Source organism: Pinus tabuliformis, chromosome 3_2, assembly GCF_031772625.1.
Source record: "Pinus tabuliformis cultivar Carrire ecotype Pingquan chromosome 3_2, CPIR1, whole genome shotgun sequence".
NCBI classification, from domain to species: domain Eukaryota; kingdom Viridiplantae; phylum Streptophyta; class Pinopsida; order Pinales; family Pinaceae; genus Pinus; species Pinus tabuliformis.
This window is the reverse complement of record NC_142302.1, coordinates 1,223,901,826-1,223,973,914: the sequence shown is the minus strand read 5'-3', so window position 1 is coordinate 1,223,973,914 and position 72,089 is coordinate 1,223,901,826. Positions and strand designations below refer to the sequence as shown.

General features: G+C 42.2%; 1 pseudogene; it reads right to left on the bottom strand.

Moving 5' to 3' along the window:
• Positions 1-38,998: 38,998 nt before the first annotated feature.
• On the bottom strand, positions 38,999-50,858 carry LOC149185151 (transcription factor MYC1 pseudogene; annotated as a pseudogene).
• Positions 50,859-72,089: the final 21,231 nt, after the last annotated feature.

Sequence of the window (72,089 nt, the reverse complement as noted above, 5' to 3'; positions counted from 1 at the left end):
CACCTTTAGGGACTTAGGAGCCCTTGGTTTATGGAAATTTTATGCTTGGGGTTGCAGTGCCCAAAAATGTCTATAACAGTTGCCCCCTAAAGCATGAGGTCATTAATCTTTTGATGTCGGGTGAAATGCTTTATCATGAGGATCCGAAGTTTTTTCAAGCTAGAAGGAGACCTGTAATACGATACAATACAATACATTATCTTCATAATTTTTTCATGATCTAGCTGAGGTGGGCATTCCCATGCTCAGCTTTATAAATTCATTTTTCATGTACATGAGACAGACAATCGTCTGAGTGTAGACTGATGATTCTGGTAGAGCCATCATTCCTTAGATTGGATGATTATCTGTGCAGCAATGGTGTACATTTGATGACTTTATTTTCCTGAATATATATCGCAGCCCAGATGGATGAAACTAGATCCGGGGTCTTCAATCTCATTCGATCTTCACTCAAAGTACAAGTCGATCCATGTGAGAGATGTTCTGGAGTCGAACATGGAAAGACATCGCCTGATTACCAGCCAATGATGTATGCCGTTAACAGGTGCGAGAGGAATAACCAATAATGATGATGACCCTCAAGGTACTACAGTACAATTCACGTGGTGTGAATAAAGGACTTGGCGTCGAACACCACGCAAAATCTTTCGGTCGAAGGCCATTGATGTAAACCTGTCGCCGGAAGTGAGAAACTTGCCATTGAGGCATGCAAGCTTCAAAGTACTGAAATGGGTGTTCCTAGATCGACTTCTTGGATAATGAGCTGATGTCGACAAGAAGCGATCCGTCATAGGAGGGCCTTAATGAATCCCACATCAATGACACGGAACGGAGCAAATGATTTTAATGGAGGTGAAAATGATCTGGTGATATAAGGTTCAGGGTGGCGGTCATGAAAGAATGGAGCGTAAATGTATTGCAGCGGGTGAGACACAGGTGAATTCTCTGAGTGACTTCTCTTGAACATATCGGTGACACTGACATGATGGATTGGTAGCATTAACCCCAAATATGGATGGCGTGATGTGACCATGGTGATGTGACCGGTGGATGAAACAACCCAACCCGACTTGGATGCGGAGTGAAAGTGTCATGTTCAAGAGCGACTTGCTACCAACAAAGTTTCTTCAAGTTTTCTTCCCAATTTTTCCCCAGTCATTGCTGACCAGTACCTCTTTATTTTTGTCAAGCTTGAGGAGGATAGCATATGCTTGTTCTATAATTTGCCCTTCGGGCAAACCCATCGCTATGTTTTAACGAGCCTAGTGATAGTGAAACTCGTTCTTGTCTGTTATGGACAAGTTTGTCGCTATTAGGTTTTAACGAGTTTAACGACAAAGATAACTCGATCCTTTTCAATTTTAGAGAGTCTGAAAAGGGACGTAAAGGAAACTCCAAAAATCCTTTTTCGTCATCTAATCCCTTAGGTCCGAAAAAGTATAAAACAATACAGAAGGGATGAATTTTCGGTACTTTTAACGAGCCGAACAAAACAAGCGCTCGATCTTTTTGTGTAATAATCCCTCAGGTCCAAAAAGATTAAAATCTAAAGGAGGGATAGCACTTCCGGTCACTTTAACGAGCTGGAGAGGCCAATGGCTCGGCAATCTTTTCATATTTTACGAGTCAGTTGAAAAGAGCTTAAAGGAGACTCGTTTTTTGAGGAACGAGTGATAAATTCGGGTAGCAGCTGATTCCAGGTAAGGTTTGGAATTTCCCAATCACGGAAGTGTTACAAGGATGGCTAATAGAATCACTCTTCGCAGCTGTTCCTCAAAAAGGGTAAACAATCAAGTGGAGGTGAATGATCGGCCAATATAAAGTGGAGGTGATGATGAGAACACGACCAAGGCTTCAAAGGCTGAAGTACTACATTCACGATGGTTATTTACCGGAAATTGGTTCATTTTTTAATGAGCTTAAATGCTGGGGGAAAAATTTGCTCATTGCTTATGTTTATTTTTTAACGAGCATGAAGTACGCGTTAAAACTGCTCGATGCGGGTTTAATTTTTAACGAGCTTGAACCGTGCGGTAACATTGCTCATAATAAGTTTGCATGCCCCCAGCGTAATAACGTAAATCGAGGTGCATGCCCCCCAAGCTTCATTACATTCATCTTGGTGGTTGGAATGAAGGTTTACCTTCGAGATCTTTGAAAGAATCAACTTTGATTTTACGAGATCATAATCAAAGACTCGATTTGGAAAGGGAGTCGTTTCATTTTTTAATGAGGTTGACACAGTAATAGAACTATCCTCCTGACTCCTTGTTTCATTTTTTTAACGAGGTCGACAAGAGATAAGAACCATCCTCGGAATCCACTGTATTTACAGTATTTGATAGAAAATAAAAAACTGAAGGATGATTAAGGTCATTGGAATAATCTTCGTTGTAATCCGGGAGATGGGAACGATGGTGGTAATCTTCCCATGGTGCCTCCCCTAATATCATTGACTGAATGATTCCTTTGTCTGTAGAATGTATATGCGACCAAGGATCTGAAGAGGTACCATATTCCTTAGACCTATCTATCCAAACACTCGATGAGCATTGATTTGGGTTTGTCCCCCAGGCCAAGAAAATTGATTGCTACAATATTTCTAAAATGGCGATGATCCATGTTGACAAAATGTTTAGGAATCTTCCGAATCCATTAGATATAAAAGATTTCATATTGCAGGTTTCCACTGTGGCCACTTCCGCCAGATTACTCGGAGGCGGTAGGGCAAAAGTACCCATTAAGGCAGGGTCTTTTAGGAGACCTACTCCAATATTTTGAAGCGAATGATCGCTTCCATGGATCATTGGAATGCTTCCCGTAACTTGTGAACTGTTGGGGAGAAATGTTTGTTGGTCGACGATTGTAATTCCTCCTTGAAAGGGAAATGCAATCTTCCTAAAGTAGGTCGACACAACTGCGACCATGGCATATATCCAGGGCTTTCCCAGTAGGATGTTGTAATCGAGGTTTCCGTCGATTACTTCAACATCTATTTCTATTGTTTTTCCCCCTAGTTCAACTTGCAAGTTACTTAAAATCCCATATGGGGTGTATGATCGTCCATCAAATGCTTTTAACATCGTTGACAATCTCGACAAGGGTGGTGACCCTAAATTTTTCCAGCAACTCATCGACATAATACATGTAGATGCCCCCTCATCAATAATTGTTTGATGAACAGTTTTGTTGAGGGCTTTCACTTGAATAAGGAAAGCTAGTTGAGCTGGTAACTGAGGGTCATATCCTTTGTGATTAAAGGATACAAGATTGGAATCCATTGGCTCAATCCCACCTATTACTGATAATAGAGTTTGTTTTTGGGAGGGGTACTTTTGCGGTACCTCAAGTGTCGACATAGCGGACGGCGATTGGGCCAGGTCCTCTACTATATTATAATTCTGTGCCACTTTGGCACGAGGATTAAATGTCGATTTGTGTACTACTCCCTTTGGCGGCTTTATCGTTAGCTCAGAAATGATGGGTGGCACAACTTCGGTTGAAGTTGTTGTCGAACTACTAGGTTGATCTTTATCCTTGTTTTTCGACAGCTGTGGATTCCCGTAATCTTTATTCCTTGTCGTAATCAAAGCATCATTTTTCTGTTTCGAAACCGACAACATAAGCACTTGGGATCGGGAAGCATTTTGATTAGCAACTAGTTTGGTTCCCAGGTTTGGAAACAGATCAGTCAATACCGCTGAGGTTTTTGAACTCTTAAAGAGTTTCTTAACTTCAGCTTTATGTGGACAATCTCTCGTCTGATGATCCTCATCGCATATCTGACATGGATTTTTTGGTTTCCTATTTCTAGGAGGGTTTGCAGAAGATTTTTCAGGTGATGATTCCTCCTGTTTCTTCTTCTTCCCTTTGTTCTTCTTCTTGCCTCCTGGTTGCTTGGTTTCTTTGCCTTTATCTGTCGAGACGACATTTACTTCCGAGGCAAGAAGTTCCTCATTTGCATTTTGACTAGAAATCTTACGGGCCTTTTTAGATGTAGCCTTTGTTGATTTCGTGTTTGTAGTACCAATCATGCCATCACCAGCATGAGAGTCATTGTTCGATTTAGGAGGATGAGGGACCGAGAATTCCGGTCTGGGAGCTTCAGGTATTTTATCGTAGAGCGTGCCAGACTGAGTGTAAATCAAGTCTAAATATTGTGCACGAGCAATAACTTTCTCTTCGGTGACGACTCCCCCTTTTGCCACATCTTCTGTAATGGGAGGTAACAAAGACTTAGTAAACCATTCAGCTAAAATCTGATCAGGAACATACGTTTTTACCATTCTACGACGACATCGCCACTCATGAATATGATCAGATACGTGAGTGGCCGTTGTTTGTTTGAAATTGGTAAGAAGTTCTGTTCCCGTTTCGTATCTTATCGGTAACTGAAAATGGGTTAAAAAGGTTGTGGCTAGGGTACTGAAGTTGTCAAACGAAGCTCTGGGTAATTCGATATACCATTTTGCTGCCGGACCAGTTAACGTCCTCTGAAAAAGGTGAAGCCTAATCGAATCATTGTTTAGGGTGTTTGATGAACACCACAGATGAAAGGTCATCACATGATTCGATGGATCTTCACCCGGATTTCCATTAAATTTAGGAATATCTGATGGAAGTTTATGTGGAATCGCTAGCCACCAAGGGGCGTAAGCGATTGGATCGTTTGTTAACCGATTTAGATCCGGTAACTCTAAAGTCACCACAAAGGGTAACTATTGATTCAGGTTAGGCAAAGCATACCCAGGATAAGATGGAATCGCCTGAGCAGTTGGTCTTTGCATACCAGCATAATGCATTTGATGTTGGTAACTTTGGTAAGGTTGATGGGCATAACCATTGTAGAATGGTTGATTTTGACCGTTTTGAATATACAACTGCCCACTATTTGCAAAGATTTGTTGGAATTGCAGTTGTTGGTATTGCACCAGCCATGGTTGTGAAGCCATGTGTTGTTGCTCGATACTAACTGTTTGACTAAGATGAGGGGTAATTGTACCCATTTGGGCCTGTGTCATTCCACCAGTCGGCGATTGTAGTTGAGTCGCAGGGTCAAGAGGCTGTTGCATTACAACCTGAGAAACCTGAGGTTGGCATACAACAGGCAGCGCTTGTACTTGCGACACCGTCACAATAGCTGGCGTAGTTGGTATATTTGACATAGGTAAACATTGTTGCATTGAATACACAACTCTTGGCTGTTGAGGCAGTATCGGCACCCAACCGCTAGATGTAATTCCAGCATAACCTGAATTTTGTTGTGAACTCCCGTATGGTTGTCCTCACGGAGGAGACAACGAAAGGGTATACTGCCCCCCATACGGCGATAATCTGGTACTTAAAGGAATTGTTTGCCCTTGAGGACCGGACTGCCCAAATTGACATCCTGAAGGATCAATTTGTTGAGACTCAACATAAGATTTTCTGGATACTACTCCGGATGTACAAACAGGAATGGACCATACTGTCGAGATAGCCCCTTCTAGCGATTGAGAGCTAGTTGGGACCGATGGTATACCGGCAAACATTGTTGGAGTGACAGCAGGAAGTTCTGCCGTCGCTGTGTCGGATGACATAGTCCTAGATGTCGACGGTTGTTTAGACATTTCTAGTCTATCCAAAAGATTACCTAGCGATTCTACAGGGGTTTTCGCTGGCGGTAGACTAATTTATGATGAAGAAGGATACAGAGTGATCCCGACTCCAAATTGCGATGGAGTACTAGATGTAGGATCCTCCACAATCTCTTCTATAGCAATCAGACCAAGTGGAAGAGGTAGACTGTCAGGTCCGTAAAATATTTCTGGTGCCGAAGAAGGTATGGAATCTGCAGCGACAGATGTTTGGGGGATAACACTCTCCGAACCGGTTGTAGATGAAACTGGTTCAGTAACACAAGTGTTTACCTTCAAACTAGGATCAGAGCTACTGTCCCTTGGTGGCTGTTGAACTTCTTCTGGAAAGGCAGGGATACCAGAAATGTTTGGAGTAACCGGAGTCTCTGATGGTGTTGGAACACTTGTTCTAACTTTACCAAGAGATTTGGAACCGGTTAAATGAGTTCGCTTTGTCCGTAATAGTTTCGATTCCAGAGACAAAGACGGTTGACTCGTAAGCCTCCGCGAACGACGGGGTTTCAATTGACTTTCTTCCACGATTGCGGATTACTCGATCAACTAAAAATCAAGGGGAAGTATATTTCCGAATTAGATGAATTTTAGACGCTTTGACACAACTTGTTTTTTCAATTTTTAAGAGTCGAGAAAAAACAAAAGATGACTCTAGTCGCCTTCGATTTTTAATGAGCCTGAAGTGACAAGTGCTCAGATGGACCTTTTCCGTTAAGGAGTCTGAAAAGGAACAAAAGGGACTGCTCTGGAAATCTAGACAGAGGGATTACCAAACCAATCGCAAAACTGCAGAATACTTTTTACGGTACGACAGTCAATCTTCCCGAATGCTGTGTTTAGTGCATTGCGATCGATAGGGCGACAGACACAGCTTCCTATGGATAAAGGATTAAGCCTATTGTGGTCTCCCAAAATATACTCGACGGTACGTGGGAGCACAAGTCCGTACTGGCACTTATCGTCTCAAAGTGGAGGAATCACCCAACCAACAGTGAGAACAACAGTTACCAGGCTTTACGACGCTAGAATACGTCTCTAGCCTAGACTTCTAGATGTTGTGCGTTAAGTTCCAAAGCGTTGTTAGATTCATTAAATTTATTTTATAGTTGATCTTGCTTAAGAAATTTGCCTTTCAGGTTCACCGCGTGATGTAGATGTACAATTCCTAAAATGCAATCTAAGATGATAAACAGTCGGTTTATCTTCTTTGTGCAATGAAAATCCTAGCTACTAAGGAAAGAGAGACAATATTCTTTCAACAAAGAGCAAAGAGCATACACTATATGCACCGTCCTAAATCAAACCAATCAAACAGTCTAAATGCAAATGCACATGCATGTATTTTTTTTCAGCCTTCTTAATATGTGAATGATAAAAAGAAAGCTAATGCGCAAATCTGAATTATTTTACAAAGCGACAATTACTAATAAGTTTCTTTTCAAAATCAAAATGAAGACAATGACAACACTTTGCGATTTGGAAATGAGAACTTGCTTTCGACACTAGAAAAACTACTAATTCAGATCAAATACAATAGTAACAGGGTAATCGACTATCAAGAACAATCAGATTCTCTTCTATGACTGAAAACAACACTTGCGACACTTTCAAATCAAGAAACGACAGTACAATTACGTTACTTCTTTGTAAAGGAGAACTGAAAATGACTCAACAAATACATAAAAACATTTACAGTTCTTTGCATAATGGAGGTGGAATAACAGCAAGGAAAGGGGTTTCAAACAGAGGTGTACTGACTACAGGCAGCAAAACTCCTGAATAGATCTGAAAAGAGTGAACACAGAAACCAAAATTTAGGAACAATGCCTAGTCTGATCAGTGCACCTGTAACACAGTGAATTTGAAATGTAGCGCACCTACTACACTCAGGAAGTGCGCTGAATTTGAGATTCACAGAACAGATAGTGCGCTGGACCAGGGACGAGACTTTGATTGGGTTCCGGGTCACAGTTTGCAGTTCAGTTCAGGGATTTTGGCTGAGCAAGTGGTAATCAGTAAATCAATCACAGGGGTAGATCTAAAGAGGTTAATAGAGCCACCACGAGGGCAATTAGAAATCTTGTAAATCAGTTGTTTAATTCATCAACAAAACCCGGAGATTGACTGAAGCAACGTTGATCTACTTTGCATTCTCATAACAAATGCAGTTCGAAGGCTAGCTGGCTTGACTTCAGGCTCCGTCTGTAAGTTTATAAAGTAAACAAATGTAGATAAACAATCAATCTAGTCGCTCCCCAGCGGATTCGCCATTTTGTTACAGGGAAAAGTGTCTATGCAGAACTGCTAATCCCACTAAGGCTGGTAGCTACCTTAGAAACAAACAAAGTAAAACTACTTTCGTTTTCCTTTATGAAAGATAGATGAGAGAAGAATAAAGGAGACCAACCTCTGTCTTGCGCTTGGTTCCTTGCTCGATTCCTCTCTCTTTTGATAGTCCTTTGCTACTTGCTTTCTTGTATACCCAGCTTCACAGAGTACCTGTAGAATCAAGGTAGCATAGCACTATACGAGAACATGGTTCTATTATCATAAACAATCTAGGATCAGATGTAAATTGACCATACAAATGCATAAAACATAAATCACACAAGAGTATGGAGGAAAACTTGAATAGCTTTATTGATAATCAAGAAAGAGCCAAGAGAGTTACAACTAGTTGTTCTAACCCAACATCATCCTCTCAGCAAGTAAGCCCTTCTTCACCTCATGAAAAGCTTAGATCACCCAACACTATGATGTTGCCTCAAGAAACCAACAAAAATTCCTTACAAGATGAAAAATTCCAGCCTCTCACCTCTGGATCTCTGGGATGAGAGATCTATATATAGATATTTGCAGAGGTGTGAGTCAGCTCTGGGTTTTTGATTAGTGTCTTCTCTCTGATAGTTCTTGATTCCACTTGGAGATCTCATTGATCTCTTACTCATCCTTGGGCGATTCTGAGAGGCAAGTGTCATAGGAGAAGTTTCTGGAAGATTCCATGATCATCCACCTCGCAAACTATCTCCGGCACTTGTCTTTTCTCATCCATCGCACCCCATAGAAGGGCTTTTTGAAATGCAACGCACTTCCCATGTGTACAAGGTGAGATGCATCGCACCCTGGCCATGGAGCAAGTGAAATGATCCACTTTTGACCAGTTCTGAGTAGTTTTTCATGGAGAACTTCTGGGAGATGCTGTAATCAGTTGACCTTGTTCTTTTAGGGGTTGGAACAACACCTTTAGAGACTTAGGAGCCCTTGGTTTATGGACATTTTATGCTTGGGGTTGCAGTGCCCAAAAATGTCTATAACACTGACCCAGGTTCAACGTTAATTATCCAAACAAATCCCTACACTACTGGCCCTTTCGACATCAGCCCATGGAGCGTGGACTAAAGTCTCACCCGAAGAAGTATGGAGGGATGCTGGAACCAAGTTTTCGCAGCCTGATATGGTTTTGATGTCAGTTAATTCCTTCTATTCTGCCTTCGCACAGGTCGCTTTTCTCTAGGGTTTGCCAGAAGAGCCCTCTATTCTTTCCTTCATTTCCTCAGCGAAAAGGTACGATTGTCCTTCGTGCAGCCCTAACCTATGGCTCAAGTTCTTTCGCGCTGCTATGGAAGCGTACCATGTAGATTCCCAAACTAGTCTAAGTGTCTTACTTATCTTATTAGATAATCACAATTAGTACCGCGTAAATAGATATCCTTAATTGCGTTCAGTTATCCAATGTAATTGCATTCATTCGCGCATCATATAAGAATTATAAAGGAAAATCATACATTAAATGACAAGATTGATTAATCATAACAAAGACATAGGAATTGCATAATATTTCTCTTTATTGATATCTTCCAATTGATTACAGACTCTATCCACCCTGCGCACACAGCTGCAGGGGTTTGTGCACTCAGCTGTATAGCCTCTACCTACGCTATGACCCGAAACTTAGACTTCTTACTTCAGAGCTATGACTCTCTTACATGATATCCATTGTGTGTCTCTAAAACTACTTAGAGCTTAGCTCTTTTTATACAATCCCATGGTCCACGGACCATGGGTAGATCTCTTATAGCCGACTTTACTTTACAAAACTAAGGGCGGAATACCCTTTATGACACATGACACCTTCACGCTCTGTGACCACAAAATGTGGAGTCTTTACAAGTTTATTACAAAATTTGACCAAAATATGGGCTTTTAGCCCCAAAACTGTCCTTGGGGGATCCCGCTCCCAACAGGCCCCCAACACAAACATCGTGACTCGCCTTCGAGTCACTCAGTAGGCACAGAGATCTTTGCATGAATCCCTTCCAGATCAACTCGTTGACCGCAACCTCAGTCGTGCATTGTGCAGCCACCTGCTTTGCGTCTTCCACTGTCTCCTCGGTCACTGCTCTTGTGCTGTCGGCCTGAAGCTTTTGCTGCATTGCTTGCAGAGTCACAAGATTGCCTTTGATAGATCTTGTAACTGTGTAAGCCTCATCTAGCTAGGGCTTAATTCTCACCTTCAGCACTGCCTCCTTATCCAACACTACATCTACCTATTTCTTAGCCTGCTTGGCCTCTTGTAGGTTGGTTAGTCTCTGTGTCAGCGCGACGGTTCACACTGTGCCCTTAACCTCATCAAAATGCTATTGTAGCACACGCACTTCCATCTCTAGCCTCAGTACATTGGGGTCCTCCTGCAAGCTTATCAGGACCTCAATTGACTGCTCAAACAACTACATGCAGTTTGCTACTGCACTATCCTCCGCCGCTACTGCTTCTGTGACAATGGTCGCCCGACGTTCCTTCACTTCTAGCAGAGTTGAAGGCTAGGCCCTCAACTGTAACTCTGTAATTTGTAGGTTCAACTCCAGCTGAACCCGCCCCATCTAAGTCTAAGTGTCACACACCCCTATGGCCAACTTACAAATTCATACCTCAACTGGCTCCTCCTCTGGAATGGCCAGCTCTGGGACCATTCGGCAAGTTGTTGATGTCCAGGTATGAACAAATTCGTCAACCCTTTTCCTACATTAATTCATCAATCTGGGTGCGTACTTCTTCCAAGGTAACATGCAAGGTATATGCAGGAGCAAGGTTACATTCTACATCAACCAAGTGTTCGTGGTTAAGAAATAAAAACATCGTTGTAACAGTAACAGAAATTGATTGCAGAACTTAAAATGGCATTCACAACAATCTATGTAATATGCAATAGCAATAAAGAAATAAATGTAACAAGTAAAGCAACACACGAAAAGGACACACACAACACCTGATCAGAAGAGTGAGCCCAGCTCTCTGATCAGGGCTGCATTTACTCACAACCAAAGATCGAACAACAAAGTGTTATATTTTATTAATCTGAAGAAAATTGTTACAATGCATCTCCTGGAATGGCTGACCTCCCCACACAGGAATGACCCATATTTTATACAATACAAGGGGTGATAAACATCTTCCCCCAAAACCCGACAACTACATGCCCATAAATATACATTAGTTCAAAACAGCACTACTGCCGAGAAAGCGAGAACATAAATGATCCAAAATGGATCGAGAATAGCTACAAGTTGGTTATGATGTTTTAGCTCTGCTGAACGGCTGCTGTGAATTCAAGAACTGCTGCCATATGTTGGAAGATCAACACCTGTTCTCTGGAATCTGCGGACATAACACATTTTAGTGCTCTCATAGGTAAAACCTGTTGGGTTGTGTTATATTCTTTCCACGACTAGCCCACGTAGTTAACCGGGGGTTAGACGGGGCGGGGTCATAGGGGGTTTGAGGTGTACCCGTAACCCCACTTTATGGGGTCCGCGGCAGCGCCCCGGAAAATTTTGGTTTTGGACCCTATGTTAGGTTGGGCGGGCCCACCTATGGTTTTGTGCATGATTTTCGCACATGTTTTTTGGACACGATGGTTTTCGGTCCATGGTATTGGACACGATGGTTTTCGGTCCATGGTATTGGATGCTTGGACATGTATAAATATGTATTATAACATTGAAAGGAAAATAATGAAAAATCAAGTTGGTAGTCTCGGTTTTAGGATCCAGGGGAAATCTCTGTGTATATGTGTTATGCTCTCGCATTGTTTATTTTCAGTGTTTTAGAATTCGTATGCTGGTAATTTCTGTACGGGGTTAAAACCTACATTTGGTATCAGAGTTGTTTTGGCTTCAAGGGGACGCCTTTGTTGCTGAGGGGTTTCACTCAGGCCTGTGGTAGACCCTGTTTAGTGGGAGATCTGTGAGATCGATTCTAGTGGTGGAAGAAGATGGTGAGTAGTGGAAAGATAGAGATCGAGAAATTTCATGGTCAGAGTTTTGAGTTGTGGAAACTCAAGATGGAGGATCTGTTGGTAGATCCGAGTACTAAACCAACGGGAGTGTCCGATGAAGAATGGAAGAAGTTGGATCAGAAGGCAAAGAGCACAATACGATAGTGTTTCTCAGATTCAGTATTGCTGAATGTATCAGGGGAAGCTACGGCGAAGGCTTTGTGGGACAAGTTAGGGAATTTGTACCAATCTATGTCTCTGGTGAATAAACTGTTCCTGCGGAAAAAGCTGTATAACCTGAGGATGAAAGATGGAGACTCAGTGACAGAGCATCTAAATGCATTTAATACTGTGGTAAGTTAGTTATCATTTGTTGATATTAAAATTTCAGATGAAGATAAGTGCATCAGTTTGTTGTGTTCTCTACCAGATTCATGGGATAGTCTGGTTATTGCAATAGGTAGCAATGCCACTGCCTTGCAGTTTGATGAAATAGTCTCAGCCTTGCTAACGGAGGAGATGAGACGGAAAAATATGGAGAGCCAGAATGGTGATGCCTTGTCTGTACGAGGACAGTCCCAGAATAGAAACAAAAATAAGTCATCGAGTGAGAGATCTAAATCTAGAGGGAGATCTAGATCTCCAGGAAAACTTGTAAAGGTGGTGTGCTGGAAATGCGGAAAGGAAGGCCATTTCAAAAGGGACTGTAAATCTAAAGCTCCTGAAAAAGGAAATGGATCTGATGAGGCTCCTTCTGCAGAGGCGAAAACCACCTCAGATGAAGGTGGGGATGTGTACTTGGATTCTTCAAGTACACATGTAGATCATGAGGCTTGGTTGATTGAATCAGGTGCATCCTTTCACTTCACTCCCCATAGAGAGTGGTTCTGCGAGTATGAGAAATATGATGGTGGTGATGTCTTCTTGGGGGATGACAGGAAGGCTAAAATCGTTGGTCGCGGAAAGGTAAAGTTGAAGTTGCAAGGTGGAAGAGTTAGAACACTTCCGGGTGTTCTACATATTCCTGCATTGGCCAGAAATCTAATTTCTGTAAGCAAGCTGGATGATGCAGGTGTAAAAACAATGTTTGAGAAGGATACCTACAAGATGGTTCGGGGAGCACTAGTATTGATGTGGGGAGTTCGGATTGGAACTCTGTACAAGCTGCAAGGTAGCACGGTTGTTGATGGGTGCAACAGTTCTGTGGTTCTTGAAAGTGGAGCAGAAAATCTAGTGGTCTCTGGAGAGAAGACCATGCTGTGGCATCAAAGGCTTGGACATATTGGAGAGAAAGGCTTTCGAATACTTCATGGTAAAGGTATGGTAGAAGGTATGAGTAATAGCTCTCTGGATTTTGATTTCTGTAAAAATTGTGTATATGGGAACCAGAATTGGGTGAGTTTCCCCTCTGGTGGTAAGAGGGTGAAACAGATATTAGAGCTTGTGCACAGTGATGTGTTTGGACCTGTGAAGGTTCCATCACTGGGTAAGTCTGTGTACTATGTATCATTTATAGATGACTTCTCAAGGAATACATGGATATATCTCCTTAAGAAGAAATCTGAAGTCTTTGACAGGTTTAAAGAATTTAAGGCTCTCGTGGAAAATCAGACAGAGAAGAAGATAAATGTGCTGAGGACAGATAATGGTGGAGAGTTTTGTAACAAGGAATTTGAAGAATTCTATAAGTGTGGTATAGCACGGCAGAAGACTACTCCATATACACCTCAGAGAAATGGAGTTGCAGAAAGAATCAACAAGACGTTGATGGAATGGGCAAGAAGCATGCTCAGTGGTGCCAGGTTAGGACAAGAATTCTGGGCAGAGGTGGTGGATACTACATGTTACCTGGTCAACAGGTAACCTTCATCAACGTTGGAGGATAATACTCCACATGAGGTATGGACTGGTAAGAAACCCTCTCTTTCACATCTAAGGGTATTTGGATGTGATGCATATGTACATGTTCCAAAGGAGAAACGAACCAAGTTGGATAGTAAATCTGAAAAGTGCATCTTTATTGGGTATAAGGATGGTTTAAAGGGTTATAAACTTTGGAACCCAGTAACAAGGAAGGTTGTGTACAGTCGAGATGTGGTGTTCAAAGAGGTGAAAGATGTTATTAAACATGAAGTCCAACCAAAGGAACCTGAGAAGATAGAGTTTGAGCTAAAGGAGGAAGAATCATACTCTACAACAGAGGAGGGATCAGAAGATGAAGAGCCACAAACTCCGTCTGTGAGAAGATCAGTTCGAGAAAGAAGGCAGCTAGAGAGGTATAGTCCATCTGCTTTCTATTCAAATTTTGCTTTGTCTGTTACTAATGATGATCCTAGAAATGTGAATGAAGCAGTGGATTCAGAGGATGGAAAACTCTGGAAAGAGGCCATGGTTGATGAAATGTCATCTTTGCAAAAAAATGAGGCTTGGGATCTGGTGGAGTTGCCGGCTGGGAGGAAACCCATTGGCAGCAAATGGGTGTTCAAAAAGAATACAAATGCAGAAGGAAAAGTGGAGAAATACAAAGCTCGGTTGGTAGAAAAAGGTTATTCCCAGGTGCTGAGAATTGATTTTGGTGATATTTTTTCTCCTGTTGCCAAGGTAACTTCTATTATATTACTTTTATCTGTTGCTGCTGCTTTTGATTTTGAGGTAGAACAGATGGATGTGAAGACAACATTTCTTCACGGGGATTTGGAAGAGGAGATCTACATGAAGCAACCTGAAGGCTTTGCGGTGAAGGGTAAGAAAGAACTAGTATGCAAGTTAAAGAAGTCTCTGTATGGGTTAAAACAGTCACCAAGGATGTGGTATCAGAAATTTGATACATTTATGTGGGGACTTGGCTTCACCAGAAGCAAAGCAGATCACTGTGTGGATTTTAAATTAATCGGTGACCGTGTTATTTATCTGGTCTTGTATGTGGATGATATGTTGCTGGTTGGAAACGACAAAGAAATTATCCAGGATTTGAAGCCCCAATTATCCTCCAAATTTGACATGAAAGATATTGGGGCTGCAAACTATATTTTGGGCATGGAAATTAAAAGAGATCGGGAAAAGAGGAAGCTCTGGTTAAACCAGAGGAAGTATGTCGAGACAATACTGCAGAGGTTTAATATGCAAGATAGTAAACCGGTGAAGGTTCCTATTCCTGTAGGTGTGAGGTTATCTGCTGAAAAGTGTCCGAAGACACAAGAAGAGGAAGAGGACATGTCCCGTGTTCCATATGCAAGTGTAGTCGGTAGCCTGATGTATGCAATGGTCTGTACTAGACCAGACATTGCACATGCAGTGGGAGTATTGAGTAGGTTTATGTCAAAATGAGGGAAGGAGCATTAGACAATAGTGAAGCGGGTTTTCAGGTATTTGCGTGGCACTAGTGATTATGGTTTGTGCTACTAAGGAAGACCTGGATTGGATAGAGTGTTGGATATTCATGGATTTGTTGATGTAGACTGGGCTAGAGATCTGGATCAGAGAAGATCTACAAGTGGGTATGTGTCTAACCTATTTGGAGGTGCAGTCAGTTGGATGAGTAAGAAACAATCTGTAGTGGAACTATCAACTACAGAGGAAGAATACATGGCAGCCACTCATGCAAGCAAGGAAGCACTTTGGTTGCAAATATTGTGTTCAAGTATGGGGTTAGAACAGGAAGCTATTAGGATAGACTGTGACAGCCAAAGTGCAATTTTCTTGGCAAAGAACCCTACATATCATTCAAAGACAAAGCACATTGATGTTCAGTATCACTTTGTGAGGGATATGATAGAAGACAAAAAGGTGTTGCTGGTAAAGGTGGACACTTTGAAGAATACTATAGATGCATTGACAAAATCTGTGAGCTCTGAGAAGTTCTCTTGGTGTAGGGAAACAATGGGCATTGCAGGGCTGGATAAATGACTAAGCTCTCTTGTTCCCCCCTGTGGAAAGAAAACAACAAGTGGGAGAATGTTGGGTTGTGTTATATTCTTTCCACGACTAGCCCATGTAGTTAACCGGGGGTTAGAGGGGGGGGGTCACAGGGGGTTTGAGGTGTACCCATAACCCCACTTTATGGGGTCCAGGGCAGTGCCCTAGGAAATTTTGGTTTTGGACCCTATGTTAGGTTGGGTGGACCCACCTATGGTTTTGTGGATGATTTTCGCACATGTTTTTTGGACGCAATGGTTTTCGGTTCATGGTATTGGATGCGATGGTTTTCGATCCATGGTATTGGATGCTTCGGCATGTATAAATATGTATTATAACATTGAAAGGAAAATGATGAAAAATCAAGCTGGTAGTCCCCGTTTTGGGATCCAGGGGAAATCTCTGTGTATATGTGTTTTATGTGTTATGCTCTCACATTGTTTATTTTCTGTGTTTTATAATTCGTATGCAGGTAATTTATGTACAGGGTTAAAACCTACAAAACCCTTGTGACTTTACTTCCTTAATTAAATATTCCAAGAGATAAAGAAAGGAGGGTCACTTCATAGATTTAGCATAATAGATATATGTTAATGGGTGTGAAAAGGATGAAAAGATGAGTGGAAATATAAGGAAAAGGTAAGTAGATTTAGGGCCCAACATCTCCCCCCAACTAGCCCTCTGCATGCCCTCTTGCAGCTCGCTGCCTCCATAGGTTTGGGTTGGATCTACTGTGGGCTTTGTGAAGCCGGTCGAGATCATATTCCTCTGCCATGTTTGTTCCTACAACCCTATACCCTTCTGAAAGAAGAACTTCCTTCCACCAATCGTTTGGTACATTATATGCTGGGGTATAGTGTTATGCCGGCAACCAAATGAAAGGGAACTGGAACCGGAGTCCCATCCACCGGACCCCACATGTTTGGATACATGCCACGTATCTTGGCACCCTGCTAGTGCTCGTGAAAAATTTGGTGCTCCAAATGGCTCCCTATTTCGGACAGACGTGGGTGACATCATCCACCTTTTCTAGCAACTGTCAAGGGCCTCACCTTGAAACGTGACTATTTGTGTAATACAAAGATTAATGCACCACTTTTGTGTACTCAACATCTATTCTCTGTTTCCCCCAATTTCTAAAAAGGTGTTGTGTTTATTGTACATAGTCACTGACCTTTCGTGCTCCCCTCTCATCATAAAAGGCTTCGTGGTCTGATTTGACTCAAATGTATTAGAAGCCTTCTACCAGCTTATCTATTTGAGAGTATAAGAGTTGAGAGCCCTTAAATGAATGTCGCCCACATATGGCATCAGATTAAACTCTTTGTCTACACGCAGAAGGTATCCATGCATATAAAGCTCACACATCAAATGTTGAGTTGCCAAATCATGAACTTTCAATATCCGAAGGAATTGTACATCATCCTTGATCTCGTGACTAATTTCCTTCTTAATGCTCTCCAAACAGAAGAAAACAAATTGCTCATGCAAGAACAAAGCATAGCTAGAATTAGGAGGGAGACATACCATTACCTCTTGTGATAGGCTGAACATCTGTTCTTTGTCAGCCTTCAATTCTGTCACTTGTCCCTCTAGCTGCTCCACCTTGAGCTGTTGCTTTGCGTGCCTCAATTGCAATATGTCTATACACTCCACATATTCGAAGATACCCTTGGCTGCTTGTTCCTGGGTTCTCTTTACTTCATTCTGATATCGAGCCGCGGTGGATTTCCAGGTTTGAACTTCGGCCGTCAAGGAAAACTCACGGCCTTCGAACAAATACTTGATAGGGTCTATCTGAGTGGAAATAGAGTTTGTCGCCACATCGTCCACCTGTGTTTCTGCTTCAGCCACTGTGGCTTTGGGCTTCTTAGCTCGTCGCCTATATTTCTTCACCTATTTCTTTAGCTGATTTACCCATCTTCTCAGCCTCCTAACCCCTGTTTTTAGCCGCATCACATCCTTGAATTGCAGCTGATATTTATGCTTAATTGGAAGCCTCCGTTGTTCACACAAATCTATCCATTCTTACTTGACCACCACCTCATCTGGTACTACAGCTAGTTCAGCAGGTGGTGAATTACCCGAGGGAGTATCCACAGCTTCAATTGACGGGGCTACTCTACTTTGTCCCTCTTCCTCGGGAGTAGCTGCTTCCTTCTTGACCACTTACTCGACCCGTTGTGAAGCTGTCTCGGTAGGTGGTGGACTCACTAGATGGGTATCCATCGGTGTTTTAGCCAACATCTCCCCTCCTGGTTCCCTTGTTTCAAAAACACCTGTCGCTTCCTCTTTTCTAGGTTCCTGGGGAAGGTCTCTGTGGGAGTCTGCAGCCAATAGACCTGTGGCAACTGATACCTTGACCAACCCATCAAACTTCAAAATAGGAGGAACAAAAACGTCCTCCTCTATGCATTGGGGAGAGTGAGACACCCTCGCCCCTCTCGGAATGGAGAAATAAGAGGGGAATTGAAAGAAGTTTTATGCCTCGTCTATCCTAGCCTCGGCTGTGACCTCGAGCTCTTTTCCTTGATCTGCAACAGCTCCACTCTGGGTCGAGACTTCTTCCTGTATGGTTTCCTATCCCGTGGTTCGTTCAGCCTCTAGCTCCTCTTGTCCTGGTCCATCTTCCTCCATTGGCTCTACGATCGAGGCTAGTTCTTGTGGGACAACCTCGGCCGTAATGTCGACAATTTCTTCTTCCTCAGCCTGTCGCAATACCTCTTCTCTCATTATGGTGCTGCCAATTTGCTCCCTTGGCTCCACAGTTGAGGTTGGTTCTTGTGGGACAACCTCAGTCATGATGCTAACAACTTCTTCTATATCAACCCTCTCTTGTTGCAACCCTTCCTCTTCCATTAGTTCCACAGTTGAGGCTGGTTCTTGTGTAATAGCCTCGATTGTCCTTTCTGCTTCAAGTTCTTTGTTTTGTTCTGACTCTTCAGTCTCCATCTCCATTTCCTCTGGTTCTTCTTGATCTATGTACTCATCTTCTGCTACCGACCCTTCCTCCATTGCTTCCGGCTCTTCCCCCATTGCTTCTGGCTCTTCCTATCTAGCGGCTATAATAGCTGCTATTTCTTCCTCTGTAGATTCCTAGAATGTTTCCACGGGATTTGAAACGGGGAAATTGCATGCATGACCAATATCTAAACCAACCCGTGGTTAGTGATAACTGCCGCAACTTATCGTGAACGCCGAGCAGATTGCGCCATTGGCTAGAGGCTTTTTAGCAGGAAGAATGACATGTTTAATGAAAAGGCATCCGACTATGGAAATCAGAGGTGAGCCAACACTCTGAAATGGTATTTGAATACAGTGGTATGCCTCCCTTTGCAGGTTATGTACCTCATTACAAAACCTGCTACATCACCCCATGGGTGTGGTAATTAATTCTGGTCATATCCTTGCCCTTTTTGGACGACACTCTCACTAGCTTGTAGAAATGCTTCAGGGAACTCTAGGAGGGAGGTTCTTTGTGAAAAACATCTCTGTCCTTGTTGTGGTAGCCCACTGACCTCCACGATGGCTTCCTCTGTGATAGGGATTTATATTCCTCGAACCCGAGAGCTCTCCTCACCTAAATTGAGTGCAAATTCAATTGCAACTGCTTCGTTGAACCCCTGCAACCTATCAAGGTAGACATCCCAACCTGCATTTACAAAAATCTGCCATACTTGTTGTTTCGAGCCACTGTTGTATCCTTCGGCTCATGGCGCACAACCAACCCACCCGTCATTGTAGAACGGTAATAGCACGGTGGACACAGTCGGTAGGTAGGGGAAGAGTGGCCGCAATCTGCACTATAGTGGTGATGGTAACAACAAATGGTTGCGAGATAAAAAGGCGGTGAAAGTGACGAGTGAATTCTTGGAAAGTGCAATAATGATGGAGAGTTGTGACAGTGTAATTGAATGATTACAATAATTAAATGCATTGTACTGGAGAAAGGACCGATGAGGTTTTTGGCATACGAATTCAAATCCCAATGCGTAATTCACATTGGATTTGGTAATGATGTGGTACGAATATAATTAATAATATGTCGTCATTTTCTTATGACGAGACCCCCCCAACTTAAACGCGGTCATCTGTGGCACGTAATAATCTCTTTAATGGAATATTTTAATTAAATCCGTAAGAGTCAGTGAGGTGTACCTGGCGACCTACCTGGCGGTGGAGTAACAACAAAAATGACTGGCGGAGTAACAACATCGATGGAGTAACAACACCGATGGAGTAACAACAATGGTGGAGTAACAACACTGACGAAGTAACAACATCGATAGAGTAACAACACCAATGGAGTAACAAAAACGGTGGAGTAACAACACCGATGGAGTAACAACAACGACGGAGTAACAACACCGACGGAGTAACAACACCGACGGAGTAACAACAATGGAGTAACAACACAGATGGAGTAACAATAACGATGGAGTAATAGCACCGACAGAGTAATAGAAACAACAGAATAACAACACTGATGGAGTAACAGTAATGGCGGAGTAACGACAACGACGGAGTAACAACACCGACGGAGTAACAACACCGACGGAGTAACAACAATGACGAAGTAACAGCACCGACGAAGTAGCAACACTGACGGAGTAACAACAACGACGGAGTAACAACATGAAATATTCCTTGGAAAATTTTCTCTCAGCTCCTTCTTGTCATAATTCGATCATTATCCTTGCAAAAGGAAAACAAGTAAGTAGTAACAACATATTATATATATATATATATATATATATATATATATATATATATATATATATATATATATATATAAAACAGGCAGAGAGAGCATTCTTTGCACCAACAACCATCAAACCAGAGTTATCAGAGAGATGTTTGATGAAGTCATCCTTAGAAGATGGACGATGGTATAATTTTAGATGATGTCCCTTCACTAGGAAAGAAGTACGAGTTCCATCTATTGTAATTAGTTTGACTATTCCATTGTCGAATGCAGCATCCACTTCATAGGGTCCCATCCAACAAGTGCGAAGATTCCCTTTAAAATCTTTGAATCGAGAGTCATAGATAAATGCCCAATCTCTTGTATGAAACACCTTGTTCTTGATGAATTTATTGTGCCACTTCATTCTCTACTGCTATATAGAAATAGTTTTCTAGATATCCACTGAACAGATCTCATCTAACTCATTGAGTTGTTCCAACTGGTGTTTCTGGGCTTCTGATAAGTCTAATCCCACTTCCAAAGCTATTCTAAGGATGTTGATCTCAAATTCTACTGGGAACGAGGGGGATTTCCCATAGAATAACTCAAATGGTGAAAACCCGGTTATATTCCTCCATGTTGTCCTATACGCCCAAAGAGCTTCCGGAAGTTTCTGAGACCAATCCTGATGATGATTCGCTACAGTTTTTTTCAAGATATTTTCCAATACCTTGTTTGTACTCTCTACTTGTCCATTCGCTTGAGGATGGTAGGGAGTTGTCACTCTGTGTTTAACCCCGTATTTCTGCATAAGCCTTCCTATCATATGGGATGTGAACTATGCTCCTCCATCTGAAACAATCTCCCTTGGAGTACCATATCAAGCAAAAATCTCTTCAAAAATAAAATCTGCAACCACCTGTTCTATTGCTTTCACCATAGCTCTGGCTTCCACCCACTTAGTTACATAATTGGTACAGACCAGAATGTAAACCTTCTGGTCAGACAGTGGGTTGAAAGGTCCAACGAAGTCAATGGCCCATTTTTCAAAAGGTTCAAGAACTATTTGGGGTTGTAGTGGCATCTCATCCGATTTCCCAGGCTGTCCCATCCATTGACAGCTGTCACATCTTCGGACATAATCTCAGGCATCGTGAAAGATAGAAGGCCAGTAGTATCCCATTTGCAGCACCTTGTGACCTATTCTTTATCTATGAAATGTCCTCCACAAGGGCCATCATGGGTAGCCTTCAGTATTTCATAGATGTCATCCTCTGATACGCAACACCGAATCTGTTGATCAACCCCTGTATGAAAGAGGTACCCTACCATCCACGAATATCGGGTACTTTGATGAATAATTTTCCGCTGATCCCTGTTTGACAAATGACGAGGTAACTTCCCTGTAGTAAGATAGTTAGCAATATTTACATACCACGGAGTGTTAGCGGAAATTGCAAAAATATGTTCATCTGGAAAACTATTTTCGATGGGTGTACCTTCAACATTATTTTCTAGCATAGACAGAAAATCAACAACCACATTATCCTTACCTAGTTTATCTACTATGGTAATGTCAAACTCTTGAAGTAATAAAAGCCATCTTGTAATATGACTAGGAGTAATGGATTTATTCATCAGATACCTAATTGTTGCATGCTGAGTATGTACAAAGGTGGGGTACCCAGTAATATAATGCCAGAACTTGTTGATGGCGTAGATGACAACAAGGAATTATTTTTCAGTCACTGTGTAGTTCAACTCAGCTGGAGGCAAGTTCTTACTAACATAGTAGACTGCATATGGTACCTTATCCACTTGCTATCCCAAAACTGCCATAACTGCTGTCTGAGAAGCATCCACATGGATATGGAATGGTAATTTCGAGTCAGGCCCTCAAAGGATCGGAGCGCTACAGACAAGTTCCTTGATATTCACAAAGGCCGCATCACAGTCATTTGTCCATACAAAATCTACATCTTTTGTCAGCAATTGAAAAAGTGGATTGGCTACTTTAGCAAAGTTTTCTATAAAGCGCCTGTAATAACCAGCACAACCAATAAAGCTACATAGCTGTGTGGGTGTTTTAGGTATCGGGAAGTGCAATATTACCTTTATCTTAGCTGGATCCATTCGAATTCTAGCAGATGAAAGTAAATGTCCCAAAACTATTCCTTCCTCCATCATCATGTGGCATTTTATCGTACTTAAAGAGACACACGCCCATTTACATATTTCAAGTACTTTTTTTAAGATTTTCCAACCCCTCCTTGAATGAATCCCTGTATGGAGTGAAATCGTCCATATAAATCTCAACACTATCATCTACCAGATCAAAGAAAATCTCCAAAACTTCCCTTTGGAATGTTGCAAGTGCATTACAGAGACCAAATCGGAGGACTCGGTATGCAAAAGTTCCCCAAGGACATGTGAAAATGGTTTTATCCTAATCTTCAGGGGCTATCTAGATCTGGTTATACCCACTAAATCCATCTAGGAAGGAGAAGAACTTCTTCCCAGCCAGAGTATCCAAGATTTGGTCAATGAATGGTAACGAAAAATGGTCTTTCTGTGTTGCCTTATTTAATTCTCTGTAATCCACACATATCTGCCATTTACCATTTTTCTTAGGAACCATCACTAATGGGGAAACCCATTGACTGTCTGAAATGGGATAGATAAATCCCACATCCAGTAGCTTTTGAAGTTCTTCCTTGACAATGTTTTTCAGAGCAAGGTTCATCCTTCTCTGAGGCTGTCTCACAGGACGACAATCCTCTTTGATGTATATATGATGGGTGCATAAATTGGTAGGAATCCCTTTCATGTTTATATAGTCCCAGGAAAACTCTCCTTGTGTTCTCAAAGAACGTCCAAGAGCTGTTTCGTCTAGGATTCTGACAGATCTAGATTGATATTTAGGGTCTTCCCTGGCTCTATTTCCACCGAAATGTTGTCATGGGACGCAGCTGTAAGTAGCTCATCGAATCCATTGGTTGTTTCGATACTTTCCTACGTTTCACAGCTCAAGACGGACTCTAGAATTCGTTGATTTGAGTCTGAAACAGAACAAGGATCACTAATAAAGGTGGTAATTGTATGTAGGTTTTAACCCCATACAGAAATTACCTGCATACGAATTCTAAAACACATAAAATAAACAATACGAGAGCATAACACATAAAACACATATACACAGAGATTTTCCCCTGAATCCCAAAACCAGGACTACCAGCTTGATTTTTCATTATATTCCTTTCAATGTTACAATACATATTTATACATGTCGAAACATCCAATACCATGGACCGAAAACCATCGTGTCCAAAACCATGTGTGAAAATCATGCACATAACCATAGGTAGGTCCGCCCAACCTAACATAGGGTCCAAACCCAAAATTTTCTGGGGCACTGCCCCGGACCCAGGGAAAATTTTAAGAACCCCCCTAAATTTATAAATATAATAAATGGGCGAATCTCCATGGTATATAGGAAAATGGAAGGCGATTTTATCAATAATATAATATGTATATATAATTTTTTGGCGAATCTCTCACTAGGCATGGTGAATATTTTACTCAATTATAAAATCTTGTAAGATCTTGGCGAGTCTTTCACTAAATAATAAAACTTCGTAAAGTCCTAGTGAATCTTAGCATAGGCTACATGCTGGTTTAATTCCCCCATTTAAATAGGCTACATTCCAGGTGAATACCATGGGTCAATACCATGTGCCATTTTGGTGAATACCATGGGTCAATACCATGTGCGATTTTGCATGGTATTAATAACAATCTAGTCCATGGTATTTGTCCCATAGTATTTTGGCCATAGGTTTCACCTAAATATAACCCATTTTTTGAGTATTCGTAAATATAAGGTGACTTATGGAGTAAATATAAAAAAATGTTTTATTTGTTTACCATACCTCTAGTTTATTTATATTTTTATTAATTTACCATACCTCTTTTACAAATATGGTATTTGGCCCATAGGATTCACTTAAATAAAACCTCTTTCTTGAGCCTTCATAAATAGAACGAGGGTTATGGACTAGATATAAAAAGAGGTTTTATTTATTTACGATACATCTAGTTTATTTATATTTTTATTTATTTACCATACCTTTTGAGTAAGTATAAAAAGACGTTTTATTTATTTACCATACCTCCACTTTACTTATATTTTTATTTGTTTACACCCTTACATGTATGTAAGGTGACTTATGGAGTAAATATAAAAAATGTTTTATTTATTTACCATACCTCTCATTTATTTATATTTTTATTAATTTACAATACCTCTTTTATAAATATGGTATTTGGCCCATAGGATTCACTTAAATAAAACCTATTCTTGAAAATGGGCGAATGGAAGGTTGTAAGTCCTAATTTCAAGGGCTAAATTTACCTTTTTTACCCTCTCCCTTAAAATAAGGTGGGCGATTTGAGGTGATTTGTAAAAATGTACTATGATACAAAATATTCGCCCACTAAAAATTTAAAACCCCTTAATTTCGCCAAAGGGCGAACATTCGCCCCTAAAATTATCCTTGCCCGGACCCCATAGAGTGGGGTTACCTGCACCCCTCAAACCCCCTGTGACCCCCCTGCTACGCAATCGGCGCAACAAAGGGGGGGCTTCGCCCCCCCTTTAACCCCCCAGGTAACTATGTGGGCTAGTCGTGGAAAGAATATAACACAACCCAACATTCTCCCACTTCTCATTTTCTTTCCATAGGGGGCCACACGAGAGCTTAGTCATTTATCTAGCCCTGCAATGCCCATTGTTTCTCTACACCAAGAGAAATTCTTAGAGCTCACATATTTTGTCAATGCATCTGCAATATTCTTCAAAGTGTCCACCTTTACCAGCAACACCTTTTTGTCTTCTATCATATCCCTCACAAAGTGATATTGAACATCAATGTGCTTTGTCTTTGAATGATATGCAGGGTTCTTTTCCAAGAAAATTGCACTTTGGCTGTCACTGTTAGCTCTGCTACAAATTTGAATAGTTGAGGGTCAAAGACATCTTTGCCATGTTGTATTATGATTAAAAGGAGCTTGCAGTAGTCGTTCTCCTCCTCCTCCTTCGGTTTCTTCATACCCCATAGCCCCGCCTTCTCTGTTTCTTTTCTTCTGAAACCTCTTTGTTCCTCGTTCAAACATTCATTTCACCGTTATATTGCTGCGTAAGCTTATGTCCTTTAGGCCCTGAGTGCTAATTCTAAATCGCCATATGACCTGACCATATGACTCGACGCCCTCATTTAACCCTCCGCCTTGATCTCCACCGTCGACTGCATCACCTGATTTGACGGTCTCCATTGTTTATTGCACAATTAAACCTCATGCATGTTCCCCTCCATCCGACCGTTCGTTGCGTGATCCGACGGTGATCGCTCATCCCGCGCCTGTGACTTGACCACTCGTTAACCTGCGGGGGCAGCGGTCTTCATCCGCCACACGTCATATTTTGACTGGATCGCACGGCCATATACGGATATCGCCATCCTCCCGTGGGCGGTGCGGGGGATACCGCCCACCACTCAAAACTGTCTCTCGCGCATTATCGCCCGCACACTTTCACCTCCCGATGACCGTCGGATCCGTTGCATCCAGATCCAATGGCCCTCGTCTTTCCATCCATATTTCCTCCTGATAGCTCCTTCCGATTTGATCTCCACCGTTCATCTGTTGGATCTGACGACCATTAATTGTTCTTGTCCTGTGCACGCCTCCGCTATATTGTCTGTACCACTCCCGACTGCTCTCTGCTGCCAAAGAATGAAGGCGATCACCTACCTGTACCTGGCGCAGTTATTCCTCAGCGATTGCATTTAACAGAAAGGATGGCCGAAGAAGGAGAGGACATGTCTCGAGCAGATCAAGCATTTATCAGTTATGGAGCGTGCTCCATATTACACTCCACCTGCTCTGAAAAGGACTGCAGAACACCAGAGAAAGGTCGATTTGTTCATTAAGACAACCAGATTGTAGCAGAGACCCGTTCCAAGGAATTAATGTGGTTGGTGGTCCATTATGACCCCTCCTCGTATAACACAGCAGAGTGTTTTTGTAATCAACCTCTATATATATCTAGAAGACAGAATGTAATAGGGTTGATGAATGTTATTTTGATGTAAGGTTCAACTTCTGGAGACTGTAACTACTATGATACCTGCAGCGTCTGGTCTTCATTCTTAGCTAATGCAAGCTTCTTTTGCTGTTAATTGCTCACTTTCTACTTCTTCTTTGTTCCAGGCTGTGCCTGTTATGCATTTTTCGTGTGCTCTTGATGTTTAGCATTAGAGGGGCTGTCATCCCACCTCTATGTTAGAATCTAGTATGTTTAATTGAATATGTATGCAGGCTTCTGTTTACTTGGTGCCAGAGAGCTGTCATCCTGTTTGAGCATTAAGAAATAGAATTACAGACCTTTTAACTGGTTGCAGCTGGCCATCACAGGGTCCTGTGCATCTGCTGGTGTGATCAGTATTCTCCATCCTCACATTTTCCTTAAACTGTGAGTAATTGGTGGTCTAAAGCCTTGTAGTCTAGGGGTGTTCACCCATGTCTGGGGTTAAGCATAGTAGAAGTGGTTATCTGGCTTGAATATGCATCGTTTCTTCCATTCATCCACCATTTTCCAACATTTTTGTTGAGTTTGTAATGTTCCCGAGCATCTCTGATATACAACCTAGGAGAGTTTCTTGGTGTGATAACAGTCACAATCTATCCTTATAGCTCCCTGTACTAACCCCATACTTGAACACAATCTCTACAACCAAACTGCTTCCTTGCTTGCATGAGTGGCTGCCATGTATTCTGCCTCTGTAGTTGATAGTGCCACTACAGATTGTTTCTTACTCATCCAACTGACTGCACCTCCAAATAGGTTAAACACATACCCACTTGTAGATCTTCTGTGATCCAGATCTCCAGCCCAGTCTGCATCAACAAAGCCACAAATATCAAACACTATTTCCAATCCTGGTCTTCCTTGGTAGCACAAACCATAATCACTAGTGCCACGCAAATACATGAAAACCCGCTTCACTGCTATCCAATGCTCCTTTCCTGGTTTTGACATAAACCTGCTCAATACTCCCACTACATGTGCAATGTCTAGTCTAGTACATACCATTGCATACATCAGGCTATCGACTGCACTTGCATATGGAACACGAGACATGTCCTCTTCCTCTTCTTGTGTCTTGGGACACTGTTCAGCAGATAACTTTACGCCTACAGGAATAGGAACCTTCACCGGTTTACTATCCTGCATATTAAATCTTTGCAATATTGTCTCGACATACTTCCTCTGGTTTAACCAGAGCTTCCTCTTTGCCCGGTCTCTTTTAATTTCCATGCCCAAAATATAGTTTACAACACCAAGATCTTTCATGTTAAATTTGGAGGACAATTGGGTCTTCAAATCTTGGATAATTTCTTTGTCATTTCCAACCAGCAACATATCATCCACATACAAGACCAAATAAATAACACAGTCACCAGTTAATTTAAAATACAAACAGTGATCTGCTTTTCTTTTGGTGAAGCCAAGTCCCCATATAAATGTATCAAATTTCTGATACCACATCCTTGGTGACTGTTTTAACCCATACAAAGACTTCTTTAACTTGCATACCACTTCTTTCTTACCCTTCACCGCAAAGCCTTCAAGTTGCTTCATGTAGATCTCCTCTTCCAGATCCCCGTGAAGAAATGTTGTCTTCACATCCATCTGTTCTACCTCAAAATCAAAAGCAGCCACAACAGATAAAAGTAATCTAATAGAAGCTACCTTGGCAACAGGGGAAAAAATATCACCAAAATCAATTCCCGGCACCTGGGAATAAACTTTTGCTACCAACCGAGCTTTGTATTTCTCCACCTTTCCTTCTACATTTGTCTTCTTCTTGAACACCCATTTGCTGCCAATGGGTTTCCTTCCAGCCGACAACTCCACCAGATCCCAAGCCTCATTTTTGTGCAAAGATGCCATTTCATCAACCATGGTCTCTTTCCAGAGTTTTCCATCCTCTGAATCTACTGCTTCCTTCACAGTTCTGGGATCATCATCAATAGTAGATAAAACAAAATTTGAACAGAAAGCAGATGGACTATACCTTTCTGGCTGTCTTCTTTCTCGAATTGATCTTCTCACACACGAAGTTTGTGGCTCTTCATCTTCTGATTCATCCTCTGCTGTAGAGTTTGATTCTTCCTCCTTTAGCTCAAACTCTATCTTCTAAGGTCCTTTGGTTGGACTTCATGTTTAATAACATGTTTCACCTCTCTGAACACCACATCTCGAATGTACACAACCTTCCTTGTTACTGCGTTCCAAAGCTTATAACCCTTTAAACCATCCTTATATCCAATAAACATGCACTTTTCAAATTTACTATCCAACTTGATTCGTTTCTCCTTTGGAACATGTACATATGCATCACATCCAAATGCCCTCAGATGTGAAAGAGAGAGTTTCTTACCAGTCCATACCTCTTGTGGAGTTTTATCCTCCAGCGCTGATGAAGGTGATCTGTTGACTAGGTAACATGCTGTCTCCACTGCCTCTGCCCAGAATTCCTGTCCTAACCCGGCACCACTGAGCATGCTTCTTGCCCTTTCCATCAACGTCTTGTTCATTCTTTCTGCAACTCCATTTTGCTGAGGTGTATATGGAGTAGTCTTCTGCTGTTGTATACCACAATTCTTACAGAATTCTTCAAATTCCTTACTGCAAAACTCTCCACCATTTTTGTCCTCAGCACCTTTATCTTCTTCTCTGTCTGGTTTTCCACCAGAGCCTTGAATTCTTTAACCCTGTCAAAGACTTCAGATTTCTTCTTAAGGAAATATATCCATGTATTCCTTGAGAAGTCATCTATAAATGATACATAGTACACAAACTTACCCAGTGATGGAACCTTCACAGGTCCAAACACATCACTATGCACAAGCTCTAATATATGTTTCACCCTCTTACCATCAAAGGGAAAAATCACCCGATTCTGCTTCCCATATACACAATTTTCATAGAAATCAAAATCCAGAGAGCTATTACTCATACCCTCTACCATAACTTTACCATGAAGTATTCGAAGGCCCTTCTCTCCAATATGTCGAAGCCTTTGATGCCACAACATGGTCTTCTCTCCAGAGACCACTAGATTTTCTGCTCCACTTTCAGGAACCACAGAACTGTTGCACCCATCAACAATCGTGCTACCTTGTAGCTTGTACAAAGTTCCATTCCGAACTCCCCACATCAATATCAGTGCTCCCCGAACCATCTTGCAGGTATCCTTCTCGAACACTGTTTTTACACCTACATCATCCAACTTGCAGGAATATGCAAAACACCCGGAAGTGTTCTAACCCTTCCACCTTGCAACTTCAACTTTACTTTTCCGTGACCAACGATTCTAGCCTTCCTATCATCCCCTAACAAGACATCACCACCATTGTATTTCTCATACTCGCAGAACCACTCTCTATGGGGAGTGAAGTGAAAGGATGCACTTGAGTTAATCAACCATGCCTCATGATCTACATGTGTACTTGAAGAAGCCAAGTACACATCCCCACCTTCATCCAAGGTAGTTTTTGCCTCTGTAGAAGGAGCATCATCAGATCCCTTTCCTTTTTCAGGAGCTTTAGATTTACAGTCCCTTTTGTAGTGCCCTTCCTTTCCGCATTTCAAGCACACCACCTTTACAATTTTTCCTGGAGATTTAGATCTCCCACTCGATGACTTTTTTTTGTTTCTGTTTTGGGACCGTCCTCGTACAGACAAGGCATCACCATTCTAGCTCTCCATATTTTTTCGTCTCATCTCCTTCGTCAGCAAGGATGAGACTATTTCATCAAACTGCAATGCAGTTGCATTGCTACCTATTGCAATAACCAAACTATCCCACGAATCTGGTAGAGAACACAACAAACTGATGCACTTATCTTCATCTGAAATTTTAATATCAACAGATGCTAACTGACTTACCACAATTTAAATGCGTTCAGATGCTTTGTCACCGAGTCTCCATTTTTCATCCTCAGGTTATACATCTTTTTCCACAGGAACAATTTATTCACCAGAGACTTAGATTGGTACAAAGTCCCTAACTTGTCCCACAAAGCCTTCGTTGTAGCTTCCCCTGATACATTTAGCAATACTGAATCTGAGACACATAATCGTATTGTGCTCTTTGCCTTCCGATCCAACTTCTTCCACTATTCATCGGACACTCCTATTGGTTTAGTACCCGGATCTACCGCGATCCACTGATATTTATCCACCAACAGATCCTCCATCTTGAGTTTCCACAACTCAAAACTCTGACCATTAAATTTCTCAATCTCTATCTTTCCACTGCTCGCCATCTTCTTTCACCACCAGAATCAATCTTGCAAATCTCCCACTGAACAGGGTCTACCACAGGCCTGAGCGAAACCCCTCAGCAACAAAGGCATCCCCTTGAAGCCAAAACAACTCGGATACCAAATGTAGGTTTTAACCCCGTACAGAAATTACCTACATATGAATTCTAAAACACATAAAATAAACAATGTGAGAGCATAACACATAAAACACATATACACAGAGATTTTCCCCTAGATCCCAAAACTGGGACTACCAGCTTGATTTTTCATTATATTCCTTTCAATGTTACAATACATATTTATCCATGCCGAAGCATCCAATACCATGGACCGAAAACCATCGCGTCCAAAACCATGTACGAAAATCATGCACACAACCATAGGTAGGTCCGCCCAACCTAACATAGGGTCCAAAACCAAAATTTTCCGGGCCGCTGCCTCAGACCCCATAAAGTGGGGTTACCTACACCCCTCAAACCCCTTGTGAGCCCCCCACTACGCAATCGATGCAATTAAGGGGGGGGGGCTCCGCCCCCCCCCCCTCTAACCCCCCGGTTAACTACGTGGGCTAGTCGTGGAAAGAATATAACATAACCCAACATTGTATCATCTCCTGTTTTTGTTTTCAACTGAAGGGCCTATCCAATAGTAAGGACTGGCCTTAATTCCTCATTTTCAGATTCAGATTCTTCCTTTGGTGAAGGTATCTTGCAGGTCGATGGTTTTTCTGATGGACTAGGTTTTGTAGGAGGATATAACATTAAATTCTTAGTACTCTGTCCATTTGAGATAACCATATGTCCAGATCAACTCCCAATATAAGCATCTGCAGTTGACAACCATGGTATTCCCAAAATCAGGGGATGGCCACCAGTTGTGGAGTGCGTTTGCAGCACTACGAAATCCATAGGGTAGTGCCATAAATCAACTGAGAATGTATATCTTCTAACTTCCCTATCGGTTTAACCATAGATCGATCTGCCAGCTCTAACCCAATAGGTGTAGGTTTCAAGTTCTGAGGAACCAATGCCTACATAGTCTCATCACCTGCATAGTCTCAGCAGTAATGACATTTATGGCAATGCCCAAATTTACTAGCACGTTTGGAATTTCTATTCCATTAATTTGCATGGTTAAAATTGGGTTCCCTGGATCCCCATATTTTACAGGAATTATCTTCCCCATCATAAAATCAGATAGCTTTCCCACCACATAAATGGTGAGTGGGTCCCTTGATTTCTTTTTAGGCTTCTTAGCACAATATTCCCTAAGAGTTTTTGCATATATAGGTACGTCCCTCATAGCTTGCAGCAGGGGAATCTTAACAAACAAATTTTTTAGCTCCCCTAACAAATCGAACTCAGCCTGAGGGATCTGTTTACTCAAAGCCAACCTTTCTTGATAGGGCGGTTCAGCTTGGTGTTTTTAAGTAACTAGCGGCTGAGGAGGTGTATGAATTTTGTTGACTTGGTTTGATTCCTCTTCAATCATTTTTGGTTCCTTTACCTCATTGCTAACTTATTTAGTGATATCATGTGAGGGTTGAGCATCTACTACCCGCTCAGATCTTAAATTCATCTCAAACTATTCTATGGTGGAGATGCTGTATGAAGGTAGGTTGAGGGTGTCAGCTTCCTGAGCCCCTTTATTGTTAGGATTTGGATTGGGTTGGATGGGAAGTTGAGGACGAATAGGCTGATTACCAGGATGTACATTAGAGGTCAACTGGAGTTGCTGTTGTGGAATTGACTGGGGAAACTGCCCAAGAGGAGAAGGTCCTCACCAGTTAGAAGCCCATGAGGAACTTGAACTAGCTTGAGGAGCCCATTGCTGCCAAGGTGGAAACTGGTACTGGGGTCACATAGGTGGATAAGGCATGGACTGGGGACCCATGTTAAAATTACTAAAATATTGGGATGGATATGGAAACATACCGATTTCCCATTGATGGCTGAGGTTGCCATGGCTTTTTAGGTCCCATAAAGTACAACTGCTCCATCTCTTCACCTGTCCCTTGAAAAACTCCTTTCAATCCTGGCAAGGATGGACATGAACTTGTCACATGATTCAACTCACAGATTTCACACTCCTCTAAAGAGTTTAATGGGCATTCCCTTTGTGGGTGTTTCTTCCTGCACTTTAGGAAAAATATAGCCATAGTTCTTTCCAATTCTAGCTATTTCTGTTTTACCTGTAGCGTGTCTATTTGTTCAGACAGGGTACTCAGGATATTAGTCCTCAAGCTGTCTAGCAGATTTCCAATTTCTGCTTTTGTGACACCTCCACCAGATACTTTTGTTGACCGAATCCCTTGTTTATTCCTTGCAACTCCCCTTGAGCAATGGATGCACAACTCACAGATGGTGTTAAAGTTCTCCTTTGATATATCTCCCTTTCCGACTATATTTAACAATTCCAAAGAGTCCTCTCGAAAGGCCCAGAGAAGGATAATTTTCAAAATGTCCTTATCTAGGTCAGAGTGACCTGATCTCTGCAATGTGTATTTAAAGTGTTCCACACAGTCTTCCATATTTTCGTCCTCTTTCTGTGTAAACTTGAAAATTTCTTCCTTAATGTCCCATGATTTACAGTAATCTTGGTACTTCTCCAAGAAAGTAGTTTTCATCTCCTCCCATGTTGTGATAGTCCTTCCCCCAAGACCCATAAACCATCGCAGGGTTGTAGCAGGGAATATTTTCAATTTCTAAGCATCCATTATATAATCATATCCGACACACAATGTCAAATTCAAACAAAAACGTGTCAGGATCTTTTGAAGTAAGCCCATGAAAGCTAGGTAAAGTTGTTAAAGGAATGGGCTTTGTTGGTGTGCCAGTCCCAAGATCCCCAATTGGGAAGTCAATAGTGGAGGTTGTAGGTGCCATGAATATCCTCCAATACTCACTGGGGATTTCGATAGGCTCCGCAGGAAATGATGGAAGGGCTCTTATCACAAGGGTTTGAGTTGCCTTAACAACACTCCCTCTATCCTTTGGTGATAGAAATATCCCTACAATTTCTTCCCTTCTGTCACAGTGGCTTGACCCTTCAGACCTCCTCTCTGCAACCTCTTCTTCCCTACTGGAATGGGCCGGTTCCTCAGATGTTCTACTTGCAACTTCTTCTTCTTTTGCTATGAGCAACGGTACCCCTTTATCAAGTGTACTGCTGCTTGTCTCTTCGGCTGCTGGAAGGGTCTGCTATATCGAACCAGCAGGGGGTGCTGTGGACAACACTGGTTGATCTACAGTTTGTCCTTCTGATCTTGTCCGTATACCCGGCCTTACAGCAGCACGAGAAGATGCCTCTGATTCAGCTTTCGCTATGATTTGTTGGATATAAGTGTTCCTTCCCAAATCTTGTCCTCCCTTCTTTAGGGCTCTTCCTCTACCCCTTTTATAAGAATATCTGTTCATACAAGTTGATGTGATGAAAATGTCGATATCATCACAATGCTCAGGGCCTGGAGTAGGGCGTCAAAAGACCATTCCCTCCCCAGGACGAGAGATCAAGCAGAAATGAAAACAGCTTAAAGAAAAAAACCTAGGGTTTAGGGCCTGGAGTAGGGTGTCAAAGGACCCTTCCCTCCCCTGGAAAAGAACCCAAACAAAAGAAAAGAATACACACAAGGGAATCCAACACTCGGAACTTGAAGCAGGGCGTCAAAGGACCACTCCCTCCCTAGGACAAGAGATTGGGTTTTCCCAAAATCAAAACAAACAAGAATGCAAAAATAATTTAAACTCAGGGCCTGGAGTAGGGCGTCAAAAGACCATTCCCTTCCCAGGACGAGAGATCGGGCCTAAAAATGGGTACAAAAAAACAAAAGCAACAAAACCAAGAAATAACTATGCTCAGGACCTGGAACGGAGTGAGAAAACTCGTTCTCTCCCCAAGACGAGAGATTGACCCTCTGCTCGATACAAATCATGTCTTGCACCTTGTTAGCCTTCCCCGGCAACGACGCCAAAATGTTGGTGTCCAGGTATGAACAAATTCGTCAACCCTTTTCCTACATTAATTCATCAATTTGGGTGCGTACTTATTCCAAGTTAACGCGCAAGGTATATGTAGGAGCAAGATTACATTCTACATCAACCAAGGGTTCGTGGTTAAGAAACCAAAACATCGTTGTAACAGTAACAAAAATGGATTGCAGAACTTAAAAAGACATTCACAACAATCTAGGTAATATGCAACAACAATAAAGAAATAAATGTAACAAGTAAAACAACACACGAAAAGGACACATGCAACGCCTGGTCAACAGAGCGGGCCCAACTCTCTGATCAGGGCTATGTTTACTCACAACCGAAGATCGAACAACAAAGCGTTATATTTTATTAATCTGAAGAAAACTATTACAATACATCTCCTGGTATGGCTAACCTCCTCACACAGGAATGACCCATACTTTATACACTACAGGGGGTGATAACATCTTCCGCCAAAACCCAGAAACTACATGCCCAGAAATATACATCAGTTCAAAATAGCACTAGTGCCAAGAACGCGAGAACATAAATGATCCAAAACAGATTGGGAACAACTACAAGTTGGTTATGCTATTTTAGCACTGCTGAACGACTGTTGTGAATTGCATAACTGCTGCCATATGCTTGAAGATCAACACCTGTTCTCCTAAATCTACAAACATAACACATTTTAGTGGCTTGCATAGGTAAAACCCTCACAACTTTACTTCCTTAATTAAATATTCCAAGAGATAAAGAAAGGAGGGTCACCTAATAGATTTAGCATAATAGATACATGTTAATGGGTGTGAAAAGTATGAAAAGATGAGTGGAAATGTAAGGAAAAGGTAAGCAGATTTAGTGCCCAACACAGGCCTCCTCAATGACCTGCATAATCCGCTTGCTTTGATTGGTCGCCTCAGTCTCAGCGGCGATGGCAACGTTTCTCTATAGGGCCATCTGCTCGTTGTTGATCCACTATTCACTGGTCACTTGGAGGGCGCGGTGCTCACGGGCTCTCAGCTCCGCAATCACTCCATCCTGTAAGAGGTGGAGCACTTCACGCAGGAGCACTGCCAAGTTCAACCCTACTCCCTTTAGGGCACTAACAGTGGGCCTGTCATCCTCATTTTATATGGTCAGTGCTCCATCAGGCAACACTATCACACTGGAAGCCGTCGCGTGCAGCATATCGGTAGCCTCTGAAGTGCTAATAGCTAGGCTGGTAGATATTGTGCCAACCTGCAACGAATAGGTCTACAACTCCTGCAACCCTATCTGTATAACCCCCAAGATGATCTGTTGTTGCTGTTCAAATTGTTGTAGGGCCTCCGCGGTGACATCCCTCATTGTGTCACCGATAAAATGCAAGTGATGTTGTTAAATTTGCAACTAGGGACAAACTCCATGTGGGTCAACTTATTTATGGCAGCTGATATTTTTATTGGATCCCTCTCATTGAGAGGTGTAGGATTGATATAAAGATCATCCAATTATGATAAGTATTTATGGAGATATGAATTTATTTTGATTATGGATTTATCATCTAGCCGACCAGCAACGGCTCAGAAGCCCAAAAGACATGGCTATTCATCACCTACGTTTTAGTATAAATTGAAGAGGACTTGAGGTCATTTGGGCATGCACATTCTTCATGTGCTCTCCTCTCCACGTCTTGGGTTTTTGGAGAAGGAGAGACACTAATGAAGGATGCCCTAAGATGATGCCCTAATGGAGAACGTTGTCATAACAACGCAGGATCTGGCAGCGTGGTTTAAGGATCTATATGCAGTCGTGAAGGAATAAAATACGTTGCTCATCAAAGACCTAGCCGCAGTCAATAACCATATCACGCAGGCCCTAGATCTGGCAGCGTAGTTTAAGAGATACGTGGACATATATATACGCAGTCATTCTGGCAGCGCAGTGGAGACATATATGTACGCATCAACAGAAGTCATAATCCCGCAGACATTGAAGACATCCACGCAGTTCCTATACGCTGAGCAGGCAATCTATACGCTGGAATGAAGGACCTTATCCACGCAGTCCATACGCTGTAATGAAGGCTATATATACGCACAGTATGGTAACCTTATCCACGCAGATTATACGCTGGAATGAAGGACCTTATCCACGCAGTCCATACGCTGTCATAAAGGCAATATATACACACAGCATGATAACATTATACGCTGTCCATGGAAACCTTTATACATGTTGGACACCTAATCCTAAATGGGTTAGTGTGGAAGCTGAATAGACTAAGTAGTCCAAGAGACCTTGGGATGTGAAACCCAACGGTCACAACAATGTACTATAAATGTATATATCTTGTTAATAAAAATTGTATTGCATGTTTTATCTTTCATATCTCTCTTGCTGTCCATGTGTGTTTAACATGGTATCAGAGCAGGCGTATTCCTGCCCTGCATAATTAATATGAGCCACTTGTTTTCTGTGGCCTTTCTTACCTGCAAGTCATGTACATTCATATAATTGTCAGTGCTGCTATTATGGATGTAACGTACATTCCAGCAATCTGAAAATAGAGGCCTGGGTATTTTAAGAGTCTGTCAACTCTGCAAAACTTGCCTGCCTTCTCAGTCTAACGCTCAGCCTATCGCTCTCCCCATCGGTTCCGCTGGTCGCTCTGGGCTAACTGTTCTGACGCCTCTGTCATCAACGCCTCTGTCACCACTGCGCTCTGTCCATAACGCTCTATAACGCATCTGTCTCTCATAAGTCGAAGCTTGTCTCTGACCGCATGGAAACTGAATAGTCGAGGTTCGAATCTCCATCAATGCTGCTCTGACATCAATGCTGGTTGAAACGCTGTGTTATGGTATTGGTATTGATGCATTTAACTGTATTGTGTTTACTGCATTATTGTATGCGCTGAATTGAAATGAAAACACTGTTGGATTGACTGTGTATTCGTGTTGAGAATTTTCACCTTTCCTAGTTGTTTCTGCATTGGTTCTTTGCGGGTTTCTTACAGTTGCTGGTCGTGTGGGAGTTAACCGTCATGAATCGTCCATTGTAGAGTTGTTTGAGAGACACACTCTCTGAAACAGATATATAAATATTATCACTGCCTAGCATATACTAACAATGTAAATGGGCGTCGCCTTGTTAGATATTTTGGAGATATTTTCTTACAGAGGTTTCTAACAACATCAGTGCTTGTAATAATCTCCATTTGCTGCAGAATCACCTTGACAGCCGAAAGTACAACTGCACAGTCGGCATGCTGAAGACGAGGAGTTACACGTTCAACAATTTTCTCTGCATCTCGGGCATCACTTGCCTTGTATTTTGAAAGAGCATCTAGTATAAACACTTGACCCCATTTAGTGCATTCATTGAGTGCTGCCAAAAGTTTAAAAAGTGTGTCACTAGTAATTTCAAATATTGCTCTACTACTGTTTTCTTGGATCTCTGCCAGTGCTGCCACGACATTCGCTACAACCATGGGATTGCTGTCTGAAATCAAGTCCTTAAGAGTCTCTAGAAACCCTCTATCCTCCACCAGTTCAGCATTAATATCATAAAGTTTAGCAACACATATAGCAGCCGTCTTTCGCACATAAGGATCATCATCCTTGAGGCATCTTTGTAGCGGATCACACAAATATCTGTGTTTTTGTCAACCCGAATACAACCCATTGTTCGTACAGCAGTATACACTGTATAATATTAATTTTGCTGAATACACTGTATGATTTGTTGCGTTGGTGTATTTGAAGACTGGTATGCGTGGTTATTTTGGTTATAATAATTGATATGCGTGGAGGTGTGGAGACTAACCGTGACTCTTCTTTCACATATATATACACTTGTGTTGCGATACGTTGCTCTCGGCGCTGAAATGAATCGATAGTTCGTGACCTGTGTTGCGATACCTATGGTTCATTTGAAGTGGTGGAACAGTTTGCAGTATATACACGATCTCCTTGATCGTATAGCCAAAAATCTTGTATATAATATGTTGTTCAATATATATTGAAAAGACGGTATAATTTTCGAGATCATTCTTCAACCGTGACCCGAGGCCCCTGTTTGATGATGTATGGACAACACACAGGTGGGAGAGAACTCACTCTTCGTTGATATCTGGCTACTTAAATTTTGGATCTGATAATTTCTTCAAGAGAACGGCATTGAGCTGTTCTTCTGTATATAAACTACTTGGTAACTTGACAATCACGTTTTGAAGCATTAACTCGTCCACTGTTGAGACACTAGCATGATGAACTTCAAGATCTAGGTCTTGCAGTGATGTCATCAATCTGGCTGCCGGATGATTCTTCTTAGCAGACTGAATTCTGATCATGGCTTCTGGACCAAGGATTCGAACTTCCAAATCTAGCGCAGAACATTCCTTTGTGCCAAATCTTTTGACATCAGGCTTTTGAGATGAACCAGACTGGTCCTTGATGAATCCCAAATTGGTACCAGAGAAAGCAGAGTGAGAATTCCTTCTTGGTAACTTCTATTTGGGCTTGAAGCTCCTTCTTCTCAGCTTCAATCTCTTGAACTCTGCTTTGAAGTTCATTAATATAGGACACGACATCCCCAAGTAATGAAGCTTTATCCATCTTTGACACATTTGGTACCACAGCACGAAGTGCATCCTGCGACCGGAGGTACCGAAATCAAGCAGCAGAGAAACACGACCTTTCTTCAGCCTGGACGTTCATGATTTAACACTCCAGTGAGGCGTTGTCTTGTGTGTCAAATTACACACTTCAGAAAAAGCGTTGGAAAATAGCAATTCGAATTGCATCAAGGAAGTAGTTTTGACCACTGGACTGTGCATTATATTTGGATGGCATTATGGATGAGGTGTTTTACATAAGTCTGTATATTGGGCTGATATAGTTTTTATGGCCGTGTGTTGTTTCCTTTTTTGATATGTTTTAATGGTGCGTTGATTGTCATTTTGAGCTCTAACCTATAGAGACAACACAGAAACCCTAACAAGTGACATCACTTTGACATTGCTTGATATCTGATATTTACCTTCCAGCACGTGTTTCTCTATCCCATCGATTTGTTATTAGCAGTCGGAGGAGTCAAGTTTCCAACATTAGTGAAAGAGGATGGGATAGCTTGAAGCTGGTAGAATAAGGTGATTATTTGAGACAATGGACAAATGAACATTATCTGAACTGTATTGTCAGCTTGAACTCTTCCAATGTACTTATTGTTTGTTGGCATACAATAGAGGAATTTATTTGACAGCCGGACATAAAGGAGAATCAATTTTCAAGGAAATATTTATTTCTTGCAAAGGATTATCAATTGAGTAGATTTCCCTCTTATCATCGGGCACATTTAATTTTGAAGAATATTGCATTATTAGCAATTTTCCTTTACAAGTACATTTGTGATCATTTGTTGACTTGAGTTGTTTAAATAATGACAAAAATTCATCGATTATTGGAGTTATTGAGAACTCTAATCGTATCAACTGCTGACAACACAGTGCAAATCAGGAAAGACACTCTCTATGACATTCAGACATGCCTGCATAATGTACAGGAAAATATTGAATTTTTGCAGCTTGAATCTCAGCTACAGCAAGAAGAATTAAAACAGAGGGGTCATTCTGAACATGTTTCTATTCAGAACACTGAGACTGCAACCCATCAGAAGCAAGTCAATAATGTTAAAGTTGATTCAGATTTAGTACCCAATAAAGTAGCAGCTGTACATGCAGATGCAGAAACTCAATCTGCACTCCCCAAGCCCATCGTCAGACCTTGGGAACAACTTGTCCACAACAAGCACAGAACTGGTCTTGGATATGACAAGGACTTGTCCTTTCATATTCCAGACTACTCAAAGCCCATTCACTTTCAGAGTGCTGGATTAATTCATGACAGTTCACTTGCTCCTCATGATAGTTCAGCTTCAGCTGTTCCAGACTCTGCCCCTCTTCCATAGCAGCAGCAACAACAACAACAACAAATTGTAAAATGCCAACACTGTGACCGAGTTGGCCATCTGAAAGATCACTGTTTTGATCTTCATCCATGTAAGCACTGTCATAAAACCAGCCATTCTTCACACAGATGCTTCAGAAACAAACGTCTTGCAAGAACAAAGATTCATCTTGGATGGATCGCTTCTTGGCAATGGGCATCAACAGCCAAAAAGATATTCCAAACACATGTTAGAACTTGTTCCAGAGTATTGAACAGTCTTGCAGTTGAGTTTTCTCCATCATCTCACCTTGTATCTGACAGGGGGGGAAATGATGGTCATCTACAAGCTTCAAAGCCACATCAAGTGAGCCTGAGCCACAACCTGCCACACTAGTTTCAGAGTTGTAGCCAGAGACTAAGATGCCCGTGAACATGCCTTCAGTTGGTAGTCTGGGATACTTCCTCTAGCAGAAGACTTCAGCTTCTTGCCAGTTTTGGAAGAATTCCAGGAACACAATTGAGAACACTTCCTCTAGCAGAAGACTCCAGCTTCTTGCCGGTTTTGAAAGAGTTCCAGGAATTGCATTAAGCATTCCAGAGTTGTTGGTCATCCTTAAACCATCACAGGTTGAGACTTCCCTTTTCAGGTTGAAGTTCTCCCTTTTATGCGGGGTGAGACCTCCCTTTCATGGTTGAAGGTTTCCCTCTTTAAAACAATAGGATAACTTCCTCTAGCAGAAGACTTTAGCTTCTTGCCAATTTTGGAAGAGTTCTGGGAACTGCACTAAGCGTTCCAGTGTTGGTGGTCATCCTTAAACCACTGCCATTTATACCAACATTTCATAGAGCACATTCAGCCTAGTGCTGCCATGCATTTTTTGCACATTTTGTATTATAGCTCTCTTCTTGGACTCATACATAACCCTTCAGATTAAGGGGGGGAATGTTGGACACCTAATCCCAAATGGGTTAGTGTGGAAGCTGAATAGACTAAGTAGTCCAAGAGACCTTGGGATGTGAAACCCAACAGTCACAATAATGTACTATAAATGTATATCTCTTGTTAATAAAAATTGTATTGCATGTTTTATCTTTCATATCTCTCTTGCTGTCCATGTGTGTTTAACAATACACAGTTAATGAAGCCACAGTAAAAACCTATGCGCAGTCACGCAGATAGTCATATGAACTTGGATACTTCTGATGTTTTGAAGAGTAGTTACAAGATAAATGTCGGAACTCTATCCACTATAATAATCATACCGTTAAGGGAATGAAGCAGCTATGGAGCCGGAGTCAAGGTTGTCAAAGACGCAGTCATATATGATATGAGACACGCAGTCATCGTGATGCCCTAATCACTAGAGAATCCTTTCACGCAGTTAATATACATAGGGTAGAGACACGCAGTCAACATGATACCGTAATCACTGTCAAAGTGAGGTAGCCGCAGATCATATGTGAAGGAGCCACAGACTCAGCATACTTGTGTGTATCCTCGAATGAAGAAAGCAGGATGTATGTGATCTGGGCACATCTATCTCAGATAGATGAGGCATAAATAACTTCGGTTAAGGACACAATGTATGAATCATCCTTGGTTTGTCAAAACTCAATAAAGATCACGTTGATAGCATCATAACAGTAATGTGGATTTATGCTAATTCAGTAAATCTACATGATGATGGAAATCCTTGGTGGCATACCTGTAGTATCCCTATCACAATGAACAACATTCATAGAACTATAATAAATATTATGTTAGAACTTACTGTCCTAACATAACTCAGATCGATGATAGTCTGAGATCCTTGGTATACTAGTAAAAAAGACACAGTCTCAACATAATGAGAATGATTAACAGTCTCAGATCATGATGATGGAAGATGCAGCATAATGGGCAGCATGATGACAAGAGAAAGCAACTCAGACATCAAGGTCCAGCGCTGTGATAGTACAACATGGTGCAGTGGAGCAGCAAATGGACTAGATGCAAGACTATGATAGGTGAAGCCATCACCTTAGAGAATCAGTTGAAGCAGAATGTCTTCAACTGATCTCATCATTATACGAAATGATCTATGCTAGATCTAGATAAGTCAAAGTGTTGACTTCTGTTGTAAATATACTATCTCTCTCTCTCTTTCTCTGCTGAACTTTGAGGAACATAAAAGAAGAATTGATCAAGGGTTTCCCCACACATTGTGGGCTTTGTCCCTGGCTAGCGCCACATCTTGTGTCCTCTTGTCTTGGCTTGACTTTTGCGATTTATATTTATGTTCTATCTGCAGTTTATCTTAATGCTGATGTGATTGCTAACTGTGAAAATTTAAATAAATTCCTCTAGCATAGAACATACCTAAAAATAACAAGGTATTGGAGCTGAGGTGAAGACAATGCCCAAGCAAGAGTGAAACAAAAATCATCGAAGACAGATGGGACAAGACAGAAGGATCAATGGGTTCCTCATAATTCACCTAAAGTGAAGTCGAAGCAGAGAATTATCAGAATGATGCAGCGGAAGTTTCTGATGACCTACCTAAAGACCACTTCACTGGGAAGTTCGGATCTAAGGGTAGAAGGAAAGGTAGATGTCTTGATGATAAGTTTGGCCCTTATGCGAAGGAGTGTTCGAATGGCAGAGATGCAGGTCATCAAGGAAACGAATGACTCTTCAAAGCAAGGAACCCCAGGAATGGAAGTCGAAGGTTTTAAGGTGGCATTCATCAATGGAAAGGTACGTGTTCGAAAATAGAATTTTCAAAGATGCTTTTGATTTCAGGGTTGTATTAAGTTACAGGAAGTCCACTGGGGACCATGTCCATTAACACAGCACCGGAGGTCTGTAAGTCAGATGGTGACAGGGAAGCCTGAATTCAAAAAGAGCATGAAAGTACATGTCTGAGATGTACGAAAGGAAAATCCTACAAGGGGACCATTCCCCTCATGTAGCAGGTCCACATGTTTGAAACAACCTGTGGAGTTTGAGATTCATGAACAGGAATCTCATGTATATAGGTGGAAGAAAGCCCTCTATGGCTTGAAGCAAAACACCCCGGGCATAGTATGAGAGGACTGATAGCTGTTTGATGAAGCTGAGATTCACTAAGGAGTGAAACCGATCCAAACCATTATCCAAAGGTTGTGGATGATAGACCTCTCATACCGACACCTTACGCGGATAGACTATTTCTAACAGTTGCAGACCCTCTCATTTGCAGAAGTAAGAGGGAGTTGGATTCCAGAGATATGTTTTGCAGTTAGCACGGGGAGCTCATATTTGGTTGAGCCTCACTGGATTGGTGCCAAGAATCTTCTGAGATGTCTTCAAGGTACAGTCTCTCATGGATTGATATACACTGCCTGAGATATGAAACTGCATGATTATTCGAATGCTGATTGGGCAGTCAGTGTGGAGGATCACTGGAGCACTTCTCAGTGTTGTTCCTCTTTGGATTCTACTTCGATATCATGGATAAGCAGGAAGCAGAAGTCGGTTGTTATAAGCACCGCCGAGATCGGATACATATCTACGAGTATGATCTCGTATGAAGCTGCCTGGTTGGGGAAGCTCCTCAGTGAGCTGTTTGTACACATGATGAATACCACTGTGATTCTCCGTAACAACCAGAGGTGGGATTCGATTATTGAGGAATCCCATATTCGATGATTGCTCCAGCAGATAGACATCAGATACTACCTTACCCAGGATATGGTAAGTCGATGAGCAAGGAGGCTCCATCACACTGAGATGATGTACAGGTCGCTAAAGCCCCAGGGGAAAGATCAAATCTGTGATTTTCCAGAATGACTTGGAGTCGTCAAGAGACCCTTGTACAAGGGTCCTGCATGTTGCACATATTGAACTTTGGGAGCTCTGGGGGCTTGCGGTTCTTACTGGAGAAATATACGACCATAGGGTGACTCACCCTCCCTGGTGATGCGCACTGGGACAAGATGATTTGCTCTCTTGTGGGACAAGATGATTCGCTCTCTTGTGGAACAGGATGATTCGCTCTCCTGTGTAGCAGGATGATTAGTTCTCCTGTGAGGCCTGGATTGATGTGTTCTCCATGGCGATTGTAGCAGGATTGATGTGTTCTCCTGTGAGGCCTGGATTGATGTGTTCTCCATGGCGATTGTAGCAGGATTGATGTGTTCTCCTGTGAGGCCTGGATTGATGTGTTCTCCATGGCGGCCTGGTGGTGGGCTCTGGTATTGCAGCAATAATGCTGCAACTCCTGGGACTCCCGTCTTTACTTTTATCAACCCGGTAGTTCGTAACAAACTTGGAAGCGACGATGCTGTATGCACAAGTACTAGCTCTTGTCGCAGCTGTCACTTGGTCAGCTGGCACAAGTCCGCTAGGAGCTTAAACCAACTTCTATGAGCTCTTAGAAGAAGCTTTTTAATTGCTGGATGAAAGCTAACTCGAAGGAAGCTAATCTATTTGCGAAAATAGATTGAAAAACTGAAGGAAAACGCAAACCCTAGCAAACCCTAATTCTACCAGCTAGTCCTACTGATGCAAAGGAGAGAATGAAAACTACTGAAAGAGATGCCATTACTTCTATGAAGGTAAAATACATGTGTCTAGACTACCTCTATTTGAAGAAAACATCTTTTTGTATTTTTGATTAAGTCGTCAGTTTCATCATGCATATGCTTTCACTGTTCTTTGACTGTGCAGGGGTGGATCAATGAGGAGAAATGCTTGAAAGAGGTCGAGAAGGTTCAGAGAGGGTCTAAGGAGTCCCTAACACCCTTCCAGAGAGTTTCACAAAGTTTGGCTATCAAGAAACCTCATTTGTGAGCTTCTACAGGAAGTCTGCAAGGGTTCTACAGGATGTTCAGGAATTTCTACAGGATGTTCAGAAATTTCTACAGGATGTTTAAAAATTGGTTTTGGAGGATGGGTGAGTGAGGGAAGATGCATGAATGGATGTGAAGGTAGGATAGGGGTCTGAATTGGCCCAGGGACTGGTGGATGGAGTGGTGAGAAGGTGTAGATGGCTAAATTGGCTCAAAGAAGGCTGAAACAATGATTGCACAAAAAGGTAGGGTTATGTGGGCAAGAGGACAGATGTGAGACGAGGAACCTAGCTAGGAGATGGAGCAGATGGCTCTGATGAAGCTTAGGTGGATGAACGAGGGGTAGAGATTCTCTACACCGTACACATTCAACTGAATCAACAAAGTCTGGCAAGTATTCAAAGTCCTAGCTAATCTAATCTAACTAAAAATAAAGTGAATGAACAACAACTTTATTTGAAAGAGAACCATGTATATCAACTATGCAATGAAACATTTCAGAGATCTGAACACATAACCAACTTCTGCAAATGAAATCAGTACACTAAGGATTGCATGGTAAAGCAAACTAGTGTTTTTGTTTGGGACAACACGGTTACTTCAATTCCAGCCCCTGATCCAATAAGGAAGAGGTGAAACCAAAAGTGTTTGTTGACCCTTTTTTGGAGCCTTTTTCCTGTTATTATCCTACCAATCTATTCTAAAAATATGAAGCATTCTATTCATAAACAGTGACCTAGTTAATCCACACAACTTAATCTGCCTAACAGAAATACGTTTGCAAATCCACAAAAGGAAAACAACGATGCTTAAAGGAAAGATAACAGTACATAAAGAAGGCCCTAGGCTCTCAGGTTGGGCCCAACCCTGAGAGCTATGGCTCCTATAGAAAAATCAGAGTTGATATGAAATAGGACTGCTTATCATTATCAAAAAATAGTCATCAGTCAAGAGTTATGCCAAAGTGGCTACAAGAAAACGAGCTAAAGCTGACAGCACTGTAGTGCAAAAATATGCAATGGTTTCAAAAAGTCCCTTACAAAGGCTGAGCCCTTATCATTTATACACCACGAGGGCCCTAGTAGGCCTCCTAAATCTAGGGGACTTGGCTATCCAACTGTTAGTAGACAGTCCCTTTTCCAAAATCTGCTTGGCTGCCTTCAAGATCCGGATTCGGTGGCCTGTGAGCTCGGAGTTTGGGGGTGAAGATCCCGAGGAAGGGCTATTTAATGTCATAGACAACCCCCCTTCCTCACCTCAAGCTTGGCTGTCTTCTAGCCCATGATTGCTCGGTTTTTCTCCAACATGCATCAAAAAACCTGAAATAAGCACGTGTTAGCCACCTAGGAAGAGTGACCACCCTTATTCGTACAAATGACATAAACATACTAAAAAATAATGCATAAGCTATGAAAAATGGAGGATTGAACAAGGACTGAACAAGGATAATTAGGAAAAATGAGCCCAATAAGTTACCCAATTTGGGGCTCATCATCACCCCCCTGCTAAAAGGGTTGCTCATCATCGAGAAACTAGTCGAGCTCCTCGTCCTTAATTTCTTTGATCGCCTCCCTCACATCCCAGGCTTCTGAAGTAGTGTCCTCTTCACTGTCATGGAATCCAGCCTTCCTTTCCACCTCTTCCCACTGCTTATGCTCTTCTTCTTCTGTGCCTCCTTCTAACAATCCCAAAAGCAAAGGGGGACTTAACTTGAGGCCTATCCAGCTGGCCTGGAGGTTCTGCATAGACTTTTTGTAGAGAGGCACTCGTGCCAAGGCCTCCCTCATTCTAGTTGGAGTGTGGTATTCCCTGATTTTGAGGCTGTCGGACAATGTGTTCCACCTACGAGTGCAAGCATGAACACAGTTGTCCCCCAATAGTCGCTCCATATCCTCAAAGTGTGCTATGGCCTGAGCCTGCCGATCCATGTACTCTACCAGAACCTGAGAGTTGGTTGCTAGGTGCTGGTGGGCGGATATCAATGCTGTGGGGTCCCCTGGTTCTGCTCTAATCAACAGTGGTTCTCGTAATTCTCGGTTCATGACATTTCTGACCTCTGCCGCTCTCTTTCCTTCGTGGTTTAGCCATGAGGTCATTGCCATCAGCTGCATGTCCCCTACTGCTGTGTTGGGGTCCCATGAGGTTATATTTGGAAGGGCCAAATTATGAAGGTAGAACTCTGATAGCTTGGCCTTGTCTTCCGATGAACCGCTGTTACATAAATCCATGAACTGCTGGGGGTTTTGGATTTGGGAGATACCCCTCTGTGCCAACGTGTTGATTTGGAATTGCAGCCACTGATCCCTGAGGTATAGGCCATAGGATTTGGCCGGCTGCCTACATTGCAGAGCTTCTGTTTCCCAACTGGCCATGCAGGCTAGTTGTGCCTCCTTTTCTTGCATCTGCTGTTTTAGAGATTGTATCTCTAGGCCTACTTGCAATTCCCTTTCCTGTAGTTGTCGGTTTAGTGCCTCAAGTTCAGCTTGCATTCCTTCTTTTCCCTGAGGCTCTTTTGTGGTGTCCTTGGCTGCTGTGTCCTCTTCTTTCCTCTGTCCTTGTAGTTGTAGCTGCTGTCTAAGCAGCTCATTCTCTTCTCGTAGCTTAGCCTGTTGGGAGATTTCCACATGCCATACTCTTGCCAACTCTCTTTGGGTCTCCTTGAGCTTTTCCTCTAGAGGGCCTATGTCTTCCACCCCCTTGGATTTAGCGATCTTCATCCAAGTGTGGGTCCGTACTCTTTCTTCCTCTAGTGCTAGGAAAAGTGGCACTGTGAATTTTTGAGGAATGATTTTCCCAGCCTCTAAGAAGTTATAATAAGAGCCAAGGCTGGGCTGGGGGCTAGGTTCCATAATGTGCTCGACCACTTCTTCCTTCTGTGATGATTTGGCTACCTCACCCTCCATTTCTTCGGTCTCCTTCTATCTAGCCAATGTTTCCTGTAGAATAGTTTCAGCATCCTGTAGAGAGGTTTTTGTGTCCAACCTTTCCATTCTCTCCCTCCAGGTGGACGTCTTCGGGCTTCCCCGCTCATAAGTGATGGATGCCTTGGAGGGGGACCTCTCCTTTGGTGTGGTAGGGGTGTCTACAATGGTAATTGGTTCTTTGGATGGAGGTTGGGGTCTGCCGGTTTTAATTCTTACACTTCTTCTTGCCTTAAAGTACAGGGGAGGCTCCCTCTTTCGCTTTTCCTTCTGCTTGGGAGAGGTGCTTAGGGTGGCCAGCACAACTGTTGCCTCCCTAGCTAGAATCTCGGCCGATTTCTCCTTCTGCTGCCCTTTCTTCAGACTTCCTGTAGAAATGCCTGTAGTGGCTGGTTTCTGGCTTCCTGTAGAAGCAGTTTTTGGACTTCCTGTAGAAATGGCCTTCTGGCTTCTTGTAGAACCAGTTGGCACTATTTTAGCTTGCTTTGCTGAGGGTGCTTTTTCCTTTAGCTTGGCTGAGGCTGCCTTAGGGGTGCCTTCTCTGGCTTGGACTTTCTTGATCCTTTCTGCCCTGCTCTGCAATCTTTTCTCCCTGGGTGTTTGTGTTATTTCACCACCCACTGTTTTGGCCTCAGCAGCTTGGCCTTTTTCTCGTGGCTCTTTCTGCTCTTTCTTTGGTGGTTTGCCTGGGGTTTCTTGACCTTTAGCTTTCCTTTTTGCCTCGGTGTGCTCCTTCTCCTCGCTACTGGAGGAAGTGAGTTCCTCGGCCAAAATTCGGATGTCATCATCCTTAGACATATTTCGAAAGATTTCCTAGGAGAGAGGGACAGTGTAAGTATGGAGTGCATCTTCCACGAGGAGCTTGATAATCCCATGATGGGCCAGCTGGTCTGGTGTCCCCTCCCTCAGCTTTGTGGCACACTCAATCAAGGATTGTAGGAGGAAGTAGGGGATGCTCAATTTTTTTTCTGAGGGCAGATCCAGTTGGTGCCTGAGTTCTGTTAGCAAACGGAAATGATAACCATATACGATGCTGAATCGCCCCTCAAAGGTAATATACTTCATAATTTGGAGGCTGACTTCGCTCCAAAATGGCTGTAGGCTGGTTCTTCGGACCCCATTCTTGTCCTCTGAAAATTGTTCCTCTGGCAAGAAGAACTCCTTTTTAGCCTTTTGACCCAATTTTCTCTCCTCCTTATCCCAGGGTACCCCCATCGGTAGATCAGTGACTCTACTAATGAGCTGCGGGGTGAGTCTTAGGGTCAATCCTCTGAAGTTGACAATGGCTAGTGTCTTCGATTTCGGCTTCAGGGACCTTAGGAATTCTTCTGTAATTTCATCATCGTGACCTTGAAGTTTGTCACAGAATGTCATCCAGTGTGCACGGGAAAATAAGTCTACCACCTCAGGGGTTTCTCGGAGTTTCTTAGAGTCCGAGGGTTACTTTCGGATAAACCCTCCAGGCATGGTGAAAAAGACTCCGTTTTTGCTTGCGCTTTGAGCAGAAAGGGAATCCCAGGTGTGTTTCCTTCTCAGAGCGTTAAAAATGGTATCTGCAGGCCTCTTCGTATCAATTCCTCTGTTTTGAAACCTGACTGCTCGTGTACAGAAGGACGACTCGGAATTTTTCTAAACAGAGTGCAGGGCTATGTTTCCAACATACACACAATCATATAAAATTCACAGTTTTTCCATCGGTTAGCCTTGACAGTGTCTCACTTCTCTATAGGAGGAATTTAACTCAGGACTTCATGGAGAAAATCTTGGACGCAAACCGCGAAGACAATTTCATGCAACGATAAGTAAACTGCTTTTGGATTCGCAGACAGACTTGCTTTTAAATTTTTCTCTACCCCAGCATGTCGAATTCACCACCTTTTGAACTATTTTGCATGGGAAAGGTATGTTCGGGCCTACCTCTCTGAGAATTTCCACCCTTGACGTGAACAGTCCAAGCTTCTTCGTAATGCCGGGCTTCCTGTAGCGCACCTTCCTGTAGAAAGCTTTCCCGGCTTCTGGAGGACGTTACGGTGGTTCTAGATGAGTCTGAGCTGCGGAAGGATGTTGGAACAGACTGAGAAGCTCGGGCTAACAACTTGCAGAGGAGGAGGACGCGTACTCGGCTGCAAAAACGGTTGCAAGTGCGAATGACAGCAGTTTACCGTGAGTTATTCGACTGGCCAATTTGAAATGCTGCGGAATTCATGGCGCGGGGGTGAGCTGTCCAGGCCGATCCGTTGGCCGACGTCACAGCCATCATTCCTCGGCGTGTCTCTGACTGCCGAATCCTTCCCTCTGCATTCACCGCTGCCATTTCTGTCATACTGCCGATTCTCCCCGACTAGACACTTCCCACGTGTCAACTGCCCGTCTTTTTGGCATAACCAAGCCCATTCGGATCCTACGAGGCCATCTAACTGGCTGTGGGTGGCGAGTTGAATGGCCACCAACCTTGTTCAATCCACCCATTCTCACAGTCATGCAAATTTTAGAGTATAGTTCATGTAATTCGATGAATAAGGTTAGGCACTTACCTGTGCGGCCGTGGATTATTTTCTCAGGCTTCAGGATGAGGAATGTTGGATTTGCTTGCTGCTGCTTCGCGCACGGGTGCTGGAGCTCCTCTTCCATTGGCTGATGCTAGTTCCAAGACTTTGAGACCCGACTCTCTGGTGGTGAATACTGCATGCACCGGCTTCGTTTGATGTGAGCTGCTAGTGTCTCCATGGTATGTGCTCCAGCCGGATCAGCTGCTACATGATTCCTGTAGGACATCCTGTAGCCGTTTCTCCTCCTGGGGTGCATGCTGAAACAAACAAATTTGCGTTCACAGATGAAGGGTCCTGAGGGTGCCTTGACAGGTAAAGTGTGCAGGCCTCTACATGCTTTATTTTTCACTTGAAAAAAAAGAAATTTTTATCTGAGAAAACAGGGATCTGGTATGACTGTGCAGGTATATTCAACCAGATGGTGGCAATGGTGGTGAAAGGAGATGAAACAAGTGGAGGATGGAAGAAAGGAGTGGTTGCATGCCTCCCCAACAGACTTCAAGCTTCAAATCCCTCTCCATAATCGATTCTAGCCTGCCCAAAGGCTCTACAGGATGTTTCCTGCAGAAATACAGAACTTCCTGTAGAAAGTCCTGTAGCTTCCTGTAGAAGGTTGAACCACGACTAGATTGTGTCCGAACCCTGAAAAAAATGAGTGTTCATGGAGGGAGTGGATGTGAAGATGCCTGGTAACTTGGTAGGGACCCTTGTCCTTGTGTTGGGAGGCCTCCTTTCTGCATTCTGTTCCTGCAACCTGCAACAATTTCCAGGGATTAAACTTTTTTTTTTCTCTCTGCTTCTTCCTTCTTTTTCTTTTTCTCTCTTTTTTTTTTTTTTAAAGAGACATCAAGGGCGCCTCAATGAGGTTTTCACCCCTACTATCTGCCTTGAGTGCCTCAGAGAGGTTTTCGCCCAAGGGTCTTTTTATTCAACTTCTTTTTCAGAGAGACAGCAGGGGCGCCTCAATGAGGTTTTCACCCCTACCATCTGCCTTGGGTGCCTCGGAGAGGTTTTCACCCAAGGATCCTTTTTTTTTTTTTTATGATGATGCTCACGGTGTGGCCAAAATAGAGGCAGAACCCTTCTCTATTACCAGCACTGATTTTTCCACATTTTCGATGAACTCTTGCCTCGAAAGAGGTTTCCTATAGATCTTTAGTCGATGCCCATTGACGAGCATGGGGATGGCTTCTTCATCAATGGTCCGGATAAGGACGAAACCATTGTCGTTACATTTGTCCACTGTATATGGTCCTAACCATCTTGTCCTCAGCTTCCCTTTGAAATCCTTGTATCTTGAGTCATACAGCAGCGCCCAATCTCCCGCTGGAATTGCTTCTCATTAAGGTGCCGGTCATGCCATATCTTCCTCTAGAGTTGAACTACTTCTGAGTGGAGGAGGGCCTGCATTCTTTGTTCGTCTAACCCATTCAGCTGCAATAATCTCTCACGTTGAGCATGGCTGAGATCTAGGTCCAGCTGAGCTACCACCCTCAATGTATTGTACTCGAACTCTATGGACAACAAAGCTTTCTTCCCGTAGACCAGCTCATAAGGTGTGAAACCGGTTGTGGTCTTCCAAGTGGTGTTGTAGGCCCAGGTGGCCTCAACCAGGCGATCTGCCCAATCCTTTCTGCTGCTACTCACAATCTTGGTCAAAATCCCTTCCAATGCTCGATTAGTGACTTCCACCTGCCCATTTTCTTGAGGATGGTAGGGGGTGGAAGTCTTGTGCTTGATCTTGTGATGAGCGAGCAAATCTTCAATCAGGTTGGAGGTGAACTGGCTTCCTTGATCTGTGACTAACTCTCTTGGGTAGCCAAACTTGTAGAAGATATTTTCCCTCAGAAACTCAGCCACCTTTTCTTCTGTTGCTGCTTTGATTGCCTTTGTTTCTGCCCACTTGGTCAGATAGTCAGTGCACACAATGATGTAAGACCGTTGCTTTGAAGGAGGGTTGATAGGACCCACAAAATCCATGCCCCACTTCTCAAATGGCTCAAAGGTCACTTGAGGTTGGAGAGGCATTTCATCTCTTGGAGTCGGTTTCCCCATCCTCTGACATCGGTCACACTGGCTGACATATCTTCTGACATCCTGATGGAGAGTAGGCCAATAGTAGCCTGCCTGTAGAATTTTGAAGGCAGTCCTTTTTGCTGCAAAGTGGCCTCCAGAAGGTCCATCATGACAGGTAAGGAGGATGTCAAAGACTTCCTCCTCCCTAACACAACGTCTCAAGATCTGATCTAGACCAAGCTTAAACAAGTTGCCCCCGATCCATGTGAACGGGGCACTCTTCCTTACAATTCTGCTCTTCTCTTTTGAGGACAGATGTGGAGGGAACTGTGCTGAGACCAAGTAATTTGCTATATCAGCAAACCATGGAGAGAGTACTGAGATAGCAAATAGATGTTCATCTGGCATTTGGTCATCCACTATTCCTTCTTCACCTGCAGGCAAATCCAATCTAGACAAGAAGTTAGCAACAACATTTTCTTTACCTGGTTTTTCAACGATAGTCAAATCAAACTGCTGCAACAAAAGTAACCATCTAATAATACGAGCATTCACATTAGGCTTATTCATTAAATATCTAATCGCAGCATGATCAGTGTGCACAAATGTTTGATAACCGGTGATGTAGTGTCTGAACTTGTTTAGGGAATGGACTACGGCCAGGAACTCTTTCTCGGTTACAGTATAGTTCATTTATGCCTTGGACAGGTTTTTGCTGATGAAGTATATGGCATATGGGAGTTTCTCCTCAATTTGTCATAAGGCTGCCCCTATGGCTTTGTTGGAGGCATCAGTGTGGATGTGGAACGGTAGGGCCCAGTTTGGACCTCTCAAGATCGAGGCGGACACCAGCTTTTCTTTCAACTCATCCAGTGCCCCTTGACAGTTTTCAGTCCATTTAAACTCAACATCTTTCCCTAAGAGTCCAAACAAAGGCGAGGCTAGCTTGCTGAAGTCTTTAATGAATCTTCGATAATATCCTACTAAGCCTAGGAAACTCCGAACATCCCTTACCTTTTGAGGAGGTGGGACCCTTTGGATGATAGCAATTTTATTAGGATCCACCTGTAGTCCTTGGCGAGAAATGGTATGTCCTAGCACGATCCCTTCAGTCATCAGGAATTCACATTTTTCAGGACTGAGGGACAGGTTCATCTCAATGCACTTGGTTAGAACTTTTCCCAGATTGGTCAATGCTTCTCGGAAGTTGGACCCATAAGGAGTGAAGTCATCCATGTAGATTTCTACCGAATCATGGACCAACTCAGAGAAGATGCTCAATACTGCTCTCTGGAAAGTGGCAGGAGCATTGCATAGCCCAAAGGGAAGGACATGATAGGCAAAGGTACCCCAAGGACAGGTGAAGGTGGTTTTATCTTGGTCTTCCGGGCTGATTTGGATCTGGTTATACCCGCTGAACCCATCTAGGAAAGAGAAAAACTTCTTCCCTGCCAGTCCATCCAACACCTGATCTATGAAAGGCAAAGGGAAATGGTCTTTCTTAGTGGCTTTGTTAAGTTCCCGGTAATCTACACAGATTCTCCACTTCCCGTTCTTCTTGGGTACCAACACCAGAGGGGAAACCCATTCGTTGTCTGAGATGGGGTAGATGAATCCTGCATCCAACAATTTTTGCACTTTGTTTAACAATGTCCTTAAGGGATGGATTCATTCTCCTCTGAGGTTGCCTGACTGGTTTACATTCCTCCTTAATGTAAATATGATGGGTACAGACCGAGGGATGGATTCCTTTCATTTCCTTGTAGTTCCAGGCAAAAGCCTCCAAATGGCGGGTCAAGAGGCTACATAGCTCCTTTTCCTGAGAGGGAGAGAGAAAGGAGCTGATATTTAAAGTTCTTTCAGGGCCAAACTCCACATTCTTAACTCTGGGAGTGGTTGGATCAGTTACACAGAGGTCCACTAAGGTGCTGGCTTGGGTATCCTCCACCAATTCCTTTAAGGACAGTGCAGTGGGAGGTGGATTCCGAATCAAGGTCTCAATCAAATCATCCTCGGTTTGAGGACCTCCCCTAGTGGTTTCTATGGTGCACAAGGGTGCAGAGTATACCTCATCCTCATCTCCTTCTTCCAGGCAGAGCAGTAAGTCATGTTCTAGCAGGGGCTGGGCAGGAGGGTATAGGACTAGCTTCTTGGACATAGGACCATTTTTGATGGTCATGTTTCCAGCTCGGCAACTGATGTAAGCATCCGCAGTGGCTAACCAAGGCCTTCCAAAAATGAGGAGGGTATCCAGTAAGCTTTGCCTTTGGTTGAAGGAATAAGAAGTCCGCAGGATACTCCCAAGAGTCGACCGAGACCAAGACATCCTCCACAATCCCTTCGGGAGTCATGGTGGAGCGATCTGCCAATTGCAGGACTATCGAAGTCTTCCTTAAGGAACCCTGAAGGTTGAGTTTAAGCATGGTGTCCCTGGTCATCACATTAATGGCAGCCCCTAGATCAATCAAGGTATGGGGGATAATGGTGCCATTGATGTGGACATCAACTACAGGACTCCCAGGGTCCAAATACTTTGGACAGATTACTTGCCCCAACATTAGATCAGACAGTTGTCCTATGACATTGATCGTCGAGGCATATCTCTTTCTCCTGCCTGGGTGCCTAAAACACTTCTCCTTAATCAATTTGTTGTATATCGGTACATCTTTGATGGCCTGGAGAAGGGGTATTTTCACACACAACTGTTTTAGTTCCCCCAGAAGTTCAGTCTCCTCTGGGTTTGGTTGTGTGGTTACTGTTAGTCGCTCAGGAAAGGGTGGAATGGCTTTGGGTTCACTTTCCTGTTTCTCCTCCTTGTCCTCTGGGGGAGGAGGTTGGCAATTTGGAAGGATCTTTCTGGATCGCAGGTTGATCTCCTGGATCTCCATAGCATAGGTAGGACATGTTGTTTCCCCAGTGTATACCTGCTGGGCCTGTTGGTTGTTGGGGTTCGGGTTCGGTTGGGTAGGCATCTGGGGTTGTCTTGGAGGAGCAGGAGGTAATGGTTGTGGTTGAGCCGGTGGTGGAGGTAGAATGGTGGGAGGAGAGTTGTATTGGGGCCTCCACCCCGGTTGAGGTGCATTCCACTGAGGCTGTGGCTGGACATGTGAGTGAAATGAATGAGCAGTGGGTTGAGAATGGTATTGAGGTGGATAAGACCACGGAGGAGGTGCAGACTAGGAAGGATGAGTAGGGGGACCCCAAGAGTACTAAAAAGGTATGTTTTTGATGATCATTTCAGTGGATTTTCAGTAGAACTTGTAAACATTTTTGCATCATGAATTTGGAAAACAATAAAGAATTATAACAAAACATGTGAGATTAATATGCAAGATTTAACCGCTAACAATTGTCATTCTCTCGTGCAGGAAGGGGTGAAAACGGGGAGTTGCTGTTCCAAAGAAAAAAACAAGGACAAGGTAACCACTGTCCCTTTGACGGGAGACCGAGTGCAAACAAGGCTAAGCAACTCAAAGCAAATCGGCCCTGAAAAGGAGGAGAAGACACCAGCTCGGCGCAGGAGGGAAAAGAGATGATTAAGGATTAACGGTTTGGCGAATCCCTCAGGATCCTTGATCCTGAGGGATCGCTGCTTTATCTATCTCGTTATTTATACATCTCCGCCGTCACCCTTATATAAAGGGACAACACTGTTAGCTTTGGAGGGGTTAGACATAATTATGTTTTTATGTAATTTCTGTTAAGATCAAAACTTTGATCATCGAGTCTCGATAAGAATTGGTTCATTGTACTTTTATTTCATGCATTAATACAAACTTGGTGATTACTTCATCTCTGCGTCTGGATTAACCTAAAGCGGTGTACCCTTGGAGGCTAAGGGCCCGGCCCCGGAGGACACTTGCTTCTGTATCATTACGATTTGATTTCTGCGTGGTTTGCTTAGCGTTGTTATTTGGTAATCTGATATGCTTTATAAGTTTACATCACATGCTCTGTTAAGATTAATTCATTAAGATTTCTACAGACAGAACTGTTGTATTGACTCTGCATCATATTACTGTTCCTTTCAGAGTTGATTGAATATTATTAGTCTTAACCGAATATTGTTACTATTTTGTTACAGAGCTTTTGTGTTGTACATTCATGTTACAGGATTCATCTCGAAAGTTGTGTTCTTTACGATTGTTGGATTCAGAAGTAATGCTGTTCTCTTTTGACATGCAGTCGTATTCCTTTTAATTGAGATTGATGCTTAGATCAGATTACTATTCAAGCGTGTTGTGTGCGTATATGGTTTCCAAGCGCTGTTCCATAACTTATCAGTAATCAGTGCTGTTCCATTAGTGTGTGCTGCTTGATCTGCCTTAAGAGTGAAAGATTGCTATTTGATTACGATTAATGCATTTGAGTTGGTAGATTAAGTTTTATTACTGCTTACGAGACTTAGTTGTTAGCTGGTGTTCCTTTTAAGAATTGCTGTTCCATTCCAGATTTGCTGTTCGATTTCTTATTTGTTGTTCCATTTTCTTATCTGTTGTTCCATTTACTAGCATTTGTTGTTTTGGTGTGAGAGACGATCTAAGGCTGTAGTGAGCCTCGACATTTACTCTCTGGCTCCTAGACCCGTGGTCCGTTCTCTAATTTCCTTTCCATCAGTTTCCAAAGGGATGTGTTATCGCCGCCGAACCCTTGACTGATAAGTTGCCTAGTTTTCTGAGTGTGTGATTTACTCTTTTGAAGTAACTTAGTTGTAGACAAGCATCCGTTTACTTTTGTATTTTTGAACGCTGTACTACTAGCATTACTCTGCCAAATGATAGCCTCAGACTGAGACACTCTTTGAAATAACAAAACACTCCCGGATTGACATATTAATGTGAGGTAATTAGAGGTAAGAGACCCTTTTTATAGCTCTACATTTTGGCACCATTGCCGGGGAAAGAGTGTAGCCATTTGTCTTTTTTTTCAGAGTAGTGTACGAACCTGCTAGGGAAAAGTTGGATTTTAAAAACGGAAGGTAAGAACCTGCGTATGGAGCATGTAAAAGCCCTGCTCCACTGTCCGCTTTCCTAACAGATTTGCTGTTGCTTTGTTTGAATAAAATTTAGTAGTTTATTTGAGTGCATGACTAAGCAGAAAAAACCAGAAAAAAATATCAAACCTCCACCCAAACCTGAAAAAGCTAAGGGGCCAGTGACCCTTGGTCGAACGACCTTTATAGACGAAATCTATAAGAAAACAGAATCTCAGCCATCAGTAGGACCCAGGAAAATAATTTCTAAACAGCCTACTAGTTCCCTTCAGGCCACAGGATCACCATCTGTAGCCTTTGCTGAGGTGCATAGTCAAACTGAAGAGCAGGACTTTCAAGAAATTGAAAATTCTACTCCGTAACTATTGCAGGAAGGGAATTTCAGCAATCTTTGTGAAGGAGAAGGAGAAACAGGGCAAACCGAGGAACCAAGATCTCCTATTGGAACAAAACAGCCATTAAATAGCCCAGATAAGGGGAGTGCTGCAAAAATCATTGTTGAAGGAACCCAATCTCCTCAGACATCAGGCATCCTCATTATCCCAGATAGAGGAAGTGCTATTAAAACTATCCCTGTCAAAGCCATTCCCTCTCAACCTAAGAATACCCTCCTAGATATCCTAGAAGGTTACTGGCATATATTCGACCCTATGGCTCAAAATCAACCAAACACTCAAACCTCTACATTACAATACCCTATAGTGGATTCTGCAGCAAATGCGCCCATGAAAGCAATCCCTCTTCAACATATCCCTACATTTCACGGTCTCACATCAGAAGATTCGGATGCATTTTTATTTGAATTTGATGTGTTGTGCAGGGGATATGATTACACCACCGACCCCCAAAAACTGAAATTATTTCCCTCTACATTAAAAGGGGCTGCTTTAAGATGGTTTATGGGATTAGGTGGTGGGGTCATAAACAACTAGGATCAAATGAAAGAATCTTTCTTAAAAAAATATCAAGATTATTGCAGGTCTAGAGAATTAAAGGACGAAATATTCCAAATGACAGCCAAACCAAATAAAACATTAGAGGAGTATGTGGAACGTTTTCAGTACAATCTAAAAAGATCTCCTTATGCATCACTACCTTTACCTGATAATGTGTTAAAAACTGCATTAATAAGGGGCATGAAGGAACAATCGATTGAAACATTAAACATCATGGGAAAAGGGGATATTTATCAAGAAAATTTTGCTGACATCATTGATTTATGTATTAGGAGTTCGAGAGGCAGCACAAGAGTAAAACCGGCAGAAAATGATTGGTTTGTAAGAGATAACAAAATTTCAACAGAAGGAGTAACACGTGCAGAAATTGGAAATTTATTGGAAAATTTTAAAACTGATATTCTGGGGACACTAACTACACAACTTGATATTATGCAGGCTAAACAGAAGCAAATGGAGGCAGAACAGAATTTGGCGATCTTCTGTCCCCGATGCAGGAAAAAGCATAGTCACAAGGAATGTCCACTGGATATAGTCCAAACATGCACCATCTATACAAAAGATCACCTTGCGGAGAGCTGCCCCTCACTTCCTGGATTGAAAGCGGTATATAAGGAAGCGGAAGAAGAACCAGAATCGGTGTACTTGATCAACCAGCGCCGCCAGTGGCAGCCGAGACAATCTGGTATCTTTCTAGACCCAACTTCTTCTTTTCAGCCTCCACAGTATAATGCTCAACAATATAGTATGTGGCAAATTCAGTACCAACCCCCATTTTCAAACTAGTCACCACAGTTGTTTCCTTCTTCAAACCCGTGGCTGAATCAGGCAAGCCAATCTGGTTGGCCGAATTTCCCTTACACTCCACCATATTGGTAGAGTAGCCCATATCCTCCACAATGGACTCCCCCTACTTCACAAAGTTCAGCCTGGCAGACAAACTGGCAGAGACCGATGCATCAGCCAGTAGGAACTATTCCACTCCCTCAACCTACACTGCCAGCCTTACAACAAAATCCCCAGTCTAATCTGAGACCACAACTCCCAGCCCAACCCAACCCTAATCCAAATAACAGACCGGTCCAATCTCTCCAAATTATAGAATCACCAGAAATAGGACCCGACCTGAGGGAGTGTAATGATCTTCAGTTAAGATCTGGACGTATTATTGAAACTGAGGGAGATAAAACAGTTCATATTGAAGATCAGTTACCAAGAGAACATCTGTTGCAACAAGAGGATGTGAATAAGCAGCAGACTCATAATCAAGCAACCACATCCTCTCCTCCGTTCCCAGAACGATTAGTCATACCTCGACCTTTACAATATCCTGATTTTGACATTCTGGGAGAATTACAAAATCTGTACATAAAAATTCCATTCCTCCAAGCCATTCAAGACATTCCTATATACGCAAAAACTATCAAAGAATTGTGCATAAAGAAACCAAGGAGGAATATAAAAAATAATCCAGGAGTCCAAGAGTCCAAGTAGTCGACACTTTATCTGATTTACTATCAGGGAAAGAAACTCCCATTAAATATGAAGACCCAGGAAATCCAATTGTAACTGTTCAAATTTATGGTCAGACCCTGTCTAATGCCTTAGTTGATCTAGGAGCTGCAATTAATATTTTAACAACCACTACTTGCCAAAAGCTCGACATTACATCTGTAGAACCCACCTCTACTTTGCTAGAATTGGCTGATCGATCTATGATTAGGCCGGAGGCTACTCTACATGATGTCATGGTCTCTGTAGATTCCTGGGAATATCCAACCAATTTCTTGATAATTAATCCAAAAACCCGACTTGATGGACACCCGCTGATTTTAGGTAGACCTTGGCTTGCCATGGCCGATGCTTACATTGGCTGCCGGCAAGGAAATATGACCATAACCAAAGGACCAAATCTCAAGAATTTAGATCTATATCCTCCATCGCAGCCAAGTGTCACAATAATTAAAACTAAAAAGCACCCTGTATCATACCTTACTGATAACATTAGATCTCCATTAACTATACAAGAGGCACTTGATTTTAAAGACCAAACAGAAGATGATGCCATTAATAACTTCATTAGTCAAACTAAATCCAGATCCTGCACACAGTGTCACATGATAGAAGCAGCATTTGATAATGAATTAGAAGAAGATCCTCTGAAAGATTCACACGATCAAACAATACCGGTTACTTCTGTTGCAAATAGTAAAATTGTGGAAATTGAACCGGGAAAAAACTTAAACATTAATGCCAACTTCACACCTGAACAAGAAACGAAGCTCCTCCATTTGTTAAGAAAATATCAAGAAGCATTCGCATGGGATTACCCTGATATGAAAGGAATTGACCCCCAATTATGTACACACCACATTTATATAGAAAAGGATGCCAGACCTGTTCGTCAACCTCAAAGGAGACTTAACCCTCATCTAAAAGATGTGGTAAAAGCTGAACTTTAGAAACTTTTATATGTCAATTTCATCTATCCTATCTCTGATAGTAAATGGGTCTCTCCGCTTGTGGTGGTACCAAAAAAGAATGGGAAATGTAGAATCTGTGTGGATTACAGGGAGCTAAATAAAGCAACACAAAAAGACCACTTTCCTCTCCCATTCATAGACCAAGTATTAGATACTTTAGCAGGAAAGAAATTCTTTTCTTTCCTGGATGGCTTCAGTGGATACAATCAGATTCAGATTGCCCCTGAAGACCAAGACAAAACTACTTTTACTTGTCCTTGGGGAACGTTTGCCTATCGGGTTCTACCTTTTGGCTTATGTAATGCTCCTGCCACATTCCAAAGAGCTATCCTTAGTATTTTTTCATATTTAATAAATGATGGACTTGAAGTATACATGGATGACTTTACGCCATATGGAGATGATTTTGATCCAGCATTAGACACCGTAGAAAAAGTCCTACAACGCTGCATTGCTACCAGGCTTTGCTTAAGCCACGAAAAATGTTATATGATGATGACTGAAGGACTTATCCTAGGACACTATGTTTCAAAAGTGGGCATTCAGGTAGACCCGGCCAAAATCCAAATACTTTTTCTTATTCCCACTCCTACTACTCAAACAGAGGTACGCAACTTTCTTGGATTTTCTGGTTATTATAGACAATTTATAGAACATTATTCACACATTGCTGCACCTTTATATGCATTAACTGGTAACGTTGATTTTCTTTGGACAGAAAAATGTGAGCGTGCTTTCAAGGATTTAAAGAAGCTCGTATCCATAGCCCCAGTCCTTCGAGGACCAAACTGGGATTTGCCATTCCAGATATCATTTGATGCCTCAGATATAGCCATTGGCGCAGTCCTTGGGCAGGAAGAGGATAAAAAACCATATGCTATTTATTACATCAGCAAAAATTTATCCCCTGCTGAATTAAATTACACTATTACTGAAAAATAATTCCTAGCAGTAATACATGCTGTCAATAAGTTTAGACATTATATTACAGGATATCCTGTTATCTTGTATACAGATCATTCAACCATAAAATATTTAGCAAATAAGCATGTCACAAATGCCAGAATAACTAGATGGTTGATTTTATTGCAGGAATTTGATATCGCAATCAAGGATCGACCTGGCAAAGAAAACCCTGTAGCCGATTTTCTCTCAAGAATGCCAAAGCCAATCGATGCAGCAGCAGTTGAAGATCAATTTCCAGACGAACATCTGTTTGCTGTTGTTGTTCAAACACCCTGGTATGTTGATGTTGCCAATTACCTCGCAGTAGGTAAACTACCAAAACACCTAACCCCTAATGAGCACAAATAGATTGTTCAGAAGAGTGCTCGATTCTCGTGGATTGGGGGCTATTTGTTTCACACAGGGGCAGACATGCATATCAGGAGATGTGTTCGCGAAGATGAAATCTTTGACATTTTAAAAGCCTGTCATGATGGACCATGTGGTGGACATTTTGCTGAGCGCAGAACTGGACATAAAGTGCTGCAGACAGGGTATTATTGGCCCACGATTTTCAGAGATGCAAAGAAATTTGTCCAAGCCTGTGACAGCTGCCAGCGAGCAGGACGTCCTGGTCAATCTGACGAGATGCCTCTGAAACCACAGTTAGTCATTGAACCACTCGAGCGATGGGCTCTTGATTTTCATGGACCTATCAACCCATCATCAAATTAGAAAACATATATTTTGGTGGCAACAGAATATGTCACCAAATGGGTTGAAGCAGAAGCATTTCCAAGAGCCACAGAGGACTCTGTCATACAATTCATGTTCCATCTATTTGTACGTTATGGACTTCCAAGGGAAATAATTACAGATGGAGGACCACAATTTGCTGGGAATAGATTAGCTGCAACCATAGAAAATTTTAGCGGCGAATGTTCGCCCTTTGGCGAAATTAAGGGGTTTTAAATTTTTCGTGGGCGAATATTTTGCATCATAGTACATTTTTACAAATCACCTCAAATAGCCCACCTTATTTTAAGGGAGAGGGTAAAAAAGGTAAATTTAGCCCTTGAAATTAGGAGTTACAACCTTCCATTCACCCATTTTCAAGAATAGGTTTTATTTAAGTGAATCCTATGGGCCAAAGGCCCAAATACCATATTTATAAAAGAGGTATGGTAAATAAATAAAACATTTTTTATATTTACTCCATAAGTCAGCTTATATACATGCAAGGGTGTAAACAAATAAAAATATAAGTGGAGGTATGGTAAATAAATAAAACGTCTTTTTATACTTACTCAAAAGGTATGGTAAATAAATAAAAATATAAATAAACTAGACGCATGGTAAATAAATAAAACCTCTTTTTATATTTAGTCCATAACCCTCGTTCTATTTATGAAGGCTCAAGAAAGAGGTTTTATTTAACTGAATCCTATGGGCCAAATACCATATTTGTAAAAGAAGTATGGTAAATTAATAAAAATATAAATAAATGAGAGGTATGGTAAACAAATAAAACATTTTTTTATATTTACTCCATAAGTCACCTTATATTTATGAACACTCAAAAAACACGTTATATTTAGGTGAAACCTATGGGCAAAATACTATGGGACAAATACCATGGACTAGATTGTTATTAATACCATGCAAAAAAACATTATTAACCCTAATCTTAGTATTAATAAAAATAAAAATGGCACATGGTATTGACCCATGGTATTCACCTGGAATGTAGCCTATTTAAATGGGGGGATTAAACCAGCATAGATCCATCTTTACTCTGGATCTAGTAACCCCCGAGAGGTATCAAATATCGTGATATGCAAACTAGCATAGAGTGAAAAAATATTTGATTCGATCAAGAGTAAAAATGGATGTTGTAATTTAATGTATGTAAACATTTTAGCTTGGTTAAAATAAAAAATAAAATAAAAATCAACTATTAATTTTATTAATTTTTATAAATTACTAATAGTACTTTCTAAGCTCCAGGTTTATGATAACCCATGGTATTGACCCATGGTAATACCATGGTATTCATGTGAGCATAGACTATTTAAAGTGGAAATTCTATCATCTTAGATCCATCTTAATTCTGGGTCTACCAAGTGCTCAGATGGATAAATAGATTTCATCCCCCTAAGAGTGGTAGATGTGGAGTTAAGATGGATATAGGTTGGTTTTTATGATAATGAATATATTAAATAGACTTAGGAAATTATATTGTAAAAACATCTTAAGGTGAATGGTTAAAGCATAGACATTAGACAAGTATATTTGTATACTTCTGTTTTAAACTGAAACAAATCCAGGGCTAAAAGGAATGGATTGATTGCACTAGTCATCCTTCTATAACTTTCCAACATATGCTGGAGTAAACAGATTGTAATTTGGGTAATTTTTCTAATTGCAAACAGGAACATACTTGTGTATTGGCAGGGTGGTTACGAGGTCCCTAGAAGTGATGAATTTGAATTTTTCTTGGTTTTATATATAGTATTAGGTTTTTTCTCATGCTTTCTGTGAATGGCACGGGTGAATTTTATCCTACACCCACTAGGTTATCGATATGTAATTTCGGTAATTTTGATTTCAAAATATATTTTAAAGAAATGCAATGATTTCATTTGTGTATTCAATAAACACAAGATTTTATAATTGAGTAAAATATTCGCCATGCCTGGTGAGAGATTCACCAAAAAATTATATATACATATCATATTATTGATAAAATCGCCTTCCATTTTTCCTATATACCATGGAGATTCACCCATTTATTATACATGTAAATTTAGGGGGGGTTCTTAAAATTTTCCCTGGCTGCAACACTCAACAATTATCACGTCCAACATAAAATCACTACTCCATACCACCCACATGCGAATGGACAGGTAGAAAGCATCAATAAGGTAATAGAATCAATCCTAACGAAAACCATTGCGTCACACAGGCGTGATTGGGCTGCCAGACTACCTAAAGCACTCTGGGCCTATAGAACAACATGGAGAAGCACCACTGGTTACTCATCTTATCAATTAGTGTTTGGAAAACAACCCATTTTCCCCATAGAATTCGAAATCCAAACATTACGAACAACACAGGAAGTTGGCTTAGATCTAAGTGAGGCACAGATTAATCGACTACAGCAGATCAATGAGTTGGACGAAATTAGGCTCTCTCCACTTCAAAATATAGCCCTGATTCAACAGCAGCGAGCTAAATGGCATGATGCTCTGTTAGGGTCCCACCCTAACCCCCTTATTTATGTCATGGGATCACGTCATAGTCAAGAGTCAATAAAGCCCATATTAATATTTGTAAGTGGTTAACCCGCAATTAATGACGGGACCACAGTTAGTTGCAAATGGGCGGTAGTATTAGATAGATGGTAAATGGGCAGTAGTATTAGATAGATGGTATTAATAAAACCCACGATATTGGCCCGTGGTATTGCATGTATGAGTCATATATAAAGGATAGAGACTCCCTGCGAGGAGCATCGTGTCTTGTTTTGTAATCGAGCTCTGCTCTATTGGAGGTTGCCCCCTCGAAGAGGCCTGTGAACATTTCTCTCTGAATAATAAAATCATTGCTATTCTGTGTTCTGGGTGTATTTTCTTCGCATATTCTATGTTCTCAGTATCTTTTCTTCGCAAATTCTATGTTTGGGTATTGCTTTGCAGGTTAAGAGCATAACAAGTGGTATCAGAGCACTTTCCAGGGCTCGGTGGGATCTCCAAATTTTAGCAAATTTTTTTTTGGCTAGAGACGTGTTCCGACGTCTTTAAACCACGGGATCTGTCGTTAAGCGCATAAACCTGCGGATTTGGGGAGGCATGCACGCAAGAAATACAAGAGGTGGTCACGTCTGTTGGACTCCCTTGTAACCCCTGTGGGTACCCCTTCGAGTAGTAGCGCATTAGACAGAACCGCGCACGGACTGTCTTCCACGTACCCTCTGGGTATATAGGAAGCCCCTAGCTCCCTTGAAACCTCGCCATAGATAAACCTTCGGCCGTCTTGTGGCTACAGTACATCGAGAACAGCACTCGGAGAGATTACTCGCCCGTACGATAGGGTAGTCGGGTTGTACGGCTAAGGGTACGGTCGATCCTCCTTAGTTAGAGCCCTGAAACATTGGGCCGAGTACTACTGTCAGACCCTTATGTATATTGCGATCTGTAGCAACTGACACTCCCCAAGACCATAGTTCCCTTTCTATCGGGGGATCACACATCATCTATTCCAGAATCAGCAGCAACAGTTGTTCCACCATTCAGATCTCTCAGATCCACCAGATCGGATATTCCAGATCAGCAGCAGCAGTTGTTCCACCATTCAGATCTCTCAGATCCACCAGATCGGAGTAGTTGCGAAGGGTTCCTGTACCTGGATATGATTTTCGCAGGACTTTTGGCGGCATTGACATTTTGAGGATTTGGCGACTGCAGTATTGATCAGGAAGGAGTAAAACTCCGTTAGGAGTTTTTCAAAAAAAAAGAGTCTGAGATCTTCCGAGGTGCTTATTGGTGACCTAGCCCATCAGTATCAGGATGACGAGCTGAGCAAGGTGGTACCATTCAATTTCTTAGTAAAAAGTTTTTAGGCGGTCCCAATTTTTCATCAGGTTGGTGTATGGTAGAAACTCGCGCTCAAGTGATGGCCAATGAAAGGATCGACAAAATTGAAAACCATGTGCACTCCCTCCAAACTGCAGTGAACAAGATCGAACTTGAGCTTCAAGGAATGAGTAACCACATACAACTTGAGCTTAAAGGAATAGGTAAGCAGATAGAGGAGGCACTCCTAAAGGGCAAGGAGCCAGCCCACAAGGAGGCGTATAATGGCCATGAATACCATGAGGGTGAGTCTAGCCACTCTCCTCACGTTTGGCACTCCCATCCACCACCCAGTCAGCGACCTCCCAAGTTGGATATGCAGAAATTTGATGGTTCTCACACGTCTGCATGGCTAGCACAAATGGAGCAGTATTTCCAATTGAATCATATCACAGATGAGGGGACTAAGCTTATGGTGGGCACCATGTACTTGGACAATGAACGATGGCAATGGAAGGAATGGCATCAGCGTTGCAATGGACATTTTCAGAATTGGGCCCAATTTGCCAAAACTCTTCGCATTCGCTTTGAACAGGAAGACTCTTTTTTGGGGCATCTCACTAAGCTCCGACAGACGGGTATAGTGGAGGAATATATTACTGCTTTTGAAGCCTTAGCCTTCCGCACTAAGGGTCTCACAGATGAGTTCTACATGGAATGATTTATTAGCGGTCTTAATGCAGGAAGGGCGACCATTGGCCTTCACCAGCCAACAACTAAGTGGGAGGAATCTGGGCCAATCTACCTACGAGAAGGAAATGATGGCCATCTTACATGCAGTCGAGACCTGGCGACCTTACTTGTTGGGGCGACGTTTCCAAATCCGCACAGATCATCATAGTCTTAAATATTTTTTGGAGCAACGCCTATCTTCCCCACAACAAAATAAATGGTTAGCCAAAATGCTGGGATATGATTATGAGATCATTTACAAGAAAGGGAAAGACAACAGGGTAGCAGATGCATTGTCGTGCCAATTTGAGGAGGAAAGTACTCTGCTCGCAATTTCCCTCCCCATTCCAGACTGGATTGAAGAGGCTCGTAGGGAATGGTTTTCACATCCTCGGCTCTCCCAACTCATTTCTCAATTGCAGGTAGATCCTAATTCCAGCAAGGGCTACTCGTGGCAGAATGATATTCTTCGCTACAAGGACAGAGTCGTAATGTCACCAACATTCACCCTCAAAAGTCGCATTTTGGCAGAATTGCACTCATCTCCCATTGCAGGACATTCGGGCTTTCAGAAGACATATGCTCGCACCAGAAGATCATTTTTTTGGGCCGGCATGAAACAGGACATCCTTAATTTCGTAGCAGAATGTGACGTCTATCAATGCCACAAAGGGGAAACCGTCAACACACCAGGCACATTACAACCATTGCCCATTCCGGCATCAATTTGGACGGAGGTCTCCATGGATTTCATTACAGGTCTTCCAAAGTCTGGGAACAAGTCAGTCATCATGGTGGTTGTGGACCGACTGTCGAAGTATGCTCATTTCTGTGCCCTACCCCAACCATTCACACCCACTTTGGTTGCTCAAACTTTCATGGATCAGATCTTCAAATTGCATGGCATGCCCACTTCTATTGTGTCCGACCGCGACCCAATCTTCACCAGTAATTTTTGGCAGGAGCTCTTCAGAATACAAGGCACTCAACTCAAACTCAGTACTTCATATCATCCGCAAATAGATGGTCAAACCGAAGCCGTCAACAAATGTATAGAAACCTACCTTAGGTGTTTCACTTCAGAAAAACAACACCTTTGGGTACAGTGGTTACCTCTGGTGGAATGGTGGTATAACACCAACTATCATGCCACCACCAAAATGACTCCCTATGAAGCAATCTATGGACAACTTCCGCCTTCCCCTACTTCTTATCTCACGGGGTGCTCCAAAGTACAAGCCGTGGATCAACTCCTACAACACCGCGCAACCATGCTTGCCCATCTGCGCGAGAATCTTCATCAAGCTCAGAACCGTATGAAGCAACAGGCTGACCAACATCGCTCAGAGCGCCAATTTCAAGAAGGGGATCAGGTCTTTTTGAGGCTGCAACCGTATAAGCAAACATCACTCAAAGACAAGGGTTGTCAAAAGCTCTCTCCAAAATTCTACGGACCATACCAAGTACTTCAGCGCATTGGAGAAGTGGCTTACAAGTTGGCTTTGCCACCTATAGCAAAAATCCACCCAGTTTTCCATGTATCGTGCCTCAAGAAAGTGATTGGGAATAATTGCCGAGTTCAAACCAGTCTACCTGAATTGGACGAAGAAGGGTCAATCTGGCTTCAACCTGAACAGGTTCTAGACACACGAGACAAGCACCTGCGCGGCCGCATGCTTAAGGAGGTCCTCGTCAAATGGAAAGACACCTCTCCGGAAGATGCAACTTGGGAACCAGCCACTATTCTTCAGCAATTTCCGCAGCTTCAGCCTTGAGGACAAGGCTAGTCTTAAGGGGGAGGGCATGTTAGGGTCCCACCCTAACCCCCTTATTTATGTCATGGGATCACGTCATAGTCAAGAGTCAATAAAGCCCATATTAATATTTGTAAGTGGTTAACCCGCAATTAATGACGGGACCACAGTTAGTTGTAAATGGGCGGTAGTATTAAATAGATGGTAAATGGGCGGTAGTATTAGATAGATGGTATTAATAAAACCCACAATATTGGCCCGTGGTATTGCATGTATGAGTCATATATAAAGGATAGAGACTCCCTGCGAGGAGCATCGTGTCTTGTTTTGTAATCGAGCTCTGCTCTATTGGAGGTTGCCCCCTCGAAGAGGCCTGTGAACATTTCTCTCTGAATAATAAAATCATTGCTATTCTGTGTTCTGGGTGTATTTTCTTCGCATATTCTGTGTTCTCGGTATCTTTTCTTCGCAAATTCTATGTTTGGGTATTGCTTTGCAGGTTAAGAGCATAACATGCTCTCATTAAAAACAAAGTCTTCCACGAGGGAGACTGGGCTCTGTTGTACGACTCCAGGTTTCAGGACTTCCCTGGGAAACTCCAGACTCGTTGGTTGGGACCATACGAAATCCAAAAGGTACATGACAATGGAACCCTTACTCTAATCACTATTGACGGTTCTTAATATGCCTTCAAAGTAAATGGCCACCGAGTTCGTCTCTATCGCAAACCACTCACTCGGGAGTCCTTCTGCCAGCAGCTACGCCGAGATACTGATATGGAGATTTTGGGAGAGGAAGAGAAGTCTTCCTTACCTATAATTCATTAAGGAATTCATTTCTTTTTACAATTTGTATATAAGTTCTTTTCTTTGAGTTGTTTTTTTGTACATATGTTTGAATTAATGTTTTCCTGTCATTTTTGTTGTTCCTTTTTTTCAAAAGAACAACATTTCGATTTTTTCCGTTCCTTTTCCAAAATGATGGCATTTGTGTGTTTCTGCTGTTCCTTTAGAAAATGAACAACATTCTTGATTTTCTGCTGTTCCTTTTCTAAAGGAACAACATTCTTGATTTTCTGCTGTTCCTTTTCCAAAGGAACATCATCCTTGATTTTGTGCTGATCCTTTTTCAAAGGAACGACATTTGCTTGTTCTGCTGTTCCTTTTCTAAAGGAACAACATTTCGATTTTTGCTGTTCCTTTTTCAAAAGGAACGACACTGCTGTGTGTTTGCTGTCCCTTTTCCAAAGGAACAACATATTTTTTATTTCTGCTGTTCCTTTTCCAAAGGAACGGCATTTTTACGTCTTTTGTTGTTCCTTTTTCAAAGGAATGGCATTTCGAGTGTTTGCATAGCATTTTTTTTTTATTTTTTCTGTTCCTTTTTCAAAGGAACGACATTGGTGTGTTCTGCTGTTCCTTTTTCAAAGGAACGGCATTTGCATTTTTGCGATCTATGGTCTTTTGTTGTTCCTTTTTCCAAAAGGAACACCACTAGCATGCTTCTGCTCTCCTTGTGAAACAACTTATTCCTTTTGCTAATCTAAATTGAGGATGCTTCTTGCTCCTATTCTTTCAAGTCTTTAAAATACAGCTATGCACTTATGCAATGAATACAAAATCAAAACATACTGAAATCGACAAATCATAAATCGCTATCTTTATAAGGCTCTGCATTGGTAAGAGGACAAAAGGAAGGACACACTTATTTATCATCTTTTGTTGTCGTTGTTTTACTAATTTTGCTCTGATTGGTTATCTTTATCATGACAATCCCTTTAATCCTCTTTGATTATTATTTAGGAATAAGAGCAAAGGGTTTATATCTTCCTATTGAGATGATAAGACTTCTTCCACCATTCCTACTCTTAAGGAGTGTTGAACCACCCTTTGTGTATAAATAAGGAAAAGTACTTTATGAAAAAGAAAAAAGTAAACATGAATTATAAGTTGTCAAATGCAGGATAGGGGGTCTCATCAAGAGCCAGCCTACCATGATCATGAGGATGGAAGTGAAGTGGCATTCCCACTATGGCCACCACACCAGGGATATGGTCCAAAAGGTATATCAAATAAACAAACCTTGGAATAGGAGGTCTCATCACGAGCCGGCCTGCCCACTCTTCTCTCCTTCGTCGTGAATGGCATTATGGTTAACTGGTTACCAAGCCAGCATAATGGCCTACATTTTGACATTACACTCCCTAACATACACACAAAGGATCATGGTTCCAGGGGTGAAATAAACAACTCTGCCAAGGTTATGGACACCTGTCGGCAGCAGAGCACTGTTAATGGTATTGAAGTCACATTGGTTACACCAATAGGTAAGATACTAATACTCTTTTGTTTCTTATATCCTAGGAACTAATCATATATCATTTCCCGACTTATATATCGCATGAAAATTTATTACCACCAATCATGGCAAAGTAAGTGACAATGACCACTTGAGATTTGGCAAGTACGACAGACGTCCTATCCCCCCAGCCTCGCATCATATCACAGCAGCCTCTTACATAATACGCGATCCAACTTTACGTC